Consider the following 56,958-nt stretch of genomic DNA (forward strand, 5'->3'; position numbering starts at 1 on the left):
TCTACAACGTAAAATATTTTTTTCTTGAAAATTAAATTCTATTCTTATCTTATTACTAAATAAACAATAATAATAAGCAATTTTTTATAGGCTGTGTTTCGGTTGGAGGGTGAGATATGGGAGTGACATCACGCAACCCATGAGGTGCCACAGATATCATTCTAAGACGTTATGTCTGTGGTGCAGTGGCCTGCCGCTTACCATCAGTTAGGCCTTCACTCTAAGGGCTTACCTGATGCTGAGGCAATAGTTTCTTTCAACTTCATGATTACTATTCCAGTTACCTAAAAACATAACAACCCCAGCACGATTTTTATCCCGAATGGGGTAATTAGAGACATTGTCAACTGTCGATGTTGTGGTGAACGCAACTTTTCGCTGGGTATATATGGTTTTATTTGACATCGATGTTACTGGAGAGTTACAAATATAAATTGACACGTCCAACTACGTATGTTAAACAACAAGGGAATAGATGCAGAAAGCGAATGATCGCACAGGATGGAAGCCATCGTTTAAGGCATTTCCAGGGTTCATTATGATGAAGTAAGTTTGTTCTTTGTTTATTAATACACGGTATGCAATACGCATTGGACTTGGCAAAAATTCTTTATTGTGGTGAGTAATCATCGTTGATGTTACCTGAGAGAACAATCAATCGGTCGCACGAACGAGCGAATGACTGATGGGTTGATGTGTCGTACCAAGCATCCGTCATGACTTTACGGACAGGCAGGCGCCCGGCTTTTGTTGATCGTGAGAAAATGAAGCGACGGGCATGTACTTATATGATTAGATTGTAGCAAAAACTTTTAAGTATTTTTAGACTTTATTTTACATATGGAAATACATGTTGTTTAATTAGAATAAAATTATTTAAGTACTTGTTTTTTGCTTGTAATATTTGATACTTAGCGAAGTTTATTTGTTACAGGTTTCTAATATTATTTACTTTTATTATGTCACAAATTAATCTTATAAATATAGTAAACTGCGAACAGCGGTTAATAGAACTAATACACGTAAAGTAGGTATCAATGGTTGATGGGCTCTAGTGTATGGTTTGCGTTATAACGACTATTGTGGTCTATCCATTCTTGTGATATCTTTTGAGTTTGTGGGAACATGAAAAAGCTTCCAAGGCGGTAAATTGACATCTAAGAGTGGCAGAAGGCTAACTCCTGCTTTTCAATAGTATTTTATTCGCGTTATTTTGGAAGTATACGTTTACGTTTTGTCGCGCCAAATCGTACGTATTTCTGAATTGAAACTTTGTATGTGTGTTGTGTCTCAATTATTTCTTACGTACAAAAAGTTGATTTAAACTATTAATTGGGTTTTCAAACAAAATAATATTTTCTTTACAAAAAAGAAATTATGTGATAGCTACTATTTATTGTAATAAACAACTTTTGTTAAAACGATGTTAGTCTTCTAAGAATAGACCTCATTTTTCTATTCGATCTCAGTAAATTATAATTCGGGTTAACACGTGGAAAAAAAAGGAAACAAACGAGTGGGCGACCGGATTTTTTCACCTGACAACACCCGACGTAGTTTTTATGCGCCATTTTGAAAATTAAATTATAGGTTATAATTTTAATATGATAGGTGTTTAGAATATTTTATGAAGAATGTTCTATGATCCTTATCTGTTTGATATTTATTTTATATATTTTTTTTATTCATAGATCTATAATTATCTTCTAGGTTATGCATTTATTATACTTTTATTTATTAGTATTCGATATTACAATTTCGTTTAATAGAAATAGAAATATTTTTTTACTGCTCTTTACATGCAGTTTTTTCACGAGAGGTTTGTTATAAATTGTGTCTATTTTATTAGAATAGCATATGCTATGGTTAGCAGTAGTAGTAAGTAGGATTATTATTAGTATGGTTGAATTGATTTGACACTTTGTTTTAAGCTATGCCATTATTGTCTCAGTTTTTGCTTCCAAGGACTTCAGTTATTCCCAATTAGGCCAGTTTTGTCTGGTAATCATACTACTTAAAGGTGTCAAAAATTAAGTAGGCAAGTAGGTAGGTACTTATCGCATTGCTTTTCTTCATTTGTTAGGTACATCTATGCAATTTAAACTTAAAACATCTGTAATTAATCGAATTATTAGGTACTAAGTATTCAACTGTCTGTTAATTGCATATGTTAAATATAAAATTTTAACACATACTTGCATATGTACCTAATACAAAATTGCATGTGAAGTTTAATAGATTTACCATTTGGTTATAGAATTTTAAAAATTACCTATTTAGAGAAGAATCATATAGTAGATATCTATTAATTATATGGAAATATGCGGCATTACGAAAAACACTTTTTAACTTATAGTGCGGGGCGGACAGGCAATAAAGATCAGATCTACAAAGAAATCCGCAGAGATGGCGAACTAAATAGCTGCAATCGGGGCGATCCTATTTTTACGACATTGTTTTTTAGGACGAAAAAACTACCGGTACGACAAAAGACAAATCAGAGATCATCCGAGATGATAAAGGAACAGTTAATGACACATATAGTTTTTGGTTCGGTATATGAAAGCCGAAACGGAATTTCATTGTCCCGACTATTAGGTAATCAATACGTTATCTATGGGTAACTTTTGGAAATCCATGAAAGATGAAAATACTTTAGTATGATGATGATGAAAGATGGACTAATTTATATTTAGATTATATTTTATTTAATTTACATTTATTTTATATTTTATTTTCGAAAGCGCAATAATATTCGCCAATTCAGAATGGACATTGATGTATTTTTTCCAAGAGGTTTCTGATACTAATTTGGTCAGGCACTACATGATGATTGAAATAATTATAACTAAGCTAATATACATAATATACGTAGGTAGTTAAGTTTATTATATTTTCAACTTATCAGACATGTAAATGTATATACATTGCTTAACATTTGCATTAAAAATTGATATTTAAAAATAAAAGTACGCAGGTACTTTTACATATAAGTAATAACAAAACACATATTATATTTTCTAAAATAGGTAGTTTATATGTAAGAAAAGATATTTCCATTACTTTTTCTAAAAACACAAACAATAAAATAGTGTTAATACAACGTCACGATGGTTAAGGGTTTAGATGATGGAGGGTGGTACAGCTAAGTTTATTAAATCTTCCAAAATTCATTACACTACGCTTCTAAATTAAGTTTCTGAACCCCACTTTTCTCTTTGCTGTCGCGTACCGCACATTATTTAATATAATTCAATATTAAGTTAAAAGATTTATTTGTGGTGATTTTTAATAGGCAGTAACATACCATAGAAGAAACATTTATAATTACTGTTACTAAAAACTGATTATATATAGCTGATTAAATGATAATTTTAAATAAGAATCGTTAACGGAAGTTAAAGAAAATATTATTATATACCTACTAGCAATATCTAGCGGCGCCGCTGCTGCATAGTAGAAGCCTATGTATCTACATAGTTAATAACGTAGCTTTCAATATATAAAATAATATTTAACATACAAAATATATATTTTTGCCTTTTTTAATATTAGCACAGATAACATAATATTAGATACTACAGATGACAAAGTTTCTTAAGCTAAAGGAATACATAAGAACATAATGTAACTAAAAGAACATAATTTTATCTGTGCTAAAAGTAATGTTTAATAAATTTTCACTACTTTAATTTTACAATGATTCAAATCTATCGTACAATATTATTGTGGATATAAGTATACGATAACACCAATGCTAGTAAACAGCATCCTTTACCGTCGACGGAAATTAAAGTCTTCATCTACTATATTTCATACATAACAATGCGTAATTGATCACTATAAATATGACGACTTCAATGGTTTAGCAGCTTGTGGCAACCCTAATGTGATGCCATTGCAGAGAACTAAGACGTTAAACCTCCGTACCCTATAATTTCACTGTCATATGTTGCAATTCAACCAAAGCACACCACACAGACAGTCGGTTGGCGGTTGTAATAAGTGAGAAAGAGATAGACACAGACACAAATACAAAAGAGTTAGGGTATACGACTTTACCTCACTCAACAAATCTAGATATTTTGGACTGGGACAAGTCAGAACAGTATAATACATCCCTTTGCTATACAGAGTTACATGTGTTTGTAGGTCATTGTGAATGGTACCTAAAGGCGGGTTACATAATCTATACTTCCATATTTTGTTATAAAACAAACTTCCCTGCTGCGTCTGTCTATATAAGTGTTCGCCTTAATCTCAAAAAGTATTGAACGGATTTTTTTTAGAATTTATCCAACTATGGGGTGATTTCTGAGAAAGCTTTAAGTTTAAGTTACCTATATCTACTTCGTATTTTTTATGTATATTATATAATATATTAGATGTATTATTATTATATTATTAAATTAAATAAATGATTGCTTAATACTTACATACACAGGGACACGCATGTAATACACTTGAGATCAGTACCGATTTTTAGATTTGAATAGTTTTCAGTTCAAGGGCTTTACATCGTGAATACGCAAAGACGTAAACGTTCAGGGCATCACAAACATGCCCTGTACGAGAGCGTAGGGCGGCGTCCCCGTTGCTTGGCAACTCGCCGCGGGAGGGCGTGGCAATCGATACCCTCACCCAGTCACCTCCTGTCCTCACGTGAGAGCCCTTTTCCTTTCGTCTAACGTAGTAAACATGACCGAGGAAATCGAGTTTGCCTAATAGACATAGATAACAATATGTATATCTTACATAAACTATTTGTGAAATGTGTGAAAACAGCAGTTATAGTTCGAAGTATATCGATCATTTTTGTATGCTATTATTACAGACATGATAATCTAATTAATCAATGTGTCGGAAGAGAAATGTAATATAAGTTTCTACATCTGAGCAAATAGCTAAACTAAGCTAAGGGGGTGCCTTTAGATGGTTAGCGTAGCCGAAGACAGCCTAGGAAGCAGCGGTGCAATTCCTTCGAGGTGAAGCAGAATAAAGTAAAATGGAGGGAGATAAAGATCTTAGTCCTGCAGCAGAATAATATAACTTTACGATAAATACCATAGCTACATCTTATAGATAACTGTATCCTTCACCAGAATTTTCTGAGCTATTCGAGCTTATCAATTCACGAATCCGGTACGACTTAGCTGTTGAAACTAAAAGTTATTCTATCTAGCATTTGACTTTGTATTTTTGTAACTATATGCAATATAGATTTCGTGATAGCGATTTAGATCGAAAATGATTTGAGTTCCCTTAATAAAATTGTTGAAGAGAACTCAGTCACAAAATAATATTGTATTATAAAATAACAAATAATATCAATGAACATACGTCTATTCATGTATATGTATGTAGGAGTAGGTTGTGTCTTGTAAACTTCAATTTTTGAAACGCCTTCTTTCTGAATTTAGCAAAGTCACAGATGAAGTTAATATTTGCTCGTTAAGTTAGTAAGATAGTATTTCTCTTCTGTAAACAATCTAATGTTTTTGATGTTTTTCAAAAGAGTTGAATAGTTTAAACGAATAAATTTTAACTAGGTGTATAAAAAATCCGTTATAAAAACCTCGCCGGTAGTGATTAAATTTTATTACATCATTTGCAAATTAATTTTTATTACTTAATTAACGTATGAAATATGCTTATGATAAACTGTAACTTAAAATAGATGTATAAATAGGTAGTTAATGCCTGATGATATTTAACAGAATAGTACATATTAAAAGTTAATGTATAAGTACTTATAAATAAATAAATAACCCTGGATAATTAACACAACCCCATCTAGTCCCATGGTACGCGGAGCTTGTGTTAAGTAGGTATACTAGACGACTAATATTTATTTAGATTATTTTATTGTAAATACATACATAATATACTTAGAAAACACACAGACCGAATAGTCATACTCATGAATACAAACGTTTGCAACGTGCGAGGAGAGGCATCTGCGACCATCCGAAGTAAAGCGGTGTGCTTAACCGCTAGACCACTTAGGCCATCGTAACTTATGTTATAAAATTTAAAAGTTTGTAATTTTATTTACATACAGTTTGGATATATATACTGTTTATATAAAGGTATCTTTATATTTTTCGTATACATATTTCGACATCTCGTAAATTAAAACTAGGTATATATTTCATCATGTTTATAAGGTAATGTAGGCATACTCGTAGATAATAAAATGTGATATTTATTGACACAAAATTATGCGTAAGCTCAAATGTTTAATATTTAGATACATATACATTTAGTATATTTGGATCAGTTCGTTGTAAGGTTTACTTGCTTTTAATGTAATTCGTAATGACATATAGAATTATAGTCTAAAGTTTAAATTATGCAATAATTTAAATATACGATCTAATACTGACAAGATGTAATGAATTTTAAATCGTAGAATACATAAAAATATTCTATCGTTATTATTTACATAACTGCATAATGGAATAATTCATTTACAGTTAGGTACTTAGATTGAGTAATACTTTTGATACATTAGGTATTGTATACTGAAAGTAGTAGGTGCCTAAATAATTTTTTATACCTAGTAAATGGAACAAAATATGACAGGATGAATCAAGAAATATAAAATTAAATTTAATAATATATACGGATTAAATGGATTTATTGCTTTATTTATATTATTTTAGTAAAGCAATAATAATTGTAAATGCAGACTTACTGGCAAAGCTTAGTCGTAGTTAATATGATTTGTTTTCGTCTAAAATAGTCCGAATTTTTCTGCAGCAAAATAAATAAAGAAAATAAAGTATATTTTAATTTTTAAATTATGCAGAAAAAATGGATTGCATAAATTCACAGTACATATGAACTGTAAACATTGCCATGTGCATTATAATTTTTAAGCACATTAATGTTTCACGTATGCCTTGAATAATCAGCAAACAACTTCGAATCTCTCTCTCATTATATTTTAATAAGCATCGTGACATGCGAAACATTGCACCAAATATGTAACGACATAAAATAAGAAACAGGAAATGGATCGTACAAAATGAACGCACCGCGTCTCAAAAATAACAAATCGATATTCCCAATTCGCGTACTCTTTAATATAGCTACGTATGTTATAAAGAAATTGCATTTTCTCATTTTTGCGGGGGGAGTGGTGCGGACAGTTTTCGTCGTCACAATGTAAGTACATTAATGCACAAAGGTGCTGTCGTAAACACACGGCACGACAAGGGAGGGGCGCGAATTATGGCCTGTCATCGCCAGCACTCGTAGACATGTATGACTGTACCTGAAACTAATTTAGATGTTTCGATTTACCGGTTATGCGCTCTCTGAGATCTAGACAAATGGATATAAGCATATGAATAAATAAGAACATAATGGCGGAATAGCTGTGGAATGGAATAGAGTTTATAGTAAATGTATTGTGCGCATGCTTAAACGGATCTGAATGATATTGTCTTCTTGATCTATAATCTTACAAGTTAGTGTTTTGGTAATATAATATAGGTTTTTCTGCGGGAAGGTGGTTGTTAGTAATGGGGATATAGATCTACTTGGTCGCACAGAAATCCATCTTGGTTATGTTTTTGGAGAAATTGCCTGTCTGACCATGCAATGATAAACGAATTATTTATTAAAAAAACTGTTCTTTTTAGTAGAGAATTTGAAATTTCATAAGGACTTATACCTGCGTGTACCTACTAGAAAACGTTTCAAGCCGCTAAGTACCGCTTATTTTACCAAATAAAGAAATACAGGTAATAAACCCTAGAAATTGCTATTTAGTTCCATGAGCTAAGCAGAGCTTGTGTTATGGGTATCTATTAGATAAATGATAGAAACACTTAAATACATTCATAATATGCATAGTAAACATCCAGACTATACAAGAAATCATAGTGATGAATCACATCATTTAAACAAACTTCACATAGTACGATGAATTCAATAGGGGACCATTGGAAGTATGCGGCGCTCTATTAAATCGCTGAAGCAACGAGGTTGTCAAATGCCTTTATTCTGTAAACAAACAGAAAGTTAATCAATTTGTTTGAACTATGTATTAGAATAGATTAGAGCGTCTCATCCCAACTAATTAATACAAATTGCCTTCACGTCGTCTCCGAGGGACCATCCACTGCAACCCTGACGTGGACGAACCGTCCTCTCGAAATATATGGACCATAAAACCACGATTACCTTTTATAAACACTACATTTATAACTACTTTATGATTGTATTATTTATTTTACGTAATATATTATGCTGTGGTGGAGATTTTGATTTTTTCTAAACGGTGCTTTCAAATATTTAAAATTCTCTGGCACAGTACATGCCATTAATTTATAGTATTCGAATGTTCGTCTGACATGGAAGGGGCTTTGGAGTTTTTTTAATAGTTGTTTACCTACCTTAGAATCCAGAGATATGGAACTTCTTAATATTATTGATATTTCATTATTCGTCATTTTGTTTCGTTGTTTATCAGTGTAATGAACCGATAATTATTACAATCTATGTAGGTCACCTACATACATATTTTAAAATTTTAATAATACAACAGTCATACAATAAGCATAATTCTAAATTAGCATTTCGGTATATAACTTATTAAAAAGAATTTTTATTTCTCTTAAAAAAAACAAAGTTGAAAACAAAGCAATTTATTATATTGTTATCAACTTATTTTTTTCTATACCATATTAATAACAAAAACGAATTCTTCAAAGATTTTATCATCTGCTTCTTCCTTATTCCATTTATTTGGGTTTTATATTTTATTCTTCAAAGACCATAGCGTCTAATATATATACCGTAAAATTACTGGCTACTATTATTGTTTTTTTTTTTATTTTAATGAATACAGGGGTATATCGGTCTCCCACAGCCGCAGATAGGTATATGCAGAAAAGATGTTTCCCGCGCAGATGCCACGGAGTAAAGCTATGGCTAACAAGCCGATATTATGGCGATAACAACTAATGTACTGGGAGATATAAGAAGACTTAATATAACGTTATCAGTGATATAACTGATAATAAAAATAAGTGAGCACTACATTACATATTTCTTTCGTGAAGTAAAATGTAATCTTGGTTTTAGAGATGATGTTACAATAGGAAACATGTACATGTGTAATGTATATGGTACCTCTATGTCTATATACTGCATGAAAAAATATCTGTGATATTCTTTGTACAATATCATTTGTGTGGGTGCATCTCCGTCTTACATATTTCAAACATTAAACAGCTTACTTTGTAGGCTGCATTTCGGTTAGAGGGTAATATTAGTGAAAGTTTGGTCACACACAGATCACACAGATTGGTCTTCATAAACGCATCCACAGACGAAACATGATGACCTAATAGATGCTACGTGGTGACTAGCCATAATAACTCATGCATTCTACAGTTGATACTTACCATCAAATGGGCCGGCGTCAGCTGGTTTGCAACGATTGTATAAGAAAATGTGGTATAAATTAAAGGTGTCCATTTCCACAGTAAGGTATCGTTTTCATGTTTGAGTGTGTAGGGACTAGCGAGCGAGTGCGGGCCCGTCGCCCGTCGCCCGTCGCCCGTCGCCCGTCGCCCGACGCACGGCTGCGGCTCGAGCGCGCGAGCGGGATGCGCCCGCACTAAATTTAAATATTTTAATCCTTAATTTAAATTTTTGACATTTTTATTTTATGTTGGTATTCGTGTAGTTTCATTTTTAATGTTATTTGTCATATTCAGGAGACGGTCCAGCTCTGGACTGGCGCCTTGAAGCCTCATTTGTTGCGGCCAGTGGAGTATAGCGTTAAAATATTGTCAGAGAAACATTCCATATTAAATAGTTATTTATTATGTGTACGATCATGGTTTAGGGATTTAGTACGTTTGTGTTTAAATCATAATACGTTTCTAAATAAATGTACATAATGTAACAAATATTGAAATGTAACTGTTACTTAATTCTTTTTATGGACACTAAAGGAATAATGCACCTGCCTGCGCTTAGGGCACCAGTGGAGGATTATAAAGAGTAGTGAGGAAGTCGGTTCAACCAATCTTGGCAAATGGAAATTTACCACTATAGTTTCAAGGCAGTACCGCGTGGAGATGTAACTGACATGGTACATTGCTAGCAATGGGGTATTAAATCACATTATTAACAATCCCCTTTTGTTACTTAATATTATGAGATTATTACGTAGGTATGATATATAGGCTGTAATCTCTTAGAATCTGTCCAGTAGGTAGGTTTTTTTTTGTATAAATCAACATCAATAATTCAACAAATTCACATAAAATTTGGTATTGTTTATGTTGGGTAACTTTTATTTTTGTGACGAACTTGTTAAAATACTTTATAAACTGATAATACAACATTAGTCGGTTTCCACCTTTAGAGTTGTAGTTGTCTGTATCTAATATTATGGATTTAAAAAAATAAATAAATATGATATATTAGCTGTCTGTAATATCGAATTTATTTATTCTTAAAAGCATATTTCAGTACCTACCTAATAATCCATCTTACCTATTACTTTTAATATTTCTAACCACCCTTTATCCGTGTGATCGAGGGAAAAGGATTGATTGAAACCCCATAACTAATATCCTGTTTTTGTAATAGTAAATTTGCCATAATGGGTTAACTAACTTAAATTCATGCTTTTTCTATGAGTATCATCCTCTAGAGCAGCCTTTCCCAAAGTGGGAGATAACACTAAATTGTGAGCGCTCCAGGCCAAAGGGGGGGCAGTAAGAGACCCAGAAAAAAATAGGGGCTTTGGATAGAGGCTTGGAGCGTGATTTTTAATTTACTTTAGCTAGGAGGCCTCTTAGTCACCAACTGTATGAGCTCTCGATTTAACTACAACTTGTGAACATCAACTAATATTATTTAAGAGATTGCTCAAAATCTGTTCGATATTTCTGTCCGTGTAGTTCATATATGTGTCCTGTTTTATTGAATACATAAAATAAAAATCATGTGAATAACAGATTCATTTAATTTGAAGTAATGGTTTTTAAATAGGTGAAAAATGGGGGCGCTAAAAAATGATTTATTCTCAAAATGGGCAGTAGATAAAATAAGTTTGGGAACCCCTGCTCTAGTGATACTTCGCCAGCGTATACCGTTGTCGAAGGCGACTTCACTATGCTGTACTCGTTCATAAATATCTCGCTTTAACATTTACATTATTTATAAGTATTAAAGAAAAACCTACTTACCTACTGGGATATTGTTCCCTGTAGGTACCTAAGTAGGTTTTTCGTCGATTCAAGGAAAGGTCAAAGGTAATGTCGATTGAAGGAAAGCATGAATGTAAAATAGGCTTAACTATTGTTTTAAAATGATCGACTACTTTTTAAGAGTTTTTACAATGTAAATAAAATGTACTTAAATAGGAAATAACGAGTACCTACGAGTACTATTATAGATACACACATCAATTTATTTAAAATTCATCTACAACAGCCTACCGGCAACAGTAAAAAAAGCCATTAATTAAATGTAATTTCAATAATTTAACTTCTCTCAACTGCATACGTTTCCGGATTCGAAACAAAATCCAATTAAATTATAAATATAAACGAGGTAAGTTTATAACAAATGTTGTATGTTGGAGGTACAGCAGGACCGTGAGGGTAGGGGGGGGGGGGGTCAGATGAGGCCTGTAGATCATTATAAATGTATTGTAGATCATTAGTCATCGGTGCGGCCCAACTTAGACATTCGTTGTTTCGCTTTTCAATATTTTATTCCCATGTCGAATTTGTGTCATGTAAATGACCTTTTTTCCGTGGCTGAACTCAACTCAATAAATGTAATGAATATTTCAGTGTGTACGTCAATTGTTGCCCTATTGTTTATCAAAAGTCATATAAATACTTCTCCTTATAAATATACCGTTGAAGTATTTTGTCTCTCTCTTTGAACCGACCAAACATTGTAATTGTTGAAATATTAATAAAAGGTTTAAGTTGAATTGAATAACGAAGTAAATATGGATATACCTATGTATTTAGGTACATAATGATTAATTTTATCACATTTTTAAAAGGTCAAATCAAACTTAGAATTCATCTAATAAGTTCATTAAAATACTCTAACATTATTACTTCACAATGTACGTACTATCATTATTACTCGTATATGTACGAGAATGACGAGTACTTGTTTAGCACAATACTGAATCTCAGGCAGAACTTAAATTTGTCTTGAGATCTTAGTAAATAAATAAAAAATACACTCCTATTGAGAACCACCTCATTTGATTCTACGTAATGGTAGATAACGAGTTAGTAATATTACAATAAAATTATAACACAAATAAATATTATATTGTGTCTGTTTCCCTAAAGGTACCTATCTGTCGGTACGCTATATGCCTTAGGGTGAAGTAAAGATTGACTCATTATTATTTATTCATTTTGATGTAAGACATACACAATATAAATCCAAGTATTATAGTACTAACGTTATCTTATCTATGGTTCCAAGCAATTATCATTAAAATAAGTTCGTCCGTCAGTTGGTTGTGATCGTAAAATTTGTTTAAAAATTAGCATAGGTTTATAAAGTGACGCTAATTATAAATTAGCGTCACTTTATAAACAAAACAAACTTTATAAACAAAACTTCAAAGTTGAGACTTGTTTCTCAGGGTCATCATTCGATAACGGTTTGTGACGTCATAAGTGCTGTGATGTTCCAACGTGGTTCGCCATTGATAGCAAATTGATAAAAAATATACAAAGTAAGCTATAGATATTACAACAGAATGCGAATAGTAATTTCAAACACTCGTGACGTGACGAGGTGGCCGAGTGGTTAAGGCGTTGGACTGCTAATCCAATGTGCTCTGCACGCGTGGGTTCGAATCCCATCCTCGTCGTTACTTTTTGTAACTAAAATTATAAACTAGTAGTATAAATTTTATATTATTTAATATTTATTTATTTCCTAATTTTATTTTAGGAGTATATTTTTAATTGATATTAATAATTAATCAATGTAATAAATACAACTAATTGCATATTGTGTGAAACTTATTTTGATATTTAAATTCTTATACGAGTACCTATAGGAAAAGTGTTACGTAACTTGTTATTACTTATTTATAGTACATTTTGTTAGTAACACCGTTCTCGTATTTCAATGTAGGTATAGTTTTAAATTTATATACTTTAATGAATTAATGCTTTTTGTACGTAAGTGGGTATTTATTGTGAGTACAAAAATAAAAGATTAACAAATAAAGTAATAGAGCTTCAAACTGATAATACGACCAATCGTAGTCAAATGACACCCATTAAATCGTTTTCTTCGAATAAGTTTGCGTTCAAACTTAACCAATGTTTACTGATGTAGATATAATCCAATTGTTGTATCACTTGGAGTTTGAGCCTTATGCACTACATATTAAGTTAGAATACGATGAAGCCTTTAATTTCTGTTTGAGTTACCCTCAAACAGAGGGTAGGAGTAATGAAATACGTAAATGATATTCAAAAGGCATGAATAAGGAAACAGATTTGGGCTTGCTCGTTATGGGTGCAAATAGATTGTATGGAATCTTACTTAGGTTGTATTAAATAGGTTATCTATGGTGTTTTTATCATATTGGGACGAATGTGTACAATTATATATAGACTTATTACGTTTTGCGTACGCACGTTTGTCACATGTAAGTATTTTACTTTTAACAGTACAAAAAAATAACAGATAATATTTCAAACGTTTTTAGTGTGCACTATTTGTGGTCACGTGACAAACAGATCTCATTATCAACGTTTCAGCTTTTTAAACTTTTTCTATTAAACACGGGTCTTTCCAAAGACGGTTAGGTGTATCACTGACTCCATTGACAGCATTCATTGACTCCTTCCTTCCATTTAAATGGGCGGTTCAAGTTATATCGGCCCATTGCCACATGCCATACTCCCAGTTTGCTGATTATTATTTATTAAGTTATAGTTAGTCACTTCTGCAGTTTCTACCGCTCTCACTCAATACCAACACTGAAAATTCTATTATGAAAATGGGAACATAGTCCAGGGGCTAATAACCGATGATTGACTTAGAGTTTCTACAGTGGGCCTGTGTTTCCATTTCATAAATCACGGTGGGCATGGATTTGAAGTTGTGGTGATTGAGTTCTTCAAGATAAATTCGTTGAAAATGTAATAATAATATCAGGACAATTCACACAACGCCATGTAGATCTAAGTTAAGTTAGCTAGAGCTTGTGTTATGAGTAGGTACTAGCCAACTGACACAAATAAATAGATATTTTTTTGTAAATACATACATATTATACATAGAAAACATCCAAACCTATAGAAACAATTATTTTCATGAATACAAATGTTGTATTGTGCGAGGAATCGAAACCGCGGCCACCGAAGTGTGGTGTGCTAAAACGCAAGATCACCGCCGCCAAATCATATTGAAACATTAATAAGAATGGTTAATATGTTTTTTTTTTAGCTGATAATGTAATGGGGCACCCGCCTGCGCTAACGGTTTACGCTGGTGGGGGACACACACAGTGGAGGATGTTAAGATGAGCATGAGGTCAGGTCAGTTAGCCCATCGTGACAAATTCACCAGAAATTTGCCACGATGGTTTCCAGGGGCACCGCGTGGAGGTCGACCTGACATGGTACATTGCTAGCAATGGGGTTATCAATCCACATTACTAACAATCCCTTTCTCCATGGTCAATATGTATTCAAATGTTAGTGATCTGTTATTGAAAAGTTAATTGATTCTTACGGGCTGATGGTGTGTTATCTGCAAATAATTAGATGTGGCGTAGCGTTCCAAACATAAGGCCCGCCACTGACGACGCGTACCGCCACCATCTCGCCACGTGCCATACTCGACGTATTATTATTTAAGTTATTTATGAATATTGTTTCGGCGGCCGCCGCATAGATCGTCGACACGCGTCCTACCAACCCCCGGTATATGTCGACATGCACTTATGAACACTCATATCTGTTCGCATGAGTGATATACACAGTTAAACAGAGGCTTAGGACTTAAATCAGTATCGTAATAAAGTGTCGTTTATAATGAAAGATAAAGAAAATATAGATTGAAATAGGAACTTGATGTTTAACTTGTTGGTTTCTGAATCACTGCATTATTATGTGACGTAGTATTTATGTATCAAATAATACTACATCACCATACGATTAGACTACTAAAGGCAAACTAATTGTAAAAGAACATACGACTCAAGGTAAATATAAATCCCACAGTTCAATAAGTACTGACATATTATTTTTTCGTTTCCGAAATTTATATAATAAAGAATCATAATTGTCATTTTATTTAAATTATTTCCTTTTACTCAAAACAATATGCTTCTAAAAAAAGGAAATGACTGCTACTGATACTAATAACATAATATACTAATAATTAATATTAATATTATCTGTACATTTGTTGATTTTTATATGTAATTATTTCTGAAAAGGTGAGGGGATTATTAGTAATGCGGGCCTGGTGGCCACATGGTAACCAATGTATTATATTAGATTGACATCCATGCGATTCCTTTCAGAAAACCATCGTGATTAATTCCGGCTGTTTTGGCCACGGTGAGCTAACTGACCTAACTTCATGCTTATAAAATATATTATGGCATACTCATATTAACTTTTAAGTGATCTCCCAGGAACGTCATTAATTCCGGGTGGATTAGCTACCTAACCTCATCATGAGCTAACTGACCTAACATATTCATCCTGTCCAGTGGTGCCTCGCAGGTGTAGTACCGTTAGCGCAGGCGGGTGTACTATTTATTACCAGTCGTTGAAAAAAATAGTCTGTGGATCAAATTACATTTCAGTCTTCAGTACAACTTATTCTAATTAATTTACATTCAAAACCTTTAAAATAATTTCACACATTATATTGAATATTTATATTGCACTACGAACACCGTTTTCTTTGTTATGCCAAATGGCAAGATCGTCAATAAATTATGAAATATAGCAGAGTTGTTAAGTAAAGCCATAGCCCCCGATTGGTATCGGAAGCGAGGCGGGATGACGAGAGACGGAGGGGTGACTTCCGAGTTCCGGCCTGGGCACTAACTCATCATCAGGGCGCGGCGGGAGGGCCGCTATGCGCCGGCTCGACCCACTCTCCCTCACGAGAACACAAAGAAAAATAAAGATTTGTGTGAATTATACCCTCTGCTCGCAAAAGGGGAAACGGCGGCGTCGCGAGATATAAAAAAGTTCAGTGCTAGGTGTGTTTCAAAAGTGTATACTTTATTACACGTAAACTATGTATATCTAAATAAAATTACAAATGTGTTTAAACAGTTGCTTGCTGCTTGTGCGTTCTGAGGGATATACTAATGAAGAAAAAGACGCTAATTTAACATTATTTTTGTCAATATTTTCTCTTTAGGGTATTTTATAAATCTAATAAAAAAATATGTAAGTTAGTTGCCCATATACGGCACATTTATCAACTTAGGTAGGTCGTAATATATTGTTAATATCTTGCTGGCAGATATACTAGTACCAGTTATGAAGAAACTAGCCGTCCAGTTCAGCTAGCTCCTTCACTTTTGAAGAATTGGCTAGAAAAAGAAAAGAACTACACAGTACAATTTTTATGTTATGTTTATAATTACTCCTAATATAACGTATAAATAGTCTATATATGTGATAAGTTCAAAATATCGAAAATCCCGTATGTGAACAACTAACGAATACACGCTCATTTAAGTGTGCCTATGGCTATTAGCCAATATGTAAGTTTTAATCAATAAGTATTTCTTATTAAAAAGGAATATTATTAAAATTATTAGGCATCGGGCAATTGATTTTTTGTATATATAACTATAGATATGTTTCTTCAACACTCCATCTATGTAGCAGTACAGATTAGGTGAAAGTGTTATTGAATAGAACAATAAAAAGTTAAAGCAAATAAACTGTTACAATATTACAGGTATGCTATTATTTTATTTTATTGATTTATCAAATGATATAAAATCAAATTGAATTTTTAAATGGGTACTTATATTTATTTATACATAATAGCAATTCCAAAGGTTACTTCGTGAAGAAGCAACAAAAAAGTTTTGTGTGTGAGTATTCTAATTTATTCAGATTATTTATTCAGAGCTGATAATATACTGTATTCTGCTTATATGTGTCGCCATATCCGTGCATTTGTTTCTGTTTATATTACAAAAGCTTTTACTTCTGTTTGTATTATGTATATTAAAAATTATATTAGACAAAGACAAACTGATGTAACTTCAAATAGTTTATGTAGGTCTGTAATAACTAAGCAAAATTAATGAAACAAATAAATTTATCGATTTCTATCACTTGCGAGCTCTTCGTATTTATGTAAACCTACATTATACATTCATAATGTACATTAAGAACAACAGATTTACATATTTCTCTATCGTATCTGGACAGTAGCGTGAAGACAAAAAATAAAGACAGACGAAAACGTAAATGTAGTAGTTCAGCATTACTTTACAAAAATTTATTTCAATATCTACTACTTAGTAGGACTACTTTTGGTCATGTAATCCTAGTAATTGGATAGCAGACGAATTATATAATTAAATATGGTAAGGATAGCTATTTATATTTTTTATCCTTACTTTAGGATAAGAATTGCAAATTATTGCCATATATTTAGATAAAAAATAACAAAACTCAACTATAACCGATACCTTCAATTACAGTCACAATCTTACTCGTATTTCTACCATTAATGTATTGTGTCACTCGTTGTTGCGTTGATAAAAAACAGAAAAAAATACAATTACTTGATTAGATTTAACAACTTTTTAACTGAACAAGCCACTGTATGTAAATTGAATGTGTTTTTTAAGTAAATGACTGGATCGCAACATGAGAACGATCCAATATCGCATGACGCGATAGGCGGCCGTCAAAACACTTGTTCCCGATACGAAGACAATGCTTTCCTGCTGTTTCCCACCGCGTCCCACCAGGTTCCACCGGTATCGCTTCCGCACTCCTCTCATTTCGATTCACGACACGTTTTGTAACGCTTTTATTTAGACAACTGTTAAAATGTATTAGTTACAGATAAATATTTCATCTGTTATAGATATTTTCATTTTACTATAATAATAACTAAGTAATGTGTAATATGATACTTGGTTATTTTTTTTGCACACTGCCCATTTCATTTCCTTTTTTACTCAGGAATGTAGGTATCTAAAATTCTAATTCTAAAATCTATAAAGATTATATAATTACATTTCATATTGGCCTAAATTATTTTTACTTTATGTATAAAACTTGAAAGATATAAATAAATAGTGAATATCCTATTGGTGAAGATTATTAATTCGAAATATGAAAAGTAACATGTTTAAAAAAATACACCGGTAATGCATAAAATAGAACGGACATAGAAAGTATTTAGGAAGATACGAATAGGTATGTCTGGAAAATTACTACAAATAACTGTACCTACATTTTAAATTAGGAGTAATCTAAAACATAAGTACTAACTGTACCTGAATAATATTACATTGCTCTGCGTATGACTTGTTATACTGGTCACCTAGATTCTTATAGGAAAATAGAGTTTCAAGTTGCCTATACACGACCTTGAATAGACTGATTATTTCCAGGTAATGTTTCCGAAAAAATATTTGAAAAGATCTACATATATATCTAACTATTTATATATAAAAGAGAAGGCGTTCTGTCATTTTAAATGAATATGACATGATGACATCGTAAAGTAAGTATATATAGTATAGTACCACTATGTGTTACTACTCCAGAGAACTAAGGTGTCGTACTTCCCATTCCTTAATTTCACTGCCTAATCACAATGTTCAAATATATCTTACAAAGCACGCTGTTTAGGGTCTAAAACAGATGAAACAGAGAAATGAAACTATTTATTAAATTAGCTCAGTCGAAAGAATTCAAATTATCATTATAGTAAACGGAGGAAGATGATGAAATAAATATGAAAAACATATATAACTACATATAAGAAGGTAATGTCAATAATGTCCTGTATAATAATAAAGCCTATATCCGTTGTGACTAAAAGTGGAGGTGAGAGTTTGAATACATGAGATAGTTGTTCTAATAAGTCTTCAAACAAAAACTTCATGAAGATGTGATATAAGAATTTAATAGAAAAATTAATTCTTACTATTTAAGTGTGTCTAATTAAGTCGATTCCTAAAAATAACACTTTTGTTTTAAGAGTTCCATTATTATACATTATAGCAATAAATTATTGTCTATATTAGGTATATTTCCTGAATTGATAGATCAATGTATTGCAACGGTTTTATTCGAAACTTATTTTATAAATTAATGATATTAATTTCTAGATGAATATAAGCTCATAATTTTTTTTTATGTCTTTACAATTTGCTTATGTGAATAGGTATTTTCTGAATTTTGTTATTGTTCTTGAAAAAAAAGACCGTTTCATTTCCTTATTTATATTACATACATATATTACCATAATGGTATTTTTTAATTACAATATATGCTAAGACTAAGTTTGACTAAGTTGCACTACCCATAGCCACGACCTGTCCAGACCTGAAGAACAGCCATGTCAATTTTGATAGGTGACACCAATTTTTTTCTACTACTGCACTCACGGTTTCCTACGGTTACGTAGGTAGGTAGGTATACCTGCCTATGATTTGGAAAGTAGCAGACTCACCACATAGCCAGTTTGTTTCTTGCTGATTATCCTTACAGATACAGGTAGATAAATATGTCTTATCTCTAAAAATAAAACATTTCTTATAAATAAAGATTTCAGGCTCTACTAAAGATCGAATTCGTCAAAAAACGACCGCCCAAACTGAATTCATTACAATCCCCAACTCTATTGTATTTTATCATACAATCTTTTTTGCACCTCTCGCAAATATATTTGCAACCTCATTATATTGTTCTAATATGTCGCTTTTTGTGAAGCTTCTTAAATACAGTTACGTCAGATAATACCAAATTAAATTGCAAAAAAAAAAGTCGAAACTCACACAAATTTTATTTTATACGTTTATTGTAACGTGACGTTCTAGATTTTCATTTGTGTGGGTGTATTTGTAAACAAAAATGATATTATCAAAGTAGGGTTGCATGGGGGCGGAGCCAGGTGTCACGGGCAGCGGCAGATTTTATCTTAACAGGGGGATGCACGCCACCGCACTGTCGTGTCGCCGACTCCCTCCGACGAACGTTAATGGGTTCGATGCTGTAAACTACTGAAATAATAATTAAATATCAACAATTCCTTTCATCACTAAAACCTCTGCTAACTACCTCGGTCGGCTGGTTCTTTTGACAAAAAGGATATCCTATGTACGTCCTCGTAATACAATTTATCATTTTGATTCCATCAGAATCATCTACCTATATACAAAATTCCATTAAAATCTATTCAGACGTTAAAGAAAGATTTAATTATAACATTTAAATACCGATTTACTATACGACGATTTACGAGTACTGTATCATATATTATAGTTATCTTACATCAATTAATTATGACAAAAATAAGGAAAAATCTATAATTGTAGTTATTCGAAACCGTACAAATCATGACATTATGATCACTTAGATTTAAAGTAATTATATCAGCTGCGACATCGTTCTCTTTTTTTGATAAAATCTAATAAACTGGCGAATGACTGACATACATTCAAAGTATAATATTACTTTAAAAATATGTATTAAATATTAGATTATAAATTTATTATTTGTTTCACACATATTAATTCGAAATGACCACAGTATTTATTACTACAATAAATTGATACCACATAATATTGAAGAAAATGAAAAGCGCAATGTAAGTAAGTACCTACTTAAATATAAGACTGTGAAATGGAGTGTACAAACATCTTTTATTACTGTTTATTGTGCGTTGTTAAATCATCTAAAGGATATTGGAATATAAATAAGTTGTGGGATGTTTACAATATAAATAAATTTAGTTATTTCTTCGCTATTAGCTGATAATACTTGTAAAATTACTAGTAGGCATTTTTAATGGATGGTCGTGAAAAAATTCTCCTGCTTTAACAGTAGATATACTGTCATACATGGCACCGGCATTTTCATATAAAAAGTTGAGTTGATGAACATAAGTTCGATTCAGTTCAATTATCGTAACAAATTTATGAGGAATTAACCCGAGTGAAAATTTCCAGAAATCTTATTCTCTATTAAAATCTAAAAATTCCCTTTAGAAAATGCTTTGTTCAATCTGAGACATAATTACATAGGGAAATTATTAATTAGGTACGTAATTTTTGTTTGTCAAAATTATGGTTTACGTTATTATGCAAGGTATTGCATAATTTCTATAGAATTTGGCAAATTAATTGTTATGCAATAATGCTTACATACAGATATGAAGTCACGTGTTTTTAGTGGTTCGATTTGAATCTATTTTTTATATAATTAATAAAAACAATTTGTACATATTGTTACGAGGCTATACGTCCTCCATACTGGCTATCGTTTCAATATATTTTTTTGGTATCAAAATACATTTTCTTGACCTAATTGCAGTTATAGAAAATATAATTCTATTCTGTACCTACGTGTTATTTATTTGATCATATTAAACTATCTCAACCGAAAAGAATTTGACCAAACACCTATTGTAAGATAGTAGGTATTTGGTTGGTTGTAATTGTAGATACCAAATCTATTGTTATCATTATTTTAAATAACATTTTCGAATATTGTATGAACCTTTTAATATTTATATAATAATGTAGAGCCTGTATAGTAAAGTAGTTAGAACGAACGATATGTATGTGCCATAATCAATTAATCGTAGAGCATGAAGTAACCCAGCCAGTATAATATGATCTTCATGCATAGAGGCCTTAACTTACTAAGCCAATTTACCTTTGAATGTTATAAGTCGGTGCTCGACGCTGCTCATTCCTCTCCCAGTGCAATATGTTAACATATTTTTTAATTTCTTCGCTGGACAGTTAAAGAGGCAATCGCGAGTGCATGCGCAGGAGTGAGATTTATAATAAGAAAACGCTCCTACCGCGCATGCACCATAAGGATCTATAAATCTTTTAAGTACTGCATCGGCCAATCCCTGTTGAGAAACGATAAATCATCCCCGCGGACAGTGAAGTCGAATCGAATACGGTCACCGTCTCGCTCCCACTCGTCGCCACTTATACCAGTTAGATCATTTATCATTTCTACCTCTCGTTCCTTCTCAATGATAAATTCAATTCTCTTTTAGAATATGATTGTTCCTCGTTTTGTTATTGTGGTGTTTTATTGTGGGTATCGTCACGGAGTTGGTTTTTTGATCGGAATCCGATCGAAATGATCGCGAGAATTGGATTTCCATTTTAGATTTGGTGCTTCGAGTGATCAATCTTCTGGAAATCGTATTATGAATACAGGCTGTTGTTTACGAGTTTGGGTTTGAGAAAAAGCGAAGTATGCAAAAACAAATTATTTAGGCATGTGTGTATTTAATGCAGGCATTTGATTTCTATTGATTGTATCGGAATTTCAGATCGATTGCATATATTTCTTGTAACAATATACTTAAGTGAGTTTTGTAAGCATTTATAATATTACAATAATTTGTGTATAATCTACATAATTTATCTACTAAACTCCCTTTTTTATCTTTAGAGTGTTTGTTAAATTGTGAACACTTTCATTAGGATATAGATACTTAATTTATTTCATATCTTTCATTTTTATCTGCTTTAATAATATCTATTTATATTTATAGATATCTATTATTTATTACTGTACAAAATTTCTTATTAGTCGAATTTAGGATCGGTAGGTAATAATAACAGTTGTGTGTCATGAAATTGAAATATGATCTTTTTATTTAATATCTTTGCTATTTACAGGGCTGTAGAAAATACAACAATTCATCTTAAAATAACTTAAAATAGTTCGTGCTCTTTCAGTCATTTAGTTATGTATATTAATATTATAGACATAGGCATTAAATTTATCATCTCTACCTAAAACGACGGTCCGTGAAAAAATAGTATTATAGTCATACAATTCAGAAATAGGTAGCACAATTAAATAGCAACTACATTTAATTTACAATAAAATGAATCCCTTATTCCTATTATCACTGGGCATTTCCCTTACAATTTAATGTCTTTACACATTATTAAACTTAAGGTTACTTTACATGATTTTTACAACCTAATAAATCGTAGTTTTATAAGACTTCGGTACTTTGGCCATGATGCTCAATATAATTTTATGTAAGGTACAGGTTGTCAAATATTCACTATAATGTAGTGGTGATAAAACAATGTAACTACTAGTAATTAGCTATCAAGTTGTAGATTATAATTAAAATTCCTTGCTACTTTGTAGGTCGTATACTATAAATTAAAAAAATGTAGTAATTTTATTTTACAAAATGCCATTTGCAACAAGGTGCATACAAAAAATACAATAAATCTCTGTCAACAATGATGTTGACAAAAATCTTTGCTGTATTGTAATTTTAGTCCCCAAAGGTGACCATACAAAAGTTTCTAACAGACAAACGTTACGAAGACACTTTGTTTACTAAAATATGACATGTTGTAAATGTAATACAATCAAATAGCGGTCATTGTTTACAACCAGTTGTCTCAAATTCCGCTGCTCAAAGTAATTTTGTGACAATTACCTATATATTTCCACTTTACTGTTTACACTTTTAGATTTCTTTATAAATATTAACAATGAGTGGCTGGATTTAGTGAAACATCGGACGGCATCTCATGATTTACTGGTCAGACTATGTTAATCAACTAATTAATAAGCGTATTGTACTACGAACCAGTATTATTATAATATTCTGTAATTGTACTCCCACAAACACTCAATCTGCGCTTAAAAAACTTTTCATTCCACGCTAATTTCATTCTCACACTGCAAAAAATAATGAATAAATGTATTGTAAACCTATCTACTTACAAATGACTATTAGGAATTTGTATTGGTTCTTATGTTAACTAATCGTTGAATGAAGAGTTCTCTAAGCGCGGTGCGGTCAGTAAGCGGCAGCCGCGCCCGAGTGATGCATCAAATGGTGGTGGTGGTACGACTCTTGCGTGGGACACCACCACTCAGGCACACCGTGAGGCATCGTAGCCGCCGGCTGCTGGAACTGACTCCAGTGACCGCCAAAGCCTATTTTATTATCCATAACACCGTTCCCACCTATATTTGTTAAATGGGGAGGTTGATGTTGATGTGGAGGTGCTGGTGGACGTTCATATGGTTTTTGGTCATGAGGGTTGAGGTATTTTTCGTTTAGGCTTTCTAATTTATCGGCTATGGAAGGATGGTGGTGTGGGTGATGGGTCGGGGCTGGCGGAAGGGGTGGTGGGAGGGGTGCAGCGGGGCTTGCCGCGCCGGCTGTAACACTGACGCTGCCGGCTGATGAGGAGTCATCGCCGTCACTGTCGTAGCGTGGCGACGCATCCCCAGCGGCTCCGTGCACCTTCATATGCTTCCGTAGAGATGAAGGGTGCGTGTACGACTTGTCGCAGCCATGGACGCGGCAGTTGTAAGGTTTGTCCGACGTGTGGACATGCGAATGTTTCTTTCTATCTGACGAGTTTGCAAATCTTCGGTCGCAGCCAGCGTACTCGCATTTGAATGGCTTCTCACCTGTTAACAAAGAAATTTCAAATACAGATACACAAATATTTATAAAATCAGTATACTATGGCTTAATTTTCAATACATAGTTAATCTTTACTTAATGAGTGCACCAAGTAAAGGTTTCAAGTCAATATTGCAAATATTCAAATGAATTTGAAACTTAACTCTGAAACTGACAACAACAATGACAGTAAAAGATACAATAACCTTGAACAGTTAGTTGCATTTGTTTAAATTAACTAAAGCTAATGTAGACACTATTTCATATTCAATAATAATACCTAATAATTTACATTAGGTAAATACCTACTTTGTTGAGTTAAATATAAAATTGTGGAATATACAAAATGAAGAAATAAACCTATAGATATAATTACTAAAGTAAAGTATAAGTATCAGTAAAGCATTCAATTCGTTACTTTTACGGATTTGATTTGAGAATAAAACGATCGAACCGCGTATACGCAAATGTCCAATCAGCTCATAAATAATCAGATTTGCTCGTTGTTCCATAGTTTACGAGCACAAATAATATCCACAACAATTGCACGGGATACTTAACACGGCCATAAATCATATTTATAACACGACTTTGTCACGTTGAGCTAACAAAGGACTGCAACAGTAAATAAACCATATTGGACTTTAACATCTGTGTTGCTGTATTTAGAACTGAGTTTTTGATAGCTTCTGGTGCGTGCTCAAGGTAAAAAGGAGATGGGTCGATATTGCTTTCGATGATAATGATAATAATTAAAGTTCTTCTGTCCACTTGTGTCTTTAACACTCTACGGCAAATAAAGGTCTATTCATTTTCAATGGGATAGGCACTTACATTGTTGTCATACCTATCAAGTGTTGTGTATTGATAAAGGTAGATATACTAATAATATTTAGATATTTAATACTTGCTGTGGTTCGCGGTTTTATTGGTTTTTTTTATAAACAGCAAAGTTTCATTAAGATCCGCTCAGCCGTTTAAACGTAAAATGCAAGCCAGACAGATACACTTCCGCAATATTTAGAATAATAAGGTACTACGGTAACGTCTTCAATGTTCTCAGCCTTCTGAACCCGGGTATACCTACCCCTTAGTAAATCACTTGAGCGATAGGAGAATAATGGTTTATTAAAAGACATATCGTTTACTGCATGAAGATGAATAGTAAAACTGTGAGTTATAGAAAGTAGTCAGCAGATTTAATTATGGACAACATAATTAAATCTGCTGGCCACTTTCTATAACTCATTAGAATATAAATGAATCGTAAACTGTATCATGGTGGTTGAAACACTGCCGGAATATCGGGAATTTAGCAAATAAATATAAAACGTGGTAAGATCCCGTGATTTTTACTAATTATACGTAGGTATAAATAATGACCGTGTCAAATTTAAAACAGTATATAAATGAATGGTATTTAAAATATATATTTCATTTTAACAGTATTTATTGCTATTAATTTCCTATCGATATAATAAATTTTAATAGAAGTTTTCTTCATGACTAATTATCAAAAGTGAATACCTACATACCAAAGATTCTATTTTGCTTCTGATCTTTCCTGTGGGTTTTATAATAATATGTAATTTGTTCTTCGTTTATTAAAATACAAAGTTGAAAAAAGGGGATCATTTTATTGATTACTTGGAATAGTAATCAACTGGACGGTCCACCCCATGGTAATAAGATACCTATAAGAACATGCAGGTCATAATGACATTGAGTTGTCATTATGACGCACATGGTACCTCCAAATAAATTGCCATTGGTAGACTGAGATGTCATATCTGCCAACGAGTCTAAATTTACAAACTTATAATAATAATAAGTAATTTAAATTCATATTACAATATACATTTTTATACAATTACGAAAGTATATCGTTGGATTTGTCTACCATTAGAAAATATTTATAATGGCCCATATCGACCCCAATTTTTTGCACGTTCCCATATTTTTTCTTATTACGACCACTCCCGCGACCGCGCGTATTGATAAATTCTTCACGAGATCATCGGAGCGTATGAGAGTAATATTCAATAAAATACATTATAAGTAGGCACAACGCTCATAGCTAGTGTGACCATGTCGTATCACAATACGCCTCTCTTTGTTGTGTTTACAAATAAACCACTTCGCATGTAATCCTGTGCATTGTGATTGAAACTTGAAGATCGCGTTGAGGACAGACAGATGCTAATCTCAAGTGTCTGTTAACACGGCAATAATAGGGCTTTTTAGGTGTTCCCTCGCCGCAAATTTTGCTATACACCCAACCACAGAATAAACGTACGAGTAGCATCACTGGATTATTTTGAATGGAATGATACTTCCTTTCTTTCATTCAACACTTCATTGCAAAATATTTGCACTGTAGCTATCACACACGGTGTACAAAGCTTTATAGTGTAAGTAGGAGTATTTTTTACCTTCTTTTGTATCGATGGATAAAAGGGATCACAATTTTCAAAGGCGATCATGATGTCGAGGTCAAAACAATAAAAACGTCTCGGGTACATGCACTAACGAGATAAAGAAGACCAAAACATGTGTCGCCGTCTAATTAGTAATCGGGCGTGTGATCTCGATGTGATGTCACAAAAAAGGATCGACAACGAAATGCTATTAGAATGTGAGGTGATGCGTTATCGCGCACGCGCCGCGCCCTGCTTCTGTATCGTCTTGAGTTGACTATGACGCAATTCCCTGATACATAGTAATCTAAATAAGTTATAATAAGTAAGTCATTTTTGTTAATATATTTTGTACTTATAAATAATTCATTACAAATAATATTCTTAATAACATAATAAATGAAAAATCGTTTAAATGCAATGATGTGTATGGATTCGTCAGTTTTAGACAAACAGAAAGTTGCAAACTGTTAAACTCTTGCCTCGATTAAATTATAATATTACATTATGCATACAAATAACAACAAAAATATAATTAAAAATGTGTGGTTGGTTGCGGCACATTACAAAAGATCTTTTTATTTTAAGGTTTTTAAACAAAATAAGTTATTTTTACCGATGTTCTTAGAATTTTCAAATTTATATTAGGTACCTACATAGTAAAATTTAATCATCACGTTAATTAGAATTAACTAATTTTAACTTTTCAACATCTATAATAATAATAATAATAATAATCTCAAATTAAGCTTGTGTTACGGGTAGGTACTAGATAACTGATACAAGTACAAAGATTTTTTTTTTTCGTAAATACATACATATTATTCATAGAAAACACCCAGACCGATACAAACAATCATACTTATGAATGTTTGTGCCGTGCGAGGAATCTAACCCGCGACCATCGGACGTAAAAGCGGTGTGCTAGACCGCTAGACCACCGAGGCCTATCATGCTGCAATCTTTTTTTTTTCATACTTGCCGAGAACTCGGGAATATATGTTATATTTTTTATTTTGTAAGTTTTTGTTCATATGTATGTCACTATCCAGTATAGTAATACATCACACTAAATAATATGCATAGTGTAGTTTAGGTAATATTTATTATGGTTACATTCGTTTAGTGACACTGTGACACCAAATAAAAAGCTTAAAAGTCGGGCCCGGGGTATGCACGGCATTGGCATCGTGAATTCACCGCATGCCACGCCGGGACGCTGCTAGGGTCAGATGTTATCTTAAACGGCTGTATTACTGTATCACCAACAGGAGACACTTTTTTGTAGCCAACCTATCGATGTGATGAATCGTATTCACAAATTGTGTTGGCATCAGAATCACTACTAAAGGATATTAAACATAAAATTATTAAAAATGCATTTTCTTAAGGACTTTGTGCTCTAATGCAATTTCAATAGAAATAAGAAATAAGATCACGTTTCGTTATTTTTTCTTCTCTATCGCTCTATAAATTTGTCACAATTGGATTGTTTTACATTGTGTATTAAAATTAAATTATAATAATTCTTAGCATTACCTACCTATGCTTATGGCAATATATGAGAAACTTTAAAATGAAATTACTATTATTGTTAATAATTTTTATAAAATACCTGTCTATGTTTATGATAAATTGCATCATAAATACTGACAAATTATAATTAATCGGCTATATAGTTGGCGAACAAATCACCAGTTGGCACGTCGCCTAGCCCGAATTACTCCGCGCTATCTGGTTACAAAACGCTACTTAAGTGCGCTCCGTTGAGAAAACAAGCTTTTTAGAAATAACACAAGTTTCTGAAACCTGACACATTTGGCCTTTGCTCTCAAATAGTGGTAAATGGCTTTAGGTGAGTTTAGAGAAATAACAATCGCGAGTTTATTCAATATCGTGTTGCGGTCGGTGATGGCAGCATGGGCGCCGATGATGTTACCTATTAATTTACTTCAAAATCTGCTATTAGGTTTTCCTATGTATGTGGAATGGGAAAACAAAGAAAAAACAAAACCCTTCTGATTGTAAATGGCTACCAACCTGACCAACACCATGAACAACAAATCAACACGTGACTCCGGTGATAGAAGTGTATCACCGGAGTCACGTGTTGATTTGTTACAATACATGAGTAAGCATTGTCTTTCCAGAGGACTAAGATGTCATATGTGAAGAACTGGTAAGAGAAAATACACAAACAAAGTACATTGGTAATACTTTTTTTATATAAATTATATTAATTGTTCAAGATTGACATCAGGCGCTTGTGAATGTGAATTTGGTTTAATTAAGCTCAACTATTGATTAGCTAAAAATATTTTTAGCACTAAGAGATCTAATAGAAACTATGTTTGATGAATAAAGTAGTTTTTCTTGTAATAGGTATTTGTTATTTAGCTGTATATATATATATATATATATATTTATTTATTTATAATAATATCTCAGAACAATTTACACAACGTCATCATATAAAATACATAGATGCATTTTTTTTTATATTATTATATATAGAAAACACCCACACCGATACATACAATAATACGCATAAAAACAAATGTTCGTACCGTGCGAGGAATCGAACCCGCGACCATCGTATAGTAAAGCGGTATACCACTAGATCACCGAGGCTTTGATATATATGATTGTATACATTGTTTAAAACATCAATGATCGATATTTTATTCAATCTTTCAATCTACGTATACACACAGAATACTTTTACGCCGTTTATTTAAATTATAGAGGTATTTAATTGTGTATTAGAGCATGGCCTACACCTACATATGAAATAAACTATGTCAGCAAAATTAACAGTTAGCTAACTTTTCTTGGGACGACTTTTCATACTTCATGCTCCGTTTCGACTGACGTTTAAAAAATAATATAGTATGAGGTGCTCGTTCAACTTTCTTGCTCTTGGGTGTTTTAAAATAAACAAAAGGACACCAAATATTCCCTTTTCGGTACGGCCAATTACATACATATAGTATGTTGAATTCTGTTTCCACATTTACTTTCGCTACTCGTTTGAGCCGAAGTGTGTGTATTGTTTATACAGCGATTTTAATCCAAATTTGTCACATATCCATACGATTTTTTAAACATTTTCTTTCACTACCGACTTACCTACATATCTACAAGAAAAAATTCAAACTGCTTCAATTTATTAATTCGGAAATATTTTTTTATTTAAATTAAAATATCAGTTTTGAAATAATCGTCACATATACACACATATGTGATTTAAGATACCTAATATTAAATCACACAACAGTAAAATCAAATAAACGAGTTGTACATAATAATGTACTCTTTTTATCGTATATCTATTTAAAGAATATACAATTATAATTTCTACGATGGTGTATTGTTAATCGTGGCGGTTATTAAATGATAGAGAATTGTGTATCCGAGTTAATTCAATCTCCAATGGACAGGCAGCTAATGAGAGGTCGATGACTAGTCGATTTAAATCTATCCGAATGGACGGATCCACGGGCCATATAGGGCTCGAGCCCGACCCACTACACTAAACAAAACACTGCCTACACTATTATAATAAGAATTGCTCATTAATAACCGATTATGATTATAATAAACTTTTATTAACAATAATGTATTTTTAACTGACTGTACATAAAATATGTGGTTGTTAGGTACTATGGGTTCATTGATGTACATTAATGCATTAAAAATATAGGTATGAATTTAATTTTGTAGCCGTTTGCAAGTTCAATGCAATTTCACTACTTCAATAGATAGGTATATGTATTGTGTGTGTAGGTCATGGAAATGTGATAGGTACGTGTAGCAACAAAGAGAGGAAAAAACAAAATAAAAGTGTTAAACATTACGAGTAGATACGGGTGTTGAACGGTATTTGACATTTTAAATCTTACAATAATGATAAGTAGGTTTTTAAAATAATTATTTATAAGTAAATAACAAATATTAATAGCGAACAGATATATATAAGATAGACTTTTTTGTAAAGAACAACATCTAACAGCTGTTATAGTTCTCATAAGAACTATCTAAATATAGTCTGTTAGCCTTTTTAAACTCGTCACAATAATGGTTGATTGACGACACTTCCTCGAAAATCGATTTTCTCGCGCATATTTAAAAGGACGTGTAATGATTTATGATCTTCCTTTTATACGAAACGTATTTCGAATTAGAAAGATATATTAATATCTTCATTTTTTCCACTTCTCAGAGAATACGGGCCCTTGTCCGGGAAACACAAAAAGAATATGCGGGGTCGAGCGAGCACATTCGGCGCCCAACGACCGTGTGACAAGGTGCTTTATGCGGACGATTATGAGCAGACCGAATAATGTTCCGATACCCGATAAATATCTGCCAACTCATACAAAAGCATCCCAATAAAAATATAATAGTAAATGTAGCAACAACACAGGCCACAAACTGCAAAGTCATATCTCGCTGATAAATATAAATTAAAATGAAAACGTGTAGTGTGAGAGCAAGAAGGACGGGTAATGTTTGTACACGATAACAAATTTAACTGCAATAACTGGACAACGTCTAAAGCGCACGCGCATGTTATAATTTGCCTCGTGGAAAATTGTATAGGTACTTAGTTATATTATGATTAGGAATAGGTAGTAGAATATTAAAAAACCTTGTATGTTATAGTGATAACATAGAAGACTAATAATTATGAATACAATATTTCTTTTCACATTGTGATAGGAACAAAACTGCCAGCGAAACTCTGCAAAAATTAGTTTTCATTCAATATTACTTCTAAAAATTTTCGTAATATATATTTACAGTTAAAGAACCATTAATTCAGCTTCGTATGTCTATTATGATATCTATATACATATTTCTATTAAACTTACTTCAACCAAATTTTATAATAACGTATTAACATCTTAATAATCATCGCCTATCCCTATTCTCAGACGAGTAGTGAAACCTCCAAGTCAGTCGTTCATGTCTGTGAAGACACCATTTATCTTGCTCTGATAGCCATCTGCTGAGAAGGCGCGACTGAGACGTTCTGTCCCGTGATATATTTTACGTGAAATGGAAAAGTAGACAAACATTTTCCGCCAGTCCGCTCGTTCAGCGATGAAAATAATGATTACAGAGTTTTATGTTTCACAACTTGATGATATGTTTTTATTGCTATTCAGTGTCCATAAAATACTATAATCAGACTATCCTTAACGTTGGAACGTGACAATTGGAGATGGTGTTTTGAGGAAAACAATAGCTAGATACTATTTACTATATTTTTAATCTTAGAGTGCTATGGAGTAGCTAGTAGTATACTTATATAGCGTATACTACTATTGCTAAAAGTTGTTTTTCGCTTAAGCTAGGCAGTATATAAATTATGATAGTTACTTTTAACAACATACCGAGGAATGTCATCAGGTTATTCTATACTTGACTACAATGCTTACGAGCTGCAAGAGTAGCCTGAAAATTTGTTTATGGATGAAAAAGAGGTAAACTGGAATGGCAAATGAGCTAACCGCCCACTTGGTGGTAAGTGGTAACTGTGGCCTATATACATATAGATATATAGAGTATATGAACGTGGATACGACGTAATTCTGTGACTCCTTATTTAATAATATCCAATAACATTAATCTAAAAAATGTTAATCTAAATCGCTCTATGTTTGTCCCTGGTCTAACACGTGCTTTAGATATCCGATAAACTATCTTGTATATCTGGACACGAACCAGTGTTACTACGGCGCCTTATTTTGCTCTCTGACCCTTGAAATTTCAGGAATGTCACGACGTATAAGATTTATTAATTCTTTTTCAAACAAAAACGTTTTTTACTATCTGAATTATTCTTTCGAAACGTTATCAAGACAAATCTGAATGAATGATAGCAATGTCATTTGTCTTTTTAATTACCACGAAATATGGAATAAAAAGGCGCGAAAACACTAAATCGAACATCATTGGGTCAGAGTTGGTTTCCAGAGAAGAGCAGCTGATTTGGCAATATTAGCATTTAATACAATGTACATAATAGAAATAGATCTGAAGACATTTATTTTCAAATTAAAATTTCAGCCAAACGGTTCAATAGCTTAGCCATGTAGTATGTACTTACAAAACACTTTATTGTATGTAATAAACATAGATACATATAGATTAATTTTCATGTTAATATTTTATTATATTTATTACAATGTTATTTATTGCTAAAGTATTCTGCTCATATTTAAAATTCATTTTATTGATATTTTTATATTGGACAGTTAGACAATTTTACCTGCTATATAGTCGCTATACCTAATGTTTTCTAAAACCAAAAGTAATTTTTTGATTATTTTTTCCGTCTGGGCGATGATGCCGGTTAGGGCTGTCAAAACGACTGACGTATGGATTGACGAGCGTGGCCTGTTCGGGCGTCGTTTTGTACTTATTCTTTTAACATGAACAGGTGCCTCGTTCTATACTATTTTATTTGATTATAGTGTATACGCTGTAAAAAATATAAATCTTTATTTTGTAAAAAAATAAACAACTAAGGTGGCAGAAAAATATACGCCTGATGGTCGTAAATAGTTACTACGGGAGTTACATATTACTATTTAGACTGTCTTTAATGAGTTTCGTTCGTCACATAGTTGTATGTGAACAATAATTCTTCCACGTTTCGATAGGGACTGATCTAGTTTAGAGTAAAATGTAAACAATTAATACCTACTCATTATTTATAAAATTATTTTATACTTCACATATATCCAATTGAAATTATAGAGTTTAATGAAAAAGCATTAATTAGTAGTAGACGATACAATTTTCAAATAAACTAAAATATAACTGAGAAGTAATATTTATTTAACTTTAATACACACACTACTAAAATGTAACCATTGTAAATATTAAAGATAAAGAAAACACAAACCCGTGCATTGTACTTATATAATATTAAGATTGTCTTTAGAAAATGAAGATACCGTTTAAGGTACGGGTCGATTTATTAATTGTACACGTCGGTATGTATCACATTTCTCGGTATTGAGCTACGTCTCGATATACGAATGTATATATATGTATCGCTCGCTGGCTTCGTATAGAAGCCAGCGAGCGCCGGTACCTGATGAACTCCGATGAGAATTGTATGGATACTCATTTGTTTCAATAATAATTAAATGTAAGTACCGTTGACAATTATATGATAATTTATTTTAATTAAATTTAATTACTGTTATGAAACAATTTTTTTAATAATTTAATTATGTTAATATTTTTTACAAAATGAACGTCTAATAAAATAGTTTTAAGCCGTGTCAAGTAAATTTTTATTTGTTAGGTTTGCCCCTATCAAGTCATTGTTATAGAAATATCAATAGATATTTCAAACTTATTTATTACATGGATATCCTCAGAAAAGTTAAGTAAGTTAATTTGAGGAGCTGTAACTATTATCTATAAATTGTAGTATCTATAAGAATAAATATAGAAGACTACGAGGGAATAGATGACTACACAGCAAACGTACAATCATCTATTAGCTTACAATATTGTCCCTACAATATATCTGAATTCGAAATAGTTGAGAACGTTTGTATCAATTGAAGAGTTTAAATTCTCTATATATACCTATATTGATAAATAATAATTGCAATTGTGGTTAAGTTAATATCATTCAGTTGAGTTTATCAAAGGTGACAACTTCAGTTCGTTGTTTCCCATACTATGCGGTGTCATAAAAGCGGGGGTCGCGTCATTGCGGTTGCAAACTAACGTATGCTCATATCACATACGAGTAAGAACGGTAGATATACAAGTTAATAAGTACATATTTTACATTATATAATAATAAACCTTGTTAGAGCATATTAAGTAGGTACTATATATACTCTAAATATTTTATGAAATGAAAAATAATGACTCATAATGGTCATATATACTATTTTAATATTGGCGTGTGTTTATATGTATATATTTTTATATTTGCCTTGATCCTTTCCTTGAACATTTCATACGATGGGTTTTGGCAAATCAAGTACCTACGTGCATCACAACGACGTTTCTAAATTACATCGTGCTCGTATTTTTATAACTACATCAGGTAATTTAATGGATTCACCATGTCTTTATCGTGTAATAAATGTTAAAAATATATAGGTACTATGCGAACAAAGTCGCAGGCATTCATTAAAGAAAAATATAAGTTTCATAATAAGCAATAAATTTAATTTATGCTCTCTGCTGTATGCTGGTGTATTATAATAAAATGTTTAAAAGTAAAAATATCTATATAAATCAAAAAATATTTTAATTTTGCAACTAAGTTGACCAATAAATTGTTAGTGTAATGTATTTGGATGCGACACGGGCCGTGTCCACTCAACACCCACGCCGGATCGTGTTTCAGCCCCCGGGCACATTTTTGGGACAAACCAATATTTCTAACGAATATTAATAGCTGGATTTGTTTTTATTTCAGCATCTTTAATTTTTGTTGTGGTCTGAGACACGTTCACATTCTACGCATGTCCGACATTCTTTAAACGAAGATATGTAAGTAGTGCAAGTTGTGACTGCAAAAAAGATAAACCGAAACATTAAAATATTATTGAGCATTTCATAAATCTATAAATAATTAATTCATAAGATCTAATTAAATTAATTTATTAATATAATGTACTTACCTAATTCTCTCATTAGTAAAAATTGTCATTGCACAATCTGAAAATTTAACTTTGCTCGAATATATTTCTGGCTCTTTTTATTATCTATGATCGACATATCTAAAGGTGCTACTACCACTACCTAGCATTCATAGAATCTTAGTATAAATTTGAGATTGTCACTAATTTCATAGGAGGTCGCTCTACACTACGACCGTTGTAGTCTCCTCCGATTATTAAAATCCTGAGGTATGTTGCAGTTTAAGTGCAGTCAAGCATTTTTGGGCTACTCACTTTTCTGCGTATAGTAATCGTGTTTAATTGAGACAAAATTAGTAGGTATGTGGGAATGATAGTCACTGCAAGACTGTGTCATTCCCATACATCTACTGCAAGGATTAATTACATTTTATTTATAATTGGCGACAGTATCAAGTAACGTATACAAAAATATAATCGAATTGAGAAATTCTCGTTTTGGAACTCGTTTAAAAATAAGATCAGATGCATCAGGTAGCTTCTACAACATATCGATGTCTGATGTATTCTTAAAAAAAATTCAAACAACAACCGAATGTAATAAAAAGCAGTTTTCAAAATTAAATAAAAGGTGTTCGAATTGGCTTCGGTTGTCTTTTTCTTGTTGTCGTGTAAACATTCGATTGTGATCCAACTTTGTCAAGGACCTAAAGTTTTTTGGATGTGGTGTTAAATGCAAAGAATTCTCATGATGTGGCGAGAGATTAGATCAAATTTTAGAGTGGGCTGCTTAGGGTTGCTAAATATATATAATAATATAACGTTAATAAATATTAATTCCAGTTCTTAAGATCTGGTTTTGCAATAATCTAATTTGGCACATAAATATATTGAGATAATGACAGTGATTAAGATGATCAGAATATACTTCTCTATAAATTTAAAGTTACTTTCTTATTTTCAATTAGAACGCGATGAAGAAACTGTGTAAAAATAAAATTAAACTCTTTAGAAGTAATGTATATTAAGACCAGATTTTTACCCGTGAGTTACACCACGACGGTACCACATTTAATAAAAGCTATAAAGGTTGCCATATAATATTAAAAAGTAATTATATTCTATGTAATACACGTAATTACTACAGTAAGTCATACCATTAGGACGGAAAAGGCAATATGTTTTTATGGTTCCATTAACACGACTGTTAACTGAGTTATATGGCTATAATGAGCGCAGGGATGGTCACCGTCACTCGCCAGTTGTAGACCTCGTTGTCGGCAATATCACACGCACCCATACATATTGATAGCGACAAGGTGTCGGCGAAAAAACGCATGAATCATGCAGTGAGACCTCCGTGCTCGCTCTACAAGACGAAAGAATTTCGCACAGTTAGAAAGCTCAAACTGCAAAAAGTTTTTCTTATCGCGTTGAAAATTGCTGATAGCTCATTTAATTTAATGAGGCACTGGCACGTTATGTGATTAAGTGAAATATTTTCGAAAAGATATTACAAGTCATATTATACATACGTACACAGTATATTTTTGGCTTGTAACTGGATAATGTCTGTGGTCATAACATTAAGTTAGATATTGTATATTATAACAGTACATAAATCAGTAACATATTTTAAATTAGAAATAATAATATTATTTTATACAGTATTTATTTTCACTGAAGACAACTGAATCGATACAATAAGCTTCAGATAAAATTCATATAATCTACAAAGATTATTCATTTCCAAAGGTACCTAATTTATAAAAACAATAGTTCATTAATATACATACATTTTTCTAATATTTAATTTTATGTAGGTATTTCTACTTATTAATCAGGATAATGAATCGGATCGGAATGGAAGAAGAATTCGAGAAGAATAAAAGAAGAACTCATTCATTATTTATTGAATTTATATAGAAAAAGATGAGTAGGTATTAAGGAAGTATGTATTATTTTATATTAAATTAGATATAATACAACTTGCAGACAAAACGAACTGTCACTGTAATATACAAAGTTATATAATAAAGTGTCAGAAGAAATGATAGTAATAAGATAGTAAGGGGAGAGGCGTAGGTAGAGAGCTAGCAATGGTCCCGCACATCCTGTGTTATTCGCACTATTGTTACATTGCAACCGCGCACAATTTATGTGGCGTTAGGACTTGTATGTCTTATAACGCATGACTTACTGACTCGCCCCTCCGTAAAATATTATATATAACACTCGAATAAAATCAAATGCATGGAAATTTAATTTTTCGAACTAGAGCTCATTTTTGATTGATATTCCAATAGGGCTTTTTAGGCTATATTAAATTTTCATCGATTAATAATTATAACGTCAGATAAACGCTTATACCGGAATGATTGAAAGTGGGCGTGTAGAACGGATATTAGTAATAGTTTGGTTTGTACCCGATTACACGCTTGATTAAACTGCTTGAGATAGGTATATTTGATTGATTATGTGCACAAGAGCGCCTAACATAATTTCATTTGATTTGTAATCTTACGTGATACAATTAAATGATAAATAAATACAACATATTCATGTACATTAGTTGTTTTTATGCTAATAATTTTAATTAAGACTACGTATGGCTGTGATCAGAATTAGTAACAACTTATGGCACAAACATATCATTAAGCAGTCGAAGTATTACAGACTGACTATTAACTAAATATATATTTTAAATATGTATCTAAGCAATGCATTTTGTGTTAATGCGATGTAAAGATTATGCGATTTATCACGGCACCAAAGCCGGTGAGGCGAGGCATTCATAAATCATTGCTCGTTTTTATAAGAACAACTTTGTAATTAACTAATTGCAGGATCACATTAGCGATGCGATACATATAGCAAAAGAAGGTTTTCTATCCAGCAAAATGCTGGATCGATGATCGGGCTGTCGACGCACGCAGCCCGACAATCCGCAACGAGGCGGCGCGGCGCGGCGGCGAGCTGTAGCGATGAGCTTTTTGCACGCGCTCCAGAACCCTGTTCGCACCATCTCTTTGACATTTAGCAAATTCCCCAAGAAATAAAAACAATTGTCACGTTTGCTTTCAAGGAATTTTCAGAGTTGACGAGAACGCGTTTGTACGTCCTCGGCGTGGATATTTTTTCTAGCGGCGCGCATCGTTTAAAAGTCCGAAGGCGAATAATTTATTCGTGTATCGCTCACTTTGTTATTTAAATGGGTTCTGTAAATCTGTAGCTATATGAAGTGGCATATGTGCAGTGTGTGCGGATATCGTCACGTTAGTGATGCGTTGTCAGGGGTGCACTAGGGGATATTGCAACAAAGACGACAAAAAAATAAAGCGCTTTAACGCTTTTATTGTCTCTGTAGGCGACAGTGTCGTACAATAGTTAAGTAGTGTGCGTTTGAACAAGTGGCTGGTGTGTATATGTGTAAGATTTGGTAGACGTTGCATGTGAGGGTGCGGATATATCACATACATTGTACTTAAAATATTTGTGAGCGTGTCGGGGGTTGTAATTTCGCTACCGACGCGGCGGGTGATGGGTCGGCCACGCCCATCAAATAATTATTTGTTTTTAAACGATTTGCACGTGGATTCATTCAGACTTAGTTGTTGTTGTTAGTTGACTTGATTTTTATTTTTTGGTAACAGGAGTTATCAAAACCAACCTTGACTTAGTTATATTAATAATAGTAATCAATATATGTAGAGAATCAATAGACAACATAAACAATAAACTTAGACAACTACAATCGTGGAGATGGATATATTTTAATATTATGACTTAAATTGAATCGTTTTATTCACAATGACGTTCTTTTATAGTGTTTAGATCTTTGTAATATAAATAAATGCGACTTCGATTTTTAAATCACTGGACAGAATCCCCTAAACATACACGCACACATAAACACAAATACGCATGAAATATTATACATAGATAAAACTTTTTATACAATTTATCAATCCCAAGCAGATGGTCCCTGGTTCACATAAACACCTTTTGAAATGCACCCAGCTATTATAGGGTTACAACATTATCATGTAGATAAAATGGCCGACGCTTAATTATTATTATTACATTATCCTAATACTCTTATAGAAAATGTTTAACATTATTTAATTCCTTTTTCAACATTTAAAGAAGAACTATAGACAACTTCGTGTGCTGTTTTCTTTATACCTATTAGGTATATGTATATAGGATTTAAAATCTATTCACTGCATATATTGTTATTTATTATAAATTGTTAAAAAAAGAAGATTTTAATTAAATTTGTCGTTCAGAAAGAATATTGAGATTGATTGAGTTATTGGCCGTAAAATGTAGAATACAAAAATTGTTATTACCTATAGTAATTGCAATAATGATTATAAATAATCCAAAGATTTTTTAATATTTCATAGTGTTTTTATAGAACTATAGTTATTTTTAAACTTTCGTGTTTAATATACATTATTTAAATTATTATATAGTTAAGACCCGGTTAATTTAAAAAAGAACTATGTCAAAAGGAATATTGAGACTGCTTGTTTAGTTGGCAATAAATCGTACATCACAATCATTCTAGATACCAACAGTACCTACCAGACAGGTGTATAATAAATAAATAATCCATAGAATATTTTAGGATCTCTTTTAATTTGTTTTTGATTATGAATAGCTTAAAGAAGTAGATTAAAAAGATGTGTCTGTGTTATTCAAAGCTAATATTAAGACCGCTTGTTTAGTTCGCAGTAAATCGCACAGTGCAATTATTCTATAATAGATACCTACTAATTCATAGAAATCTAGAATATTTTAAGATCTGTTTTAATTTGTTTTTAATTAAGAAGTTCTTAAAATGTATATAAAAAAGTTGTGTGTTGTTCAAAGGGAATATTGAGACTGCTTGTTTAGTTGGCAATAAACCGCGCGGCTGCACTCGACGTAGTCTCGCACAATGCCGGCCGCAGGGGCGCCGAGGGTCCCTTATTGTTTGCAAAATATTTTGAAAGCGTCATTTTATACGCCATATTAGCTAGCACTGCGTTTGATAGTCGGGGGACGTCTTCACCGGTCGAAATCATATCATCATTACCGCATTGTAGTTCACCCCGCGGTTCCACCCCAATGCTTGAATGCAGCGTTGAAGTGTTCACAAAGAAACTAATAAATACTCGTAGCTTATTTTAATAAATATTTTTTAGTTAATATACTGTACTACTGTTCTATATTACAATAATAGTACTAAAACATTGAAATTCTATCTTCTGTCAACTCAATTCATCACAATTCTCTATTATTTAGGCACTTAGTATTTTTTTTATTTTACCGTGTAAATTATTGTATATATAGGTATTATTATATGATATTTTTTATACTACTCGCATGTTGATATTTTCTATAAGGCGTAAACACTGACTTCAAAACTTATTTTGGCAATCCTACAGGGATAAAGTAAGATTATGAACCACACAAAGTTATTAATTCCAAACTCTTAAAAAATAGTCATAATTTATTCCTTATCCTTACTACTAAATCCGAAGTGTCAAAAATCTTCAAATGATCATTTAAGAATGTTTTAAGCGAGAATAAAGTAATCGCGTTTGTGGGCGGATGGCCGGCGGCAATATACCAGTAGGATTGTGTAGTTAGCGAAAGAACTAGTCCGGAACAGCGCTCCCAAAGACGAACTACGCGAACTTTCGCTCTTTAATTCATTTAAGAAAACGCAGTCTTGATAAAAAAAGAAGAATAAAGTTTTACGGAAAATAAAATTATGGGCCTAGAGGTATGTATGATCAGCCTGCCTTTCTTTGAATAGAGTCGGGAGAGAACAAACATGTTCTTAAGAAACCTGTGAACTAAATTGAGCGATCACAGATGCGAACTATTATATAGCAGCTCTGTTGTTTGGGACCACGCGGTGCACGCCCTGCCCCGGGGCGCATGCTCCAATTCATTTATTATCACCTTATATATGTGTTATCTATAATAATCGCAAACAAATTACCGTGATTTATGTGTTAATCCAATATTCATCGCTAATACTCTGTTACTAAAACAGAAAAATTGAAAAAAAAAATATCTATTCTGTTTATTTTCGTTACTAAATGATTGAACGGATTTTAATGAAATTTGACACGCTTGGAAATTATGTACAATAACAAGGAAGGACACTATGTTACATCTCAAAAAAAGCATACGAAGTATTAGGTAATTGTAACAACTTGTTCTGTTTATTTGTCTCTGCGTACTCATAATGTTGCAGTTAAATGATGTTTTATAAGGCCTACATGGATAATAATTATTATGAAAATATTTAATTAATTCAAACTATATTGATATGAGTTTATGTAATTACTCAATACTTAATTACTTATTAAAAACAAATGTAAATATTTTCACCATTTTTGGGTAATAAAAACTACGCACTAGAAAGACCACATAAATATATCTCATGTCTTTAATTTTAAAAAACATTATCCTACTTTATACTTTAGACATCCATAATCATCATGATTATGATGAAAAATTTTGGCATTATATAGAATCTTATGTAACATTATACGATATATTAAAATTTATAGCTAATAAATATTAATTTTATGAATGTGAATGCAACGATTCGAAATAGCTACTGATCTTTTAATACAAAGTATCAGTTTACGCCTCCCAATAAAAATATCAGGTTCACTCGTAACCTGGTCTCGCAAGTGATGATACTCGGTAGCTCTTCATGATATTACTATTAAGCTCATACTGAGTATGTCTATAAGAAGTCTTTAATCAGGTTTTTTAGTAGAAAGAAGTTTATATTAAAATTTCTTTATTATAAATTACAGTTATTTTAAAGTTTTTTTAAAGTATATAGCAATGTTGCATACATTGCTCTATATAAATATAGGTAATTTACATACTACTAAACTATATTGAAATAAAAAGTTTAATATATACTTTATAAAACTGCTGGAAAAAGTTAGTAATTTAATAAACATTAAATAGTAAAAGTGTACTAGTTCCGGTTAAAGTACAGTGCTATTAAAATATAATATATTTATGACATGCTTAATGCAATACGCAATTAATATGACTGTGGACTTCCAGATTCATAGAGCTGCTTTAGACATTGAAGTTAATTTATAGTCACCATAAAACAATTCTTCAAACTGCCCACAAAAAGGTGGTCTATTCAAAATGCCTTATGAGATAATAGAGGACGAAACAGGACAAAAGTCTCCACGCAACACTATACAGAAAAGGCAGTAAAAAAAATAAACCCATCTGCCCATACGGATTCTTGGACTATTTATTCCTTTAAAAATCGATATTTAAAGTTAAGTACCAATACTTTACCTTGTAACAATACGGCAGTGTGTGAGAGGGACGAGCGTACTAGGAACCGAGTGTTCGGAACTGGACATTTTAATTTATGACATTTTTTTTCTATCTAACATTACAGTTTGAGAAATGGTGCTCTGACTTGAAATGTTTTTGTTCATAGGTACCGAGAAATCGAGGAACGGACTTCACAAGTCGACAGAGAGCATTTATAGGACGCCCGTTAGCTCTGTTGTTTGTGTTCAGATCGCGTTTCCACGATCTCCATTGACAGTAGTCTGTACTATTTGTTATCATTGTGTCGATTCAGTTATTGTAAGGGCGTGCTCCGTGATATCGCAACATTGGACATTCTGTGGTCACATAGGCCGCACTGTAACCAGGATAGCGTAATTCAACCACTCACCATAAGGCGGAGCGTCAGCTTGTATGCCATTTCTATTACATAAAACAGTTGCTAAAGTGATTTGTCAAATCAATACTTGTATTTATGATTAAGCATGTGAACCACTACCTGTTTATGTATCCTTGGCATTGACATCAAAACATGACCAATCAATTCCACTATCCATCATATCAATTACTCAACATCATATGCATGATTAAGAATAAAGTAATACTTACCAGTATGTGTCCGCTTGTGTATCTTGAGGTTTTCTGATCGCGCGAACACTTTGCCACATCCAGGGAACGGACAGGGAAACGGCTTCTCACCGGTGTGCACGCGAATATGATTCACTAATTTGTATTTCGCTTTAAACGGCCGGCCGTTTCGTGAACATCCCTGCCAAAAGCACGCGTGCGTCGTACACTCTGGTCCGCCTACATGTTCTACAGTCAAATGCGTCACGATCTCGTGCATACTCGAGAATAGTTTGTTGCACATTTTCCGCGGTGGCGGTTGTTCCGGGTCGAGCCACTGACAGCGCATGTCACGCCGCGGTGGTGCTCGCACATATCGAAGGAACGCGTGTGGTGCGTGGGCGTGCGCGTGTGGGACGAGCGGAGGTGCACCGCCCTGATAGTGGACGTCGCCGCGCCAGTCCCAGCTCTGCTCCAGTGGCTGCTGAGGAAACAGCTCGCCGCAGCCTCCGTACTCTCGCAAGTATCCCGTTTGGTACGAGTGTAGGGGATACGGCTGATAGTGTGGCGGATGGTGCGGTGGAGGCGGATGCGGCGCGGCGACACGGTGCTGGCCGTCGACGCCACACCCCGGCTGCGGTGACATTTTCAACCCATAGGAGGCGAGGTGCGCGTGGTTGGTCTCGAGGAAGGCGTTCATGGCGGGGGTGGCCGACGCCGGCGCATAGCCCCATTCGCCCGCCACCATCCACGCGGCGGGCAACACCCGCTGCAAACGTCGCCACTGAACGCGTCGTCGTCGACGCTGACAGTCCCAAGGTCACCACCGAAGATTGTCACGTCGCCTTGCGATACTTCAGAGGGTTGCCATCACTCTTCAAGTTTGTGACGGGCCTGTTAAGAAATGAAGAAATAAATTTATTAACTGATCCTTTTTGTGCTAAAGAAAAAAAGTGCTATTACCGGTGTATTAAATACATTCTAACCGAAGCCGAGACAAATTCAAAATCGTTTTTCAAAAGAATAACGTACAGTCCGTGCACCCATAACCGGCGACGAATATTTTATTTTTAATAAAAAAGTGAAGCAGGTACTTTTGGACATTAAATTAAACTGTGGGTAAATTTATAGGACATTTTTATACGCCTGAGACAAAAATTTCGATTGTGTTCGTGTATATTTAATTTTAGTTTATTTGTTAGGTTGGCTCCAATCTCTTTTATGAGCGAGGTTTAGCATCGATAGTTTATTAAAATAGTTTTATGAATGATAAAACCTGTTCTACTGTGGTTAGCTTACGATGGCGACCACTTTATTACTTTGCAGCCCTTTATACTTAATAGGTTACTATTTTGGTGATACTGATTATACTTATTTGTGAAATACAAATAAGTATAATTTTTAGTTTACTTATTAATTTATGGTACTAGGCACAAGTCTACTACTTTTAATAACTTTAGTCCACATATCTCTAATTACTCTATCTAAATAAATATAACTTGAAGTTTTGTCCTTGTATAGAATTCTTAATTACTTAAGTAAATATAGTGCAATTCTAGTATTAATTAGTTATGGTATATTATACTCATAAGTGCTACAGTAAATGACGTATTAAAGAAAATAATCATAGTGTTTCATTTCCCAGTAATTAGGTATATCATACTTTAGAACATAATAATGTTGAACGAGTTATGGGAATTGGTATATTTTCACAGATATATAATATGTCAAAATACAAATTGAAAACAGGTAAACATAAATTATTTATAAAATAACTTTTTGAATTTTTGAAAAATATAACATTGCACTGAAATAAATGTCGAATTAATATCATGGCCTGATTATCATTGTTATATTAAAATTATAAAAACGATTTCATAATACCAATAGTAGTAGGTACTGTATATCTATAATAATATTACATACGAGACAAGGCTGTGTGAATTGTCTAGTTATAAACAATTTACACAATGTGTAGTCAGTCCCAACTGATGGAAATACTTAGATGTATTTTTCGTAAATATATACAGACCGACCGAGACCAATTCAAACATTCACACTCATGAATACAAATAATAATAATAATAATCTTTATTTGTCTCAAACAGAAACTTTTTACACAATACAACTATTGCCCATAGAATAATATAATTTAAAAACTAATGAATGAGACAAAACGGTCTATAACTCAGTGAGGGCAGTGATTCCACCCTCTCTGCTATTCTGTTATAGCCTTTATCAGTAAAATACAATGTGAGATCGACGACGACGATAGCATATTAAGTTTTAAACTACAACTAACAAAGTAAAAATGAAATTGCATCATGCGAGGAATTGAAATCGCGACCATTGGAAGTAGTATTATGCTAAATCGTTATACCACCGAAGCCGTCAAAATATAAATAATATATATAGTATATACTTACAAGTAATACGTAAATTATAGTTTGAACTAATTTATCGAATGTCGCCATAATTATTTTGCCATAGGTAACCAGAATATGCACAAAAAAACTTTTTTGACTATATTCAACGGAGCTTGCTAGCAGCAGAGATAAGATAATATTAAATACTACTTAGTAGTTAATTACAAGTAGTTTTCAATCTCTTAAATTTAATTTCCAATACACGGCTGGAGTCAGTTATAGGCCATCCTAATGTAGTCCTTGATATATAAAACACAACTAAAGTATGTTATACATAATGTTAGAGCCCATTATGTATAACAATCATTTTAGTACCTGTCGTAAATGGCATAACCAGAATATTATTTTAATATATATTACATATTAATTATTCGACATTAATTCAAGCTAATATGATGGTGATGACGATGATGTAATTCAACAGTAAACTATTTATATTGGTGCTGTTATTTATCAATGCAACAAAACATTTACATTGTATATATTGTCATTTTCCATAGTTGAGAATATAACTTAATCATACTGCATCTATTATTTCTGTATGTACATAGGCCTGTAATTTATCAACCTGTAAGTAGGGCTATACACCGACTTGACTTACTGAAAGGGTTATACACTAGGGATACGTGCATAAAAAGTAAAATATTAAGTAGTAATCACAACCTAGAACAATTCATACAGGGCCATCTAGTTACAAACTAAATAGATCTTGTATTATAGGTAGGTACTAAACTACCTACTTAACTACTAATTAAAATACTTAAATATTTTTTGTAAATATGTAAGTATATAGCTATATATTAACACTAAAAACAATCATTAATGTCACCTTTTTATCGTGGGTACGAGAAGTCGAACCCGCGACCATCGGTAGTAAGGTAGTGAGTGTGTTACCGCTACACTACCGATTCCATCTAGTAACCTACTTTGATGCAACCAACTTGTATATTTGGACGCAGAAATGCAGAAACAAAGCAACATCATAACAATAACTTCTTTATGGTTATCACATTTATAATGTATAATGTAACAAATGTTTTGTTAACTTCAATAGACATACAAATAAAGGCAATCTAATATGGGCATGAAAGTTTAAACCTCGTTCAATGTAAGTAACAAAATCAAAAATAATCTTAAAAAGAATCTAGTTAAGATTGATTTTTTAACTGTTTATCTACTTATTTTAGTCACACCCAATAAATACATCAGTACTGTCAATCAAAATAACTGTATATTTTTTGCTAACATATAATCGCGTTACTTGAAAATAATGTTGTTTATGTATTGTTTGAAACACTTGAAACAGGGTAGGCTGGGCACAACAGTCCCAATCTACCTGAGTCCGATAAACAATGTCGTTCTTTCAGATTTCCATCTAATCTTTACATTATCTGCGCGACTCCCCGCAGCGTGGCCGCTTCATCACAAAGCAACGGGTTGACAGATCTCTACGGACAGACATGGAGCAATGGGATTAAAAATCAAACAATTAAATCTTTAAATCAATTTCAATCTATTTTGATCTCTATTCCTTTTAAAATAACATTACACAATTGAGTTTTGAACGGTAAATGTAAGATGGTCACAATTTTGCAGCTGCCATACAAACGTTTTTCACAGTTTTAAGGAATTAGTCATAATCACATTAGTATTATTGAGATGTGCAATGCTTATCTGTTTAACGGGCGTATATTTATTACTATAAAGTCTTTAAAGTGGAAAAGTGGATGAAGTCTCAATTGCAAACAACTTGTCAAGCAAAAAATACCTATTAAGCGTTAAAGGTTTATATCTATGTATTGTAATTAACCTTCTTAATCCATTATAAATATCTTCGTAAATATATTTAAAATCTTGTTAGGTACTTTATATCTTATGTTTTTTGTAATATACTACTGGTGCAATAAATAATTAACAGATAAATTAATAAAATTTAGCTCATATCTCAATCTATATATACCTATAGTATATATGTATACCTTAAAATTTATTGTAACATATATACCAAAACAAATTACAAAAAAAACAATACACTGCACTTCTGTTAGAAGTGCAGTGTATTGTTTTTTTTACAAATAGCACAAATTTAATATTAGTGATATTAAAAAAAACGTTACAAATCGTCTTCACATTAGGCCTACTACTATTTACTACCTATTTACTTTACATTAACCTACTAGTTATATCTACAGATAATTATGTCTACTTCATGCCCGCTACCTATCCATAGCATATAAATGAAATATAAGGCTATTGATAACGTCCTGCGACAGCTGCAGGATCGTTAAAGGTGATTAAAAAATATGAGAAATGATTTTTTACTTGTCCACATTATTAATATTTAATTAACTTACCACAAGGACTACATATGAAAAATTAATTCGTTTACATATACAATAAAAATAAATTATATAGGTAGGTAATCATTCTTTATTATTCTTGTTTTTTCACCTACATCTAGAGATTAGAATTAAAGTCCATCACTATATTATTAGTCAATATTGAGAAAACGCTGAGAGGAAAATTTTCTAATTACAGAATTTTTGACCAGAAACAACTAGCAACTGATGTGTACTTACATACTTAAACTACTTACTATAAAAGTATAAAAAATGCGTCAAGTATAACATGTAGTATGTTTTTATTACATAGAGACTATTACTTAATAAATATTATATAAAGAATATTTAAATATTTACGTTTTTGGTAATAAAAATAAATATTGGCAGGAAAGGAAAACAATAATGATTCTACGAATGTATATAGAATGAATGACCATAATATTAATAGAAATATTAAGAACTTATAAGATACAATCTATTTACCGTCGCTGCCTATCTTTAGTGTTCCACATTATTGAAATATTAATTAAGTTATTATTTACCGGTTAGGCTATTAATTGAGTAAGTACAAATATTAAAATAAAGTTTCATTTAATAACTATGGAATAACTGAAATTTATGGTATCCATTCATACTAATATTAAGGCGAAACTTTTTATTTTTTATACGTTAGTTCGTAAAGAAGAAACTAAAAGAATACTAGAAATTATTTTCTACATTGTTTTTGCTACCTTTATTTAGGTGTAAACAATATGTCTATGTAGTAGACAGTGCTATATAGTAGATGCAGCTACAAGTTTCATTATTTATAGGTATATATTTATTTTATTTATAAACCTACATCTTTGTATCGAATAAAAATATATATTATAATGTATATAACGATGAAAATTGGTAGACGGTGTAAGCGTAAATTAAAACACCAATTATATTATATTGTTAAGTACGTATCCACCTAACACAACAGAAGAACCGCAACGCGTCACAAAATTTATAGAAATACATCTTTTATTTTTGTAATAAAATATTATATCATATTTTTATTAACATATATATTTTATATACAAATATCATCATTTATTATGCATAAATTGTATTAGCGACACGCTCCGGTTCGACGCAGGTGTATGTAGATGTGTAATATAGAATAGAATGTGTAATAAAATTATCTATATTAAAACAAAATAGCACATGTTACTTATTGAAAAAGAGACTATCCATATCTATCAAATAACTAGAAGAAAAATGAAAAGTAGTATAACTTATATATATAAGTAAAAAATACATAAAACTTATAGTATCTATTAAGAGTAGTCAAGCTAATATTTGTTATTCATGTTAAAATAGTTCTATTAGTTAACTTCTCCTTAACGCCTTAAGGACACGGTTAATTAGTTACTTCTGCATTTTAAAATCTCGTGTTACCGATTTCTCATGGAGAATGAGATGGAGGACCATTTATCCTTATTAGAATAGAAAATTATTTTCTCAAATACCTAGCCATATATATTTTTCAAATCTACCGCTTTTTCGGAAAGCTTTCTCATCACAACAAGAAGCAGCTAGAAACTTCCGTGTTGCTTTTTTAAATTATTTCTTGTAACTACAGATCTAAGTTGAAATTAATATATCCCAGCTACGTGATATTCACTATAAATATGATGAATACGCGGCAGATGCTAATGCTAAGCAGCGAATCGATAAAAATTCTTAGAAATTTATAAATATAGAAAAGGATCAGAGAGACCAACCAGCAGCCTAATTCCCTGTGGAGTCTTTAACATCTAGAGAGGTCATAATTCATTTCCTGTTTGTTATGATACAAAAATACAACGTATATTAATATATATAACTATTACATTTACGAGTATTATAAATAGAAAGAGCGAATATTATAACGAGAAAAGTAAACTACAGAATGGCTCTGTATCTATCGTTTAGAGAAATTCTGATGATGAATGAAAGTCACAATATTTCAGAGTGACATACAGATATTGTGTTAAAAATATGAAAAAAAGATAAATGCACCTGGACGAAGTCGGGTCTTAGGGTCCGGTGACTCTTTTTTTTCTAAAATTATGATCATCACATAACTGCTACGCGCAATAATACTCCAATAATATTGCATATTATTTATAAGTAGGTATATATTATTATTGGGACTTTATTGCGTTTAGACAGATATACTTAGTTTATAGACTCGCAACACAAATAATCTTATTTGTGTAGGTAAAATCTCAATCCATCAGAATGAAATAGTAAATGAATAGAGAAATTGGGAGATTGCAACAAGAAGCTTAGGTACCCACTTGTAATTTTAATAAGTATTAACTACTATAATTTATTATTGTAAATTAATAAACAAAAATATCTTACTTGCTGAAGTAGGGTAATCCACTGTTCAACCACCAACGGAGTAGAATCGTTACTAATCACTAATTAGTCGTATCTAAAAGCACAAGCAAGTATAAAACACTTCACTAAAACGTATAGTATAGGTACTCGTATGAAAAATATATTTCAGTATCCTCATAAAACTACAGATATTGTTATCGCGTCGATTGGCGCATCGTTATAATCATCTAGTTTCGTATTCACAGCCGAATTTTGAATTGTTGTCGCGCTTTATCGCCAACATAAGTTTTTTGGACAAATTGTCACGGTCCGATTTTTCCTCGCAACGATGAAAACCTTCGCGACGTGTGTCCACTGACTCCGCTGAGGATCTCAGCATGACTGCGGGCTCCCGCGTCGACGCCCCTCGACACAGCCGACATACTGCTTCTTAGAAAATATTTTGTACGAGCGGGCCCAAAGGTGCGAACGCAGCCTTGTGCGCCGGAGAAGGGCGGGACGCCGTCAACTTATTTATCCAATGGTACCGGATTCGATGCCGCAACCCTAATCGAATACTATCTCTTTCGCACTAATACATTTTGGCATATAACAATAGAAACAACAAATCTATTCTGATGAAGCAAGAGTATAAAGAAGAAAATTTCTTGGTGTTAGTGTGATAATGCGTTCGCTTTATCAGATTTACGTTGAAAGCTTGCCGTTAGCTTTAGAAGGCGCCTTCTATTGCTTTCCATTCTGGTAGATCGGTAGATAAACGAGTGCGAGAGAGACGACAGTTAGCCGGGAAATGTTCCGGCTAATGTATTTTCCTGTGGGAAGGAAAACACATGTCGTCGCTTTTAATTTAATACGCGTCACGCTGCGATCTCGTGTAGCGCCCATGCGTAGCTTATTTTTCCGAGACCTTTCGGTACTCTACAATTACGCTAGTTGAGTTAAGAAAGTTGTTATTGCGCACCATAAATAATGCTGAAATGTTCGTTAACTGTAATTTATTGAAGCAATTATATAAAAACTTCAAAATAAATGGGGCCAAGAAAATGAGCGATGTAATATTAGATATTTTATTATTATTCACAATTGAGAGCTTTTAGTTTAGTTTGAGTCGAGTTTAATGCAGTTTAGCATTCATTTTTAATTTATTTGTAACATTATTTAGAATAGAGTACTTCTCCCTTATCTTTACTAATATTACAAACGCAAAAGTAACTATGTCTGTGTCTGTCTGCCTTTCACGTCAAAACTACTGAACCAATTTAAATGAAATTGATACACAGATAGTCTCTGAAAAAGAACTTAACAAAGGCTTACTTTAAATGCGAAAAAAAGGTTGAAAGAGGAGATCAAAGATTGTATGGAAGTATCGTCATTTTTAAAGCTAGAAGCATGAAACTTATTTTTTAGCCTGTTGATGTTTGTAAAAATGTTACCCTTAAGGGCGTAAAATAAAATAGGATATGAAAGTTTGTATAGAGATTCATAATTTTTAAAGCTAGAACGATTAAACCTTTTTCTTTATTTGCTCATTTTACTTTCCACGCAGATGAAGTCGCGGGCACAGCTAGTTCTATATATAAGTATCTATCTCTACTGTTCTTTAGAATATAATATTTGAAAACTAAGATTTTATCATCTATCTGTAATTTAATTAAATTATTTAGAAAAAATGATTATTAATATTAAAATATAACTGTATTTTATTTTTTTAACTACTATCATCTTATTATATGTTTAAACAATTAAATTATTTTAGTTAGTAATGAATGAATAAACAAGGTAAACAAGAGAAATGAAAAATCAAGAAAAAGAAAGTAATCCATTATATTATGAAATGTGAAGAAATAAATACAAAATTATTTAATTCTATCTTTACCTGTTGTTAATTTTGTCTGACCTGTACTCAATATCATGTTTATTATTCATTACAAACAGTAAGGGAAATACAAATCTACCGGAGAACAATTTACTCGTTACCTAACTTCTCATTTTGGCTCTGTCCCATTTTTCTTTTTATATAAACTAAGCCACGACCAATTAACATTCCACGGCCAAGTGTGCCACGCCAAATGAAATTTGAAATAATTAATTTGACATTCCTCTCAGTGTACGTAATTATTTTGTAAAAAGTAACATTCCACGTGATCGTATGTGGAAACCGGCACGCCCCTACGGGACACGATTGGTCGCCGCAGAGGCTCTCAAGCGCCGCGGGGCGGGGGCCGCACGCTCTCGCGCACGTTTTTTTATTTTCATTACCATTTATTTTCCTCCAGTGCACGAATGTTCGTGATTAATTTAATATATCCTCGCTGAGATACTTTTCTCACGCGATCCGTAGGTTTTTTGTATGGCTCTACATTGTTAGTACCTAACTAGTTAACGCTTACTCCGTATATGGTCACTTCTCCAATGCTAATGAAGTATTTTACTGGTAGTCGACTCACTTGACTTCGTTACAGTAATTAGTTGCTAATTGCTAGTACTAATGTAACATGTTTGACTTTTTATTGAATGAATGTTGATAAAGTAATTATACAGTATCTACATGAGTACCAGATAATGATCTGCTGTTGCTTTGTGAACAAATTTGTCTTCCAATTACTTCATTCAAACAATGTTTCACTTATTAAGCTAATTGGATTAAATACATCTTAATTTAACATCACTATCTCCTTATGGGGTGGATAGAAAGTACAGAATACTACCGGACTACCGGTTTATCGTGATTAATAAATAAATGGCATAACATTTTTTTTGTATGTATTTTATCTATTTTAAAACAATTTTCATTGCAAGGAAAAGTGTAATCACATGTTGGCTAAATTAATAATTCCACTTCCACTCCAAAACTACGTAAAGGATTTTGAAGCGGGTTTTTTTTAAATAGGTAGGTAGAGTGATTCAAGAGGAAGGTTTATATGTATAATACATGTACACCCGTGTGAAGCCGGGGTGGTAGCTAGTGATATATACAATATAAACCCAGACAAATACAAATAACCATACTCCGGAGTACAAATGTTTGTATCGTCCGAGCTATTGAACCCGTAACCATTGGAAATAAAGCAGAAAGGTGTACTAAACCGCTAGACTACTGAGGCCTTTAATTAATTAGTCATTAAGTGTATGTACTATATTAAATACCTACATAATATACATTTTAAATACAGAGGGAAATAATATCATCTCATAAATATATAAATATTGGCTATTGTAAAATATGGAATTAGTCACCCAGGAAATTAATACGTCCCTTTGAACAGAGTCCACGTGTGTATTGTAATTTATTATATGTAAAGTTATTGTATATGCATGTGCAATTACAAATAAATAAAATGATATTTTCGTACATATAAATAATAATAATAAAATGTTTTCAATAACAACAACTACTTATTTAACAGAATTAAATCTGAATAAAACAGTGGGCATCCAGGTTAGCAAGCTCACACAATAGAACCCTCTTTTCTCCAACACCATGTTGCGGGTTCTCTAGGTATTTCATTATAATAAATAACGTTATTATTTATTTGGGTGTTTTGGGAGTGATGCTAGCTACAAATTACCACGGACAATGCCTCCGCGGGACATCGTTCTTATTAAGAGCAGACCACCAGATGGCGGATTGAGCGCCCCTCTTTCTATAAACAATATTAAATTAAAAAATGTTTATAATTTCATAAATTAAAAACACAATCGATTTATGTAATATTACCTGTAAATAAAAACATGTAAAATTATTGTCAATTTTAAAATTGTAATTTATCGAATGAAAATAATGCCAAGTAAGTTGCTCTTTGTAAGTGTGTCTGTCAGTCAGTCTTCCTGAAAAGCTGTCAAAAGGTTTATTTTTGTTACGTTTTTATCACTAAACAGCTGAAAAATTCAATTTGATACCAGGTTAGATTGAATCACGTATCTGAATACAGTCTATCATATATTTAGAAAATTAGTTGTGAGGTAGGAACTAAAGTTATGTACCTAAGTGTGTGTGTAGTAGAAGTCCAGAGTATCTAATAGCTAGTATTTCTAAAAAATAAATCACTGTATTCGTACAGTACCTATACAAAAATATATTAATACAAAATGCTTAATACATATTTATACATAATCAATTCATTTCAACTACTCTTTTTTTAAACTTAGAATAGTTTATACTGTTTGATATTACTCAATGCCTACCACTTCACATTTATATTTATATTTCCAGAATGTTATAAAAGCCGAGATATTTATATTTCCTTAAACCGTTTATTATGTAAGAAAATATACCTATATAAAACCAGGTTGTCATACTAAGATGAATTATCATGACGTTAATGGATTGTCATGACGACAATCAAAGTTAATATTAAAGCCAAAATAATATATATATTCATTTAGGGCACTTGTGAACGTCAAAATATTAATGCTGACATAAAAGGTCGTAAAAATAATGACCGATTGCCATAGAAGATGAAGAACGTCAATCTCAATCAGAATAGTTTTCTTATTACTTTTTAGTAGTTAATTTACTTCAAATATGAATGAAAAAAACATTCGTGATTTATCAAAATAGATATATTCAATATATTTTTTCTTGGTCTTGTTTCTAAATCGAATAACGTGAAAAATTGCGTTCACTGATGCGAGAAAATGACACGCTCCATTTTCCTTCTAAAGTCACTGCGTGAGAACTTTCCTTGAAAGTATAATCAGCGTGAAGTGCTAATTTATGTATTAAAAATTTTTATTTTTAGTTTTAAAATGTCATATTAAACTTTTATAAATAAACTTGAACGTTCTTAAAAATGTTCTTAACGAAAAATCAATAATTAGTTAGTCAAATGAGTAATAATAACCGACATTACAGCTAGACTATGCTGGACTTACTCGTTTTGTATTTAAGTCAATATATCACAAATTATCTCTCCCTAATCCATCAAAAATTACAGTCTTAAGAGTATGATATCCTATTTTTTTCTGAATTTAATAAAATAATAATAAGGAGCATATTTCAAAATATTACAAGAAAATTCATCATACCTTAACGAATTTGCTAGCGGAAATGGGAGTGTGGCGGCCATCTGGGTTAGAACTAGAACCTACTGGAAACCTAGAAACATTAAAACGGAGGGCGAAAAATCGTTCCGTAGTGCGTTGTTTCAGTAAAGGCGACTGTCCAGCAGTAGACTGTAGACGACGGTTACCACTCATCGTTATATGGGTCGTCTATTTGTTCACCATTCCAATTACAACAAATACATAATATTTACACTCTTGAGCAGGCAAGTAAAACGATTTTCTAGAGGACAACAGTAAGAAGAATAATACATTTGATTATCGATTTTAGTATCAATCAAGTTTACAGTCTTGATCATGATGTCCTAGCTCATAACCTAGACCTAGGTTATGAGCTAGGACCATCCTAGCTCATGACCTAGCTATCATCAAACCTATTCTATAAGAATAGATATAAAATATAAACATCTCTGATGATTTGATTAATGGAAAAAGTAATTTATTTTCCAATAATATGTATTTAAAATATTTTATTATTAACTGTGAAGACTTATTGAGAACATAATTTTATAAAGATATTTTAAATAACTTTGATTTTTGTTTCTATCAAAACGAATGATACGAATAACTCGTTGAAGTCTAATGTACTCGTAGGCTCAGAGCTATAACAAATCTGCAAATCGCTGCCGATTCTATAATAAAGTTTATTATTATTTAAGTAGGATATGTATCTAATATCTTCAATACATAATATAATAAATACACACCGTACAGTACCAGTTCTTTCCATTCGGCTAGCTACTTCGTATACTAATAGCTAACGGTAGGGATTGTGATAACAAAATGTTTAGCATAAGGAGGCGTAAGAGATATGAATTAAAAATTATGACTTGGCTTTGATTTTAAAATGCATAAGTATATAACAAATGGTAAATTAACCATCTAAGTCGTTCAGTTCTCTTTTTTATATATTTACTCTCTATAGCCTTTTTAGTAACAACAACCGTATTTCCAGATAAAGGTGAATACTATTATTAGGTTAGGCCGTATATTAATGTATCTTCCACATACTAATAGCCAGTCACCAAAATATGCACTAGAGTTCTGAAGCATGTAACTGGCCGCTAATAAAGTGGACATTATTTTAAATAAAAAAGAAGAAATAAGAGAATGATCATCGGTCGTCTTT

General features: G+C 32.3%; 1 protein-coding gene and 1 non-coding gene across 2 annotated transcripts; one reads left to right on the forward strand and one right to left on the reverse strand.

Moving 5' to 3' along the window:
• The first annotated feature begins 12,804 nt into the window (after nucleotides 1–12,804).
• On the forward strand, nucleotides 12,805–12,886 carry Trnas-gcu (transfer RNA serine (anticodon GCU)). Its single transcript has one exon. It is a non-coding gene; the product is annotated as a tRNA-Ser (tRNA).
• A 10,178-nt stretch (nucleotides 12,887–23,064) lies between these two features.
• Nucleotides 23,065–51,176, reverse strand: LOC131844377 (zinc finger protein ZIC 4-like). The gene is made up of 3 exons (XM_059193247.1): nucleotides 50,787–51,176; nucleotides 43,685–44,536; nucleotides 23,065–24,695 (listed from the first exon to the last, which is right to left on the reverse strand). The coding sequence occupies exons 2-3, from the start codon at nucleotides 44,388–44,390 to the stop codon at nucleotides 24,073–24,075; spliced, it is 1,329 nt and encodes a 442-aa protein (XP_059049230.1). The 5' UTR covers nucleotides 44,391–44,536; nucleotides 50,787–51,176; the 3' UTR covers nucleotides 23,065–24,072.
• Nucleotides 51,177–56,958: the final 5,782 nt, after the last annotated feature.

This window comes from Achroia grisella, unplaced genomic scaffold (genome assembly GCF_030625045.1).
Source record: "Achroia grisella isolate CSIRO2021 unplaced genomic scaffold, CSIRO_AGI_Agris_v1 utg402, whole genome shotgun sequence".
NCBI classification, from domain to species: Eukaryota; Metazoa; Arthropoda; class Insecta; order Lepidoptera; family Pyralidae; genus Achroia; species Achroia grisella.

Coding starts and splice junctions, on each gene's coding strand:
- LOC131844377 (XM_059193247.1), bottom strand. CDS start 44,390: ATGGTGGCGGGCGAATGGGGCTATGCGCCGGCGTCGGCCACCCCCGCC. Junction 24,696..43,684: donor ACACAAGCGGACACATACTG/GTAAGTATTACT, acceptor CTTTGTTAACAG/GTGAGAAGCCATTCAAATGC.